Below are 72,089 nucleotides of genomic sequence, written 5' to 3' on the forward strand. Positions count from 1 at the left end.
AACCTCAACAAGACAATGCTCATGAAAAATGAACTAGTCCCTGACGCTCCATTTGCTCTCAATGGAACGAACATCTCTGAATGCAGCAGCTATGTGTACCCGGGTCGAGTACTCTACATGAGGAACGACTTGGCACCAGAACTGCGCAGGAGGAAGAGAGCAGATGGAATGCCTTCAAGAGCGGCGAAGAAGTGATTAAGAGGACGAAGGATCTCCAACTCCTTTTGATTCCACCATTCTTCCTGGACTAATGTATGCCTCAGAGACCTGGGCCCTACACAAACAGGATGAGAATGCTATTCGGGTATCCCTAAAAGGAATCGAAAGAGCTATGTTAGGAGTATCACGTCTCACTCAAGTGAGAGAAGGAATCTGGAGTTCCAACCTCCGTCAATTGTCAAGAATCAGAGACACTGTCTCATTTGCCAAGACATCAAAAATCAGATGGGCCGGACATGTAATGCGATTCAGAGACAACTGCTGGACTAGAGCTGTTACCGACTGGATTCCACTGGACGTCAAAAGACCGCATGGCCGCCCACCAACGAGATGGTCAGACTTCTTCATCAAAACCCTGCATAAATGGTTTGAGGCTCTTCCGGTTCCTGGAGCGAGCAGATATCATTGGGTAGCACGCGACAGGGACAAATGGAGATGTTACTGGCGCCTGCTCGAGCAAATCGAAGATCAATGGGAAGACAAGTGATACAAGTGATTTATCTTTCATATGCTCTGACTAGCATGGTTCAATGTTCCTTGTTTTTTCTTTTTTTTGTCAGGGGCATATCGGGTGTTTCTCAGGGTGTACTCCTGGCTCTGCTCAGGGGTCATTTCTGGTGGTTCTCAGGCAACCACATGTAGTGTGGAGATTTGAACTGGAGTTGTCTGCATGCAAAGCAAGTACCTTACTCACTCTACTATGTCTCCAGACTCCACTTATTTATTCTTCTCTCTTTGGCTTTACCTCCTCTGTCCACTACAGAAAATGAGGATTTTCACTCTTACATAACTCTCTTGTCCATAGCTGCCACCTGCTCACTTTCCATTCTACAGTGCTAATAATCACGGTTATAGTCTTATCAGTATTCAATGTTTGCATTATTCTGACTTTCTATGCTAGTCAGTGCTCAGTCATGTAGAATATGATAATTACTTTTTCTTTCCTGCCCCATTTTGTTTTCTCTCAAGTTTATAATTGTCTATTTTTAAAAAAAAATTTGCTTCAGTTTTCTGTGTATTTATTTCTGCTCCAACTCATTATCTAAATTAGTGCTTCACAAACTATCAGTAATAAAAAGACTGGCTTTAATAAATTGGAAAATTCCATTTGATTCAAGAGATCTTTATAAGACACCTTTCTAAAACAATGTATGGTGGCAGTAGTCAATCAACCATAATTGGCATTACACTGTTAGGTTTATTGTTAATGCATCTAAACACATAGAACAGTCTAGTTATTTTATCTTCTTGAAAAAAATACAAGAACAGTCTGACTGGCCACCCAGCTAGTTTGCCTGTGAAATGCAGTCTTATTGTGGCTCTGGGTTTTCCATTAAACCCAGATTTCTCTTCACTTCCTCCTTATTTCTGTTCCCATGCTTTCCTCATTCTTGATTTGCTCTTACATGTTAATAAATTCCTGGAGAAGGTGTCTTAAGTTTTTGAGAACTTAAATGCCAAAGGTAAGGCCATTTTTGTTTTACTCTCCTGGTAGCTTATGAGCAGAGTCTGAAACTCCTAGAGGAAACTCACTTTTCTTCAGAGATCTATCTCGTCTTGCTTCCAGGGCTGTTATTGAGAAAATCTGTCATTCTTGCTCTAGAACCTTTTACTAGTATTCTGATATTGTAGATATCATGGTTTTATTTTCATTCATTGAGCTTGGCACAAACCTCATAGACACTACTTGAGAATGATTTAATGATTTTTTTTTTTTTGCCATTCTCCCTCTTTCATTTTCTCTACTTCACTTTCTGGAAACATTATTATTTGGATGTTGCGTTGGTGTTTCATATGAAGATTGTCCAGGTTTGTTGCCTTCTCCTCCTCTGACTTAGGGGTCAGTGTTCTCTGGGCTGCAAAGTTGCCTGCCTTTCTACTCCCCAATATTACATAGTAAGAATGCGTCTTTTATCATTATCCTCATGGTGGTTCATGCTTTTTAGTGGTAATTTTAGTGGGGTCTCAGGAGGGAACAGAATTAGGTAGGTGTGTTCCCTCCTCTGTCTTGGCCTGGCACCTGTGCCTGCTTCCCACCGCCCTCTGTCTGCCTGCTGCCCTTTCTGCTCAGCTGAGTAACATGTTTGCTAAGCATATAGCTTTAGGCTTCCAGAGAACTTGGTGCAAGCTTCCTTGAATTTATGTACCAGCTGTGTGGTCTTGGGAAAGCCACTTTACCTTTAGAGTAATGCTTAGGCATTTCAGTGTCTTCTTATATGTAAAGGGGAAAATAAGAAAGCCTTCCCCATGATTGTGGTGATAAATGAAAGGAAGTAGCAGAAGGTTGTAGATTGCTGCTCCTTAAACGGAAGGTAGTATCTGTATGGCTCCTAAGGTTGAACACTTCTGCCTTCCACAAATATCTTTCACAAATAGCCCATGGGTCAGCCAATGGAATTGCCATGTATACTATTAATGCATTATTTGAGGTGGTGGTGGTGGTGGTGGTGGTGGTGGTGGTGGTGGTGTGTGTGTGTGTTCTAAGCAATTAAACATTTCTTCATGAACTTGGTTAATATCTTTCAGCTTCCCAGCAGCTCAGTGGTGTTAGCTAGCCCCCAGAGCCACATTCAGAGCATCCTCACTCAAGTGTAGATATTATCACAGCATCTCCCAAGTCTTTCTGAGATAGGTCAAGTCCTTTTCGAGATGTTCAGGTGTAATCTTACATCTGCTGCGTGTTCCTGTCCCTTGCCCCACTTGGGTCCAAAGAAGCTTGCTTACACCTTCCCCCTCAAGTCCTGCTCTGCCAGCTCTGCTGAATGCAGGCAGAGCCAATACAGCCCTTCACACCAACATCAGCACAGCAGTCTCCGCTCCCTGACTTCCCGCTCTCTGGCCCATCTAGGACCCTGTGCTGGGTGGGGGTGTCCTTGGTGCCTCCTCATATCTGGTGGGTACAGATCTCTGTCCCAACACATTGGAACTCATGACTATAACCAGTTGTTCTGTCACATCTAGAAAATAATAAGTCTCTGCAGAAAGAAGACGTGAAATTCTTATTATCTTAGCACCCATGATGATGTTTAGCACATTTTGGTTTTTCATTTATTTTCTTATTTTTTGTTTTAGAGCCACATCAATAATACTGGGGATTACTTTGGCTCTGGTGGGGTGTCTGATACATCTCAAGTGTGTACAACCTTTGGAATAAAGTAATAGCATTTACTGCATGATTAAAAAGACCAAAAATAGAGTTTGGTTTGCAAATACTTAAAAAATAAACCCTGGGTTGGGAAAGAGAGAGAGAGAGAGAGAGAGAGAGAGAGAGAGAGAGAGAGAGAGAGAGAGAGAGAGAGAGTGAGAGAGAGGGAGTAGAGTAGAGTAGAGTGGGTAGGATGGTCTCCAACCAGGGCTCCCCTGGCATTCCATATGGTGCCCTGAATACCACCAGGAGTGATCTCTGAGCACAGAACCAGGAGTCAACTCAGAGCACAGTGGCTGTTACATTCCCATGCTGCAAATATCCCCCACACCTTTCCCACTGCCAAGAAACTCTCAAATCAAGGAACTTGAGAATGTATTTTTCTTTACCAATCTTCAGGGGTATAAACCTCCCCTAAAAAATAGCATTCAGTTAGTTTTGTCCTTAACATTCTACTTGGATCGGAAAATTATGCTTGAGGTATTCTAAATGCTCTGATCCTTTTAGGGGATAAGGGATCCAACATCTAGTATTTCTGAGGGATCATGAAGTACTGCTGTATTAGGTAAGGACCTTGTACACACCAGGCATATGCTCTTTTGCCCTTTGAAATATCTCCTTGGCCCCTCTAATAGTATTTTTTTTATTGAAGTAACAATATTTTATAGATTTCTAGTGCACATCATCGTTCTCTGAGTCTCTCCTTCCTGTGTTACCAGCTGCCCAATCCATCCAGCATGAGAGCAATCATCCTATTACAATAGTCCAGAACAGACAAAGCAGCCTTGTAACTCCTCTAATCAATCCAGCCGTAATATTTCAGTCACATTCCTGGGTACTCATTGTCCTTCCTAAAATATGAACTCTTTGCCTGCTGTTTCCAGCCAAATTAAGACAGGGAGAGCTTTACATGGCTAATGAAGGAACCACTCAGAAGATTAGGAACAAAGCATTTTGGTCAAACCAACATGCACCGCAGACCCGGGAGGGCAGGGATTCCTGGTCATCTACCAATAGGTTCTGTCAGTCCCAGCTTTTATTCTGGTGGCTCCGGAAGAAATCTGGATTAACATAATGAGGGCGCTAACTCACAAAGCAGCTCATTATCATTTTAGGAAACTTCAGGGCCGAATTAAACACCAGACTTTATGTTCAAGCTGTACTACCACAGACATTTATTTAATGAACTATTTTCTGCTTACAGATGGAGGTTGAAGTTGTATTCACACGCTTTAAATGTCAGCCTGCCTCTTTAGGCTTAGTGGAAGGAACAAAAGGCAAAACATGACGCAGGGAACCTTATTATGATATCCCCAACATGGGCACTCAGCGCCTGGAAGCCTGTCTTCACCCCTCTCTTGGTCTCACTGATGAAGGAGGAGCCAAAAGAGGGACTTGCAACCAGAGGGACTTACTGAAGCCATTCACCAGTTAGAGGATCTAGTTAGTGCTGTAACTTCAAAAGGTGATCCCCAACACCCCCCAACCCCTCCAGATTTCAGCTGAGAACTGTAATGTGGTTTCTATCCAGGGCTGCAGTTAGCCAATTGCATTCTTTCAAATAGTGGTAGTTTCACCTGCTAAGTGTATTTTCCAACTCTCAACATGCATCCAAGTTTTACCAACGGGGAAGTGAAGACATAACCCTAGCGTTCTTTCAGAAAGGTCAGAGGAAACTGACAAAGTAAGATCAAAATGGCAAGATTGACATTGAGCAGCTAGTGATGGTGTTAAGTAGCCTTTATCATTATTAAATGGGCTAAAAAGTCATTAAATGCATATGAAGCCAAAGCAAAATTGATCAGAAGAGTTAATCACCCTCATCAGGTCACATTTCTAGAAGTGCCCTCTGGGTGCAAGTTATTACGGCTCTTGAACACAGGCTGTTCATCTCTTCAAGGGCAACAGACCCAGAGCTCAGAGCAGCCCTGCTCGTTGATTGAGGCTGGGGGAGGAAAATAGAGGAGAGTCTCCTTAGCCATATGGATCATATTCATTTGCTGAAGGCATTAGTGGTTCCACTGACTCCAACCAATTTGGATTGCATATCTGTTTAAAATATTCTTTGTATTTAAAAGTCTTCCATTCTTAGCTGGGAGGATGTAACATGTCTTTGTATTCTACGTAAATTGAATTTAGTTGTTTCATGCTTTGAGTCACATGCAGTCAGAGAGCTTTATTGAATAACCAGGTTGATTGATTCCTAGTCCCTTGGCTATAAGAAAAGCACAAGAGGGCTAATAATGACAAGCCAAGTGTGTCTATTCAACTCATGGTCTCCTTGGATGCCAACCAGCAGACTATGGGACCCATTCTCCCCATCAGGCACCCCAAGTCTTCACACTTGTCCTAAGAGGACTTTATTTTTGCTCATCACCTATAACTTTCACCTAAAGAGAAATGGGTTTTGCACATTATAAAGATGGGCTGCAGTTTTTGTTTCATAAAAACTCTAGAACACTATTACTATCTATCTATATCCATTCTGGCCAAGCACTTGCTATTATTTACCTCTTTGAAATGAAATCATCACATCTAGATAGATTTTGTTATTTTCATTTTAAAGACAAGGAATGAAATCTCAGAGAGGTGAAGTGTTTTGCCCAAGAACTAGTAAGTAGAGCAGAAAGTCTGATTCAAAGGCGTTCCCTTTCCAGCTTTAATAAACAAGAGTAAAAAGAAAGTGTGTCTCTCTCTCTATATAAATATATATATTTGTATCATCTTTAATTGGGACTTTTATACATGGATAAAGTCTTGGTTCTTAATAACTAATACATTCAACTACTTTGTGACCCAGCAATATATATATATATATCACGAAATTCACGAAATCCCATTAATCACCGATTTCTCAGGCGGGCTCAGTAACATCTCATTTCGTCCTTTCCCTGAGATCTTAGAAGTTCATCTCCACTTGGCCCTCCTAACGATGTTGCACTGGGAGATCTTCAGGGTCAGGGGAATGAGATCCAGCTTGTTACTGGATTTTGCATATGAATACATCATGGGATGCTTGCAAGGCTGTCCCATGCGGGCAGGAAACTCTCAGAAGATTGCCAGTTTCTCCCAAAGGGAGAAGTAGGCTAAAGATATTGCTTCTGAGAGCTTGCTTTTAAGTCTTTCTCTGGATGTTGGCTGTTGATGGGATTACACACACCTGGGTTCCTCTGCCGGTACCTTCATGCATGAGGCCTGTCCAAACGTGTGGAAAGGGGCCTCCAGCATGGCTGTAGCTAGGTTCCAGTGGTCTTCGGCCGCCAGGAGCTCTTCTTGGGGTGGGGAGGGAAGCTGGAGCCCATCCCCTCCGAGAGGCCCCAGGGAAGACAGCCAGGTTTGCGGGCAAGAGACTCTCTCTCTCTCTCTCTCTCTTTCTCTCTCTCTCTCTATATATATACATATCTATATATCTATCTATATATATTTTATGTGATTTGGGGGGGGTCACTCACACCTGGCAGTACTAAAGGGCTATTCCTGGCTCTGTGCTTAGAAGTGATTCTTGATGGTGGTTGGGGGAACTATATGTGGTGCCAGGAATTGAATCAGGATCCATCAAGGCAACTGCCTTATATTCTGTGCTATCTTTCCAGAACTGCTATTTACTCTTAAATTTAATCATTTTTACATCCCCGAAATTAAAAACTGGAATTCACATAGACATTCAAACAAATGCAGGTATACAAATATTCATTTTAGTATTATTCCAAGTGGTCATCATGGATGCTTGTATAAACAAACCATGATATAAACACACAGTAGAACATTTCAACCATGAAAAGGAGTAAACTTCTGAGATAAGCTTCAACATTGATAAACCATTATGCTAAGTTCAGTAAAGCTAGAAACAGAAAATCAAATGTCTGATTACCCTTATATGAGGCACATAGAATCAGCAAATTTATAGACAGAAAGTAGGAAAGAGGTTACGATGGATGGGGGATGGTGTTGCAAGGTATTTGCAGAAACAGAGTTTCTGTTCTGAGAAATTAAAATGTTTGGAAGTAGTGAGTTATAGTTATACCATATAGCGAATGTACTCAAAGACTGAATTCTACACACAGAACAGTTAAAATGCCAATCTTTACATTATGTGCACTTTACTATGAGTAAAAAGAAGCTCTGGCATGTTTAAGAGTGAAGCAGACGTAGGTGTGAATCCTGATCTGCTTCCTACCAGCTATGTGGATTGGTCAAGAGACAATGTCACTGAATCTTTGGTTTCTCATTTTAAACAAATGGAGATGGTAATGCAGCCTGACTCACTAGGGAGATTAGATGGAAAATTTCTAGCCAGTGCTTAGCACAAAGTATTGTACTTAGCACGAAACACTCAAAGGGCAATGCTGGTGGTACTGGTGGTAGAGGTTGGTACCTGTTATTTTACATTATTAATTACTACTGTTATTATTGCTAATAACTCTGAACCCATTCCAGGACTTTAAGCAAATGATAGTGGGTCTTTCTCACCAGATACAGTGGTGAATGGTTAAATGATAACTAAGATTTTGTTCTTGCTTCGGAAAAACTTTTTCAACAGAATGCCAATGAAGAACCAGGTGTTTGAAAAATGTGGCTGTGTTAAGTTAAATGAGCCTTTTTGGGATACCAGATGGGAACATAAAGCTGCTTGAAACCCCAACGGTCTTTTCTTGTTAATTTTCACATGACTGAAAGATGATTTGACCATAGCACAGAGGAGTTGTCGAAGTGTTCTTATTGCCAGAGCCATCACTGCTATTTAGGAAAAGAAGAGATGTCAGAGTTAAAAACTCATACCCCTTGAAACCATGAGGCTTGCAATTGAGGACTCTGAGGAGACCTTTAATTATGGCCTTGCTGAGGTGACATGCTAATTACAGGGCTCTTGGACAGTTCCCTTCAGCTGAGAGTCATTCACTGCTCATGTATCGGAAATGCAAGAACCACCAAGCTGGAGAAGACCAACAGAGAGCACTTTACACGTATCCATTTGACTATTTGAAGTCTGTGTTCCATATCTGGGTGATCCATCCCCTCCCTCCATGCCTATTAACAATGTTTTCAGTGCACATTAGCATCCTCTCCAATAAACGTATGCTAAATTCTCATGGATATTGACTGGAGATCCTTAATAAAACACAGCTGTAGACCTGGAAATTTGTCCTTTGAACATTTGGAAGCAACTCTGCAGGCTCCTTTCTTTGCTTGAAGACACATATGGCCTAGGAAAAATAAAGTGCCTTTGTATTTAACTCTTTGGGTCATTAAAAAGACTATGTTGTGAGGTTGATATCAGATTGACCGAGTGCTTCCCTAACGTGTACAGGGGTGAATTCACCTCCTAAAAGTCACTCTCAGAAAACTCCATGCCTGTATATGCCTTACACAAGCATAGTCTCTCGTCTTTCCTCTTTAACTGGGAGAAACTAGAACTTCAGGTGATAATAAGTGCCTCACACAGGTCATGATTAGGTACTTTGTTTTTTAGCACTCTCAAGATACCGCTTTTTCTACAAATTGATGCTTTGTGGCAACTTTGCATCTAGCAGTTTTGTACCTGAGTGTAACATTTTCCCTAAAGCCTGAACTTACTTTCTCAGTGTCATTTTTGGGTAATCCTTAGAAAATTTTATTGTAGGGGGCTACAGTTAAATGTGCTATGGTTATCTGTGATCAGGAATCTCTGATGGTACCATCACAATTGTACCAAGGTACCTGAAGCTGTGAAGCTGTGCCCATATGAGGCAGTTAGCTATGTTCTGATTGCCCAGGCAGTCCATTGTTCTCCCATTTCTCCTCCCTTCCTTGGACATCCCTATTCCCAGAAACATAGTAGTACTGAAATTAGAACAATATCATTTCTCCTTTTTTGAGAAAGGAAGAGTCGATCCATGTGGCAAAGTTCATTGTCTTATTTTAAGAAATTCTCACAGTCACCCCAACCATCAGCAGCCACCATCTTGAAGAACCAATAGCCATGAATATAGAGGCAAGATCCTTTTACAGCAAAAAAGATTCACAGAAGGCTCAGGTGATGGTGAGACACTTTTTTAAGAGCAATTATGTATATAAATGTCTTTAAATTAAGGTATGTACGTGGCTTTTAAAAAATAACAATGCTGTTGCACACTCAGTAGATTGCAATATAGAAAGTTGTACAAATACAACTTTCATGTGAATTAGGAAACAAAAAAAATTGCATAATTTTCTTTATAGAGGTGTTTACTTTATTTTGGTGTTCTGGAACCAAGCCTGCAATATCTGAAGTGTACCAGTATAATTACTGAAATCCGTCTACTTAGAGTTAACTACTGTTAGATTTCCATATGTAACTCTTCGAACTCTTTAGCACACAAACAGAAGATCTCAACTCCAATCCAAAACCACAAAGAGAATTTTCAAGGTCAAGTTTTCAACAAATGGGCAGTGAGAGTGGAATGTGGGGGTTCAGCTGGCTACTAGGTCAACAGCTGGTCATATAGCAAGTCATTGAGCCTGCCATCAGATTCACGCCTCTCTAATTCCCTCTCTTGCCTTTTATAAATTAAAAATTTTGGGGCAGTGAGATAGTGCTAGGGATAAAGAACTTACCGTGCATATGGCTGGTCCCAATTTGATATCTGATATCACAAAAGGTCCCTGCACTGCCAGGAGTGATCCCTGAGCACAGAGTTAGGAGTAGCCCTGGTGGAGTGTGTTCAAATCACTTAGGTAAAAAAGTATCTTAAGATTCTTTTTTTTTTTTTTGAGGTCACACCCGGCAATGCATAGGGGTTACTCCTGGCTCTGCACTCAGGAATTACTTCTGGCAGCTCCCGGGGGATCACGTGGGATTCTGGGAATCAAACCCAGCTCGGCTGCTTGCAAGGCAAATGCCTTACTCGCTGTGCTATCACTCCAGCCCCGGTATCTTAAGATTCTTGGGGAGGAGATGGTCAGAAGATTTGGTATATGCTCTAACTAGGCCTGGAGAAACTGAGCCCAAAGGAGAAAATGACTTAGGTCAAGTGTGTAGCTGGGGGTAGAGTTGAAGCCCAGGACTTAACTCCAAGTCTTCCACCCTGATGGCCTGGTTTGGACAGGCATGAACAAATGTGAGCATCAGAGGTTAAGACATCCATTAGCTACAGCCCTGAGAAGTGGCACTTCGTATCCAAGGAGAATCATACAGCAGAGGAATCAAAGCATTAGTAATTTTCATTTGCTCTGTGCTAATTTCTCTTGAGAAAGGTGAGCAAATTTTTTTTAAGCTGCAAGCTGGCAGATTTCATTCTGTGCTATTTCTGAGGTCTTGGCAGCAGAGCCAAGTCTCCACACCAGATCTCTGAGCACTCCAAAGAATCTGGTGCAGGGTGTTCCTGTTAAGATTCTGTCTCACAAGCATCAACAGAATCTGGGGGATCTGGAGCAGAATGAGAGCTCTGTGACAAAGTCCACTTTGGCTTGCAGAAAATGGACTGTTCTACAGTCAAAGAACTCAAGACGGTCTTTGTGGAGGGAGTGTGCAGGTGAGGCCTGTTGGGAGTTGGGGGGAGGGATCAGTGTGTGCCAGCCGGGCTCCCCCAGCTGTGGAGAATATTGTTCATAAATATCAATTACCAATTTTCCACCTGGGCCCGGAAGCTTCCCTGAGCTCACAAGCAAAATGACTTTAATACTTTCATCTCCAGAATTCACTGATCTAGAGCTTTTGTTTACTCTCCGGGAAGTTCATATAATGCACATTTGAGTGATACGTGGGTGGGTTGTGATGCATGCTTGGGAATCTGTGGTCTGACCCAAAAAATTATTAATGAATTTGGAAATGAGAAAATTACTCAGGCACTGGCAATCTCTGCTCTAGCTCTTTCATCCTTTGGAAGGCCCAAGCAGCTTACTTGGCACAAATCATCTTGATTCTAAGCCCCCCCAAATTCCAGCCACTGCTGCTTTGGGATGTAAAGATCTTGGCAACAATCCAGCACTCATGTTCTCTCTGGGGCAGAGAGAGAGGGTCCTTCAAAACGTCCACTTACAGCCTGGTCTCTCAGGACACACACACTCTCTCTCTCTCTCTCTCTCTCTCTCTCTCTCTCTCTCTCTCTCTCTCTCTCTCTCTCTCTCTCTCTCTCACCACCCTCAGTGATCTGCAGGGTCAACCAGGGCCATATCCCAGAGGTGGGGTGGGGCATATAGTGCTGAGGATCAATGGCAGGCTTGTGATCTACCGGTAGAACTGTCTCTCCAGCCCTGACTCTGACATCATTTGAAGTGGGGTCACAATGACATTTGGATATTGTGGAACAAGAATCCTACTTAGAATTCAGCCAAGCCACTATGTAGCTGATGAATCAGTGGCACAGGTAACCGGCTTGTGTCTTTCTGCGGGAACTATAAACATGGGCAAGAGAGACTTGCAGAGAGAGGAAGTTGTATACCTAGGCAGGCACAGAGAAGAGGTGAGGAGAATAGCAAGCTACAAGTTCCCGGCATAAATTCTCCCAATGCCACCCTGGATCTTGTCTGAGCCCTTTGGAGAAGGCTGTGGGAACATGCCAACTGGTAGTTTTTATTAGAACTGTGGCTTATGGAAGCACAAGCAGTAGCCATACCCTCACCCCACAAGATATGGGCGACTCATATCATGGCACAGAGAAGAGTGACAGAGAATGGCTTTGATGTCACAAAAATATTGATGAACCTTGGTACTGTCTTGGCACCCAAGAAGTGTCATTTCATGACTGTCTTCAGCCAGCCTGGGCACCAGCATTCCCAAGGAAAGTACTGGCAGCAACAGTAGAGAAAAGTGAGTTCTGGCCCTTTATTGGCTTTGGAGAGATTTGACATTGACTCAGGACTCCCAAAGAAGAGCTGTTTGTGACTCTGGAACTCTCAGTGATAACTAGTTAGCACTTTGCATGGAGAAGAGTTGGGTTTGGGGAACTGTTAATCTGACTTTCATGGTACCTAGGATAGCCAAACTATGTGAGTTCTCTTCCTTCCTCAAGAAGATCAGTCAAATATCTCAGTATATGGTGGCAGTGTGACATTCTCGGGCTTTGACTCACCTCCCACTGCCCTTTTTGGAATTCAGCACCCTCAAGACCTATTCTTTCTTTCTTGGGTCCCTGGAACTTTCTTCAAGATGTTATTAAAGCTTTCAACCTGCTCCTTCTTCAGGCTGTTCCCTCTTTTTTATTCCTCTTATCTCCTTCTACACTGGCATATGATATATGATATATTCTTAAGGTGCACCTGTTTATTTTTTCTATTATGCTAATTCCAATCCCTCACTTTGATCTTGGTGATACTTTACCAATGCAGGCATTAATGTCCAACACATCATATATTATATATATATAATGTCCAACACACATGCATATATATATGTATATATATATATTTCCCAATCCGAGCTGCCTTGGAGATCTTGGCCCCAGGTCCCACACACCTGGGTTCCTCTGCTAGCTCCATGCACATGGGGGAGCCGGCCAAGGAACCCAGTTGTGCGGGACCCAGGGCTGAGATCTCCAAGGCTGCTCAGATTGGAACTGGGCCTCTTCCACCAAGATCCCCCATTTTCCAGTAGTGAGGCAGTTACACCCAGAGACTGCCCCTGGTGCCATGTAATCCCATCAATGGCCAACATCCAGAGACTATAAAACCAAGCTCCAGGAAGAGAGCAACACAGTCTTTTGCCCCTGTGCCCGGCTTTCTTCGCCAGGCCCCCTCGGAGGGAATGGGCTGTGTTTCCCTCCCCCCACCCCAGCAGAGCCTCCACAGTTAAGGACCTCTGGAACCCAGCAATCGCCATGCTCAAGGCCACTCTTCACACCTTTGGACAAGCCTCACGCATGGAGGAACTGGCGGAGGAACCCAGGTGTGCAAGACCCAAGGCCAAGATCTCCAAGGCTGCTCAGATCATGACTGGGCCTCTTCCACCCAGATTCCCCATTTTCCAGTAGCTAGGCAGTCACACTCAGAGACTGCCCCCGGTGCCATGTAATCCCATCAACGGCCAACATCCAGAGACTATAAAACCAAGCTCCTGGGAACGTGACATCTAATAGCCTAGTTCTCCTTCTTGGAGAACCCGGCAAACTACCGAGAGTATCCCACCTGCTCAGCAGAGCCTGGCAAGCTACCCGTGGTGTATTAGATATGCCAAAAACAGAAATAATAGGTCTCATTCCCGTGACCCTGAAAGAGCCTCCAATCCTTGGGAAAGACGAGTAAAGAGAGGCTGCTAAAATCTCAGGGCATCAGGGGCCGGAGCGATAGCACAGCGGGTAGGGCGTTTGCCTTGCACGCGGCCGACCCGGGTTCGATCCCCGGCATCCCATATGGTCCCCCAAGCACTGCCAGGAGTAATTCCTGAGTGCAAAGCCAGGAGTAACCCCTGAGCATTGCTGGGTGTGACCCAAAAAGCAAAATAAAATAAAATAAAATAAAATGAAATAAAATCTCAGGGCATCGCCCAGATAAAATCTGGAGCTGCTGCACGTGAAACGGACCCTCTGCTCCAAAAGATTATGATCTGAGAGGTCTTCTAGCCCATTTTGATACCCAGAGTGGCTTCTTACAGAAATGCATCTAGACTATGAGCTGTGCTACAACCCCGTGCCACCCGGGGAGGGATTTTCCCTCTCTATCCTGTTTTTCTGTGCAGAAAATGGTGGCAGCAGCAACATCCACGTGGCGAGAGCCACCTCCTAAGACTCCCAACCCAGAGGTATGAGTTTGCAGTGGTGTAGCTCGTAGGCGATCATGGTGGGGGGGCGGTCATTACCGGCACGCCCTCCGCCCAGATAAGATCCAGAGCTGCTGCGTGCGAAATGGACCCTCTGCTCCTAAAGACTATGATCGAGAGGTCTTCTAACCCATTATGGTACCCAGAGTGGCTTCTTACAGAAATGCATCTAGACTGTGAACTGAGCTAAAATATCAGAAATCCAAAATTGAGCTCATAGAGTCTTCATTCTCAGCAATGAAAAGAAATTATTAAATGGTGCCTTTTCAGCAGGCCTGATTGTTGGGGGAAAATTCCAAACAATAATGGTGAGTTCTCTACTGAAATATTGAATGTATTCAAATTATAGAGAGAATAAAGTGAAGATCATTAGCTACTTAGGTGGGGGCGGGGTGGGAGGGGGGTATATTGGGGTTCTTGGTGGTGGAACATGTGCACTGGTGAAGGGATGAGAGTTTAATCATTATATGACTGAGACTAAAACCCAAAAGCTTTGTATTTTTTTTTCACGGTGATTCAATAAAATAAAAATTAAAAAAATAAATAAAATCTCAGGGCTGAGTGTAATAGAGACATTACTGGTGCCCGCTTGAGTAAATCGACGAACAACAGATGACAGTGATACAGTGATGCAGTGATATACCTATCATGTCACTGTCACTGTCACTGTCATCTCGTTGCTCATTGATTTGCTCGAGCGGGCACCAGTAACGTCTCTATTGTGAGACTTGTTGCTACTGTTTTTGGCATATTGAATACACCACAGGTTGCTTGTCAGGCTCTGCAGTGCGGGTGAGATACTCTCAGTAGCTTGCCAGGCTCTCCGAGAGGGGTGGGAGGAATTGAATCCGGTCGGCTGCATGCAAGGCAAATGCCCTGCCCACTGTGCTATCGCTTCAGTCCATATATATGTATATATATATATATATTTACATATAAACATACACACACACATATATACTCAATGCAACAGGGATGTGGAACATCACACAAGCATCTGTTCTACCACTGAACTATGTCTACAATCCACATCTCAACTTTAAAATTATTTTTGGCTCCTCAAAATAGTACCGCTTGCTCCCTAGTCTTTTTACAGAGGCTGTGTTCAATGAACATATGAACCACTGCTGTCAGGCATGGTTCAAAGACATGTTAACAACTTTGTAAAGTAGCTCATGGAAAAGTTCTTTCCAGTCCCCATCAGAAAGATTCCTTCTGCTACAGGAAAATTCTCTACTCCACAGCCCTCTGCTATTTGCTAATTTTCCATGTCTGTTTTAAAATTTCACATACCTAAGCCTTTATTATTTCTCCTAGAAAGATGACCAAGCACTCTCCTTTGATTCTTTTCTGGGAGTGAATTTTATGGAATTCCAAGTCTGGAATTCCATGAAATAATTTGACACTCCCTTTCAGAAAATTTTCCTTACAAAATATCTGGCAATTGTTTCTGTTTGTTTAAACTTAAAAAAATCAATGATTTCAAATTACAAATTCAGTTAAAACTTACTTTGTGATAATGTTGTAGGATAATACTGCCAGAGTTTTGAAGCAGAAAGCAAATGAGGCAGGAAAACAAGATAATCGAGAGGATGATAGAACAGGATCTCTGATTAGTGAAGCACAATTACACGGAGTAAATACAATATTGATTTTTATGTAAAAATCACTCCCAGAAGAGGATAAAAGGAGAAAGCTTGGTCATTTTTCCTTTTTGTTTCTATGTAAGATATTTCAAGTTTTCTGAACTGAATGCATTTTTGTTGTTGTGTTAAATACAGTTCTGGTCTAGATTATTGATATTAGTTTAAATACCTCTGGTAGCCTCCCTTTGGGAATATGTTTCTTTGAAATCTCCGTTGTTCTGTGTCAGGACTAAATTTTGGCCATTCATTACTACCTGTGTGATAGATATTGCACCCCTGTCTGTACTTCCTTGCTAGATGGGGAATTTATTGCAAGTAGACACATATTTGTATATGCTTGATCAAGAGTGAATTCCCCAGTGGCAGGAGTAGACAGAGTTCTTATTTTAAGAATGTGATTTTTTAATATTGAGTTGTAAAATAATTTTATAATGAGATTTTCTCCCCACATAGAATATATGTTTTGTTGACTCTGAGATGAAGACTACATAGTCCATTTATATTTTAGTAAATTATACGAGAAGAAGATGGATGTTTCAGTGGTAACTCATTTTTTTTGTTATTTTTATTTGTTTATAGTACTCAGGGCAAATATAAGATTTTTAACACAAATATGTACACACACACACATACACACACTTAAAAGGAATGGGGATCACATGTGCCTTATGGAAAGGAAGCAGAGAGGTGTGTCCCCATTGCAGCATGGAGTAGAAGGCTTTCTCTTCCCAGAGCCATAGATAGTGTGGCTCTGGAGGGATCAAGGCCTGAATTTGGTGACAGGCCTTACTGGAGCTTAGAGGCACAGAGCATTTGGGCAAAGGAAGCTGTGGTTGTGGCTCTGGTTGACCAGCACGCCCTCACAGCTGCATTTCTCTCAATAAGATCACAAGGGACTATGGAGATGATTCCTCATTTCTTTCTTTTTTGAAAAAGAAAAATACACCTTTTTTTGAAAAATAAAATTTTAAATTTTATTTGAATTTGAGTACTCTTTGGTTTTTAGCTTAGCTCTTTTGAACTCAAAGATTCTCTGGGAATTTTATTGCATGTGTGATAATGCAGAAAGGATCCGGGTTACAAGGATAGTAGAGATAAGGACCAGGAGGAATGTTCCACGGCTTGGAAGCTGGCCTCACATGTTGGGGGAAAAGGCAGCTCAGATAGAGAACGGACCACCAAGTAAAGGGTGCTTGGAGAGCCCGCTTGGGATGGGAGATGGATGCTGAAAGTACACTATAGACTGAACATGATGGCCACTTAATACCTGCATTGCAAACCACAACACCCTAAAGCAGAGAGAGAGAGTAAAAGGGAATGCACCTGCCACAGAGGCGGGTAGGGGGGTGGGCGGTGGGTGGGAGGGGTGGGGATGGGGGTGATGGTGGTGGGAGGAATACTGGGAACATTGATGGTGGAGAATGGGCACTAGTGGAGGGATGGGTACTCAATCATTGTATGACTGAAATTAAGCACGAAAGTTTGTAAGTCTGTAACTGTACCTCATGGTGATTCATTAAGAAAATAAAATAAAAAAATTAAAAAATAATAAAGGATCTGGGTTATGGAAGGCCATTGCTAGAGGAGGAGAATGCTTCATTATTTAATTGACATTTCACACTTTGCTTTCCTACTTTTTCAGATAGGCAGAGTTAGAGCAGGTACTATAGGGTCTGGAGCCAGATTAACCTTGCCTCAGAGCTCTGCTAGCCCCCTAGCCATGCAGAGGCCAGTTTACTGTGAAGGTGACAATAGTTCAATTCTAGGGTCTCTTCCATCCCAGAGGTGACTCAGCCGTGTGGCCAGAATAGTCATTCATGAAGGCTTTCCACTCTGGGGACATCTGGAGATAGCTCAGGAACAAGTGCTGGGAGGCCTTGAGTTTAATCCACAGCACTGTCCTTTACATGCCAAACAGGATCTCTCTAGCACTGCCACTGGAATCCTTGGTGCCATAACAGAGAGAGACCTTCAGAGGGCATGCATTAAACACGGAAATAAAATATGTGTGACCCTTCAGTCATCCTGCACCATTGCCACCACCACTTTGCCAAAAAAAAGAGGAAGAAGGATGTTAAAATAGTTTTTAAAAGAAAGAAAAGACTGTTCCCCTTTGAATTGTATCGGCTTTTACCTTGTGCAAGGTGGCAATGTGGCCCAAGATATTTTTGGGATTTGGCTAAGAGGAAATTGAGTGGAGAATATGCTGCTTTAACTGCAATTTTAAAGTCTTTTGGGAATGAACCAATAAAACAAGTGAGATACTTCAGATTTCTAACTTGAAACTATATGAATAGTACTTTTTGGGGGATGTGATTATTCTTAATTATAAAAAACTGAAAGAAAATCCTTGCAAAAGGATCAGGGAGGTAGTTCAATAGGCTGAGTGTATCCTTTGTATGTGGGACCTCTGGGCTCAATGCCCAGTACTGCATGGTCCTCCAAGCACTGTGGGAGCAACCCTTCACTCTCTAGCACCCCAAGAACCACCAGGTATAGCAAAACAAACAAACAAACAAACAAACAAACAAACAAACCCAAACCAAAAGTATGCAAAGATAAAAAGTGAAACAGAAGTGACAACGTTGAGCAAACCAATCAGTAGATGCTAGAGAAACATTTCTCTTTTTTCCCTTTTCTTTGAGTCACACCCAGAAATGCTCAGGGGTTACTCCTGGCCCTGCACTCAGGAATTACTCCTGGCAGTGCTTGGGGGACCATATGGGATGCTGGGGATTGAACCTGGGTTGGCCGCGTACAAGGCAAATGCCCTACCCGCTGTACTATCACTCTGGTCCCTAGAGAAACATTTGTAACAAGAAATTTCAGGACATATACAACTCATTCATTAATTAACAGAAATAAAAGTTTTAGTCAATCATTTATCAAAAAAGAAATATTGACTTAAAATAATGAAGCACTTGGAGTTTTGATAGCCCAATTAACAAAGAGGAGTAAATCATATGAGCTTATTGGGAAATTATTTAAAAAAAATTTAAATTATTTGATTTGATTCAGAACAAAGATAGCATGAAACTCTTAGTCACCATTGGTGAACATCACAAATAAATGTTTTCTGAGTGATGTTGACTTAAGATTTGTCCTTGACCAGGAAACTTGACATATTACAACTCATATATGAAAGAAACTTGGTAGAATTTTCTCTAAATTTAACTATGACCTTAAGTACTTATCTCATATCACCTATAATGGGTTATGAAGCTGAAGAAAGTTTTTCTTTGATCAAACATAATAGAAAAAATGTCAGAATCTTTCTGTTCTCTTTGTAGAAAGAATATGCAGCCAACAAGTGAAAAAGTGTGTCAGGTGTTTGTGATAATGGCCATGTTATTTTTCCAAATTTTGTAATATCTGCCATATTTTTACATTTGAAATTGCTGCAGTTTATTTCCTCATTATATCATTTACATATCTACATTTGTAAGGAAGTTTTGTGTTCTTTTACTTAAGGCAGAATCTTCAAATACCTGATCTTCCCTTCAGTAGTCAGATGACATGAAACAAAACAAGGACAAGTTTGGAATCTCTTTCTTCTTGTAAAACTGGGGATGGCACAAGTTCTTTTTGGTTATTAGGTCAGGAGATTTGTTATTTTTGTTTTGTTTTGGAGCTACATCCCAAGTGGTGCTCAGAGATTATTCTGGACTCTGTACTTTGGACTCTCTCCTTAAGAAGGTCTCTCTGCACTTCAGAGGACCATAGGTAACATTGGGGATTGAACCAGAGCTCTTGCTTGCAAGGCAAATGCTTTGTCTCTTAGATTGTTTCTCTAGCCCTAGGTTAAATGAGAAAATGAGCCTATGGTTTGAAATGTTATAAACATTCCCCACAGGCACAATCTATTTTGTCATTCAGTGGACCTGTATTAGGCACTACAGATTAGCAGGGAACAAGATGGAAGGGTGTAGTGTTGGAACATTGTTATCATGAAACCCTATCATTGTATTGCATTATAAGTAAAATGTAAATAAGGTCATTATATTGTGCATATATATACATACATATATATATATATATTCGGTCACACACAGGGACTGCCCCCTGCGCCGTGTAATCTCACCAATGGCCAACATCCAGAGACTATAAAACCAAGCTCCTGGACATCTCATAGCCTAGTTATCCCTCTGGGAGAACCTGGAAAGCTACCAAGAGTCTCCTGCCCACATAGGAGAGCCTCGCAAACTCCCCAAAACCAGTAACAATGATGGGTCTCATTCCCCTGACCCTGAAAGAGCCTCCAGTGTGGCACCATTGGAAAGGACAAGTAAAGACATTCTTCTAAAATCTCAGGGCTAGGACAAATGGAGACGTTACTGAGACCACTTGAGAAATTAGACGATCAATGGGATGATGATGATGATGATTGTATTGTAAATAAGGCCTAAAATGAAAAGCTGGGTGTGGGGTGGGTTGGGGGGAGAAGCAGCTGCAGCCTGGAGAAATGCTACAGCAGATAGAGTACTTGCCTTGCATGAGACCGACTCAGTTTCAATCCCCAGCACCCCATGTGGTCTCCCAAGTCCCACCATGAATGATCACTGAGTTCAGAGCCAGGAATAAGCCTAAGAACTGTCAGGTATGGTCTCAAGCCCCCATAAATACAAAAGGGGGAAAAAAACATACTTTAGGGACGTGGGATGGAACTCAGTGGTGGACAGACTGCATCATAGGCTGAAGACTCCCGAACACACCTGTGGTATCCCACCCCCAGTATCATCCTTGAGACAATTTTTTCTGGGGGGGAGTCACATCTGGTGTTGCACAGGGGTTACTCCTGGCTCATGCACTCAGGAATTACTCCTGGCGGTGCTCAGGGGATCCTATGGGATGCTGGGAATTGAACACAGTCGTCCATGTGCAAGGTAAATGCCCTACCCGCTGTGCTATCGCTCCAGCCCCCCTCCTTGAGACAATTTTGCTGGTGATACCTAACACTACAACTCAAAAGTATATGTGATATCTGGAACCCTTACCAGTGGGCATATGCGATACCACCTAAAAAGTGTGCAGCCCTGGGGAGTGTGACAGGCAGCTGTATAATACTGCAACTGAGCCTGAGTGACCCTGGTCATCACAACAGCTCCAACCCAGAGAAAATCCAAATCAACAGATCCCTTAAAGAGAACTTGCCTTTCTAGTTGATTCTTGTTGCTTACTATTCTTGTTTGGTCTCTTGGTGCCTCTAGTCTTCCTAAACATTCCTTCTCTTTTTCAAATCAGAAGACTCATTTGCTTTGGGAATGATGTGCTGCCTTCTAGCTGTGGGGTTTCCCCAGTGGTGATGCAAAGCCAGAGCTGAAGATGGATGACTCAGGGTCCCTTCTAATCCTGCATCAGTGGGGTAAGACCTGGCACTGTGAGTGTTGGTGAGGGAACAGAGCAGCTGCAGGATACTCATTATAGCGTCTCAACAGATGTCTGTCTTGAGGCTCCCATTTCTAACTTCCCTTGGAACTTCAGGTAAAGGAGAGCCCTTGGGACTAGGACACAGTGCATTCTCACGTGTCTATGGGGCTACCTCTCTTCATAGGATTTTTCTGAGGGCAACCCTTCATTTTGGAAATCCTGTTTTTTTGCACCAATAGCTTCCAACGCCCAGCACGCTAAAGCTGGAGAGGGTCAGGAGAGGAGGCAGCCCACATAATTTTGAAGACCAGAGGGTTGGTTTTCCACTTGGACTCGTTGAGTCCAAGCATCTGCTGAAATTTATTTATAGGCTTACAGAAAGGGTCTTGGTTATTCTTCTGCAGAAGCCCAGTGTACTGGCTCTGGTCCAGTTTTGGAAAGCTGAAATGTTTGACTCTTTTTGTTTTATTTTAGGAGTGTGCTATACTGGTGGAATCAAATGAGAAAGCACTGAGTTTTGAGCACAGTTTTTAAAAAGTTTTAAAAATTGTGGATGACTTGGTCAGAGATCCAACAATCACTTGTTCATTTAGCGGCTACTATATTCTGCTAACAGAATTCTGGATTAAGAGATGCTACCCATTTTCTTGTGCTGAGAAACTGCTTTTGACCCTTAACATCCCACAAATGAATTCTGAGCTCTGGATGCTTTATTGCGAACAGTCCTAGATACAGACTATGAACCCCTTCAGGGTAGTAGTCTCATATGCTCAGTTCTAAGAATCAGAAGGGTTCCTGGAACTTAAAAGATGTTCAATAAACATCTCTTGAGTGAATAAATAATGAATGGACAGAGAGCTACATAAATGAAAAGCATTTCCAAAATGGATACAAGCCCTCCTCTACCAAAATAATGTCACATGGTATTCATTTAAAGCATGCCAAGGAAGAATCTCTTAAACAGTATTTGTTTAAAAAAAATACCATGTTTGGGGGATAAAATTTTCTTTGCTGCTTTCAAATAAGCTACTTTGCAGCTCTAGAAGCATTTATCCAAATGGGAAGCACTTAAATATGTGTCAAGATGTGTGGATTGTGAGGAGTCACTATGAGCCACTGAACTGCTCATGGAGTTTAAGGCAGAGAGTTTGTGCTCTAAACTCAGTTCTGATGCATAGATACACAGAAGTCTTAGCTATTACCTAAGCTCTCCATGTTTTATCATGTGCATAATGAGAACAAAAATCATTTCATTGGATTGTCATGGATATTGAATGGGCAAAATTTGGCACAACAGATGTGCTCAATAAAAATTTTCTTTTCTCCTCTCTCTCTTTCTCTCTTTCTCTCTCCTGCTTCTTTTAACCCATTTCCTTCCTGTGAACTTCCCTGGAACTTGGTTGTTTCTGTTCTCTTCCTCAGCAGATCTCCCCAGGAGTCAGGATAGAACCCAGGGAGACTGGGTACTGCTGTTCAAGCCTGCACAGCATTGATATTTTTGCACAGTCTTTGAATGTTCACCAGGAAACAGAGATTTCTATTCATTGGTTTTAAAAAGAAGCCCAGTGCTTGCATTTCTGGTCTCTTAATCAGTGACAGTTCCCATCCTACACCTACCTTCCACCCAACTCACATTTCAGCACTTTGCCATGTTCTCTTGGAATGTGCTCTGTGCTTGCTCCTTTTACTTTTGGCCTGCAAGCTGACTTTTATTTTCTTTCACAGAGATTTTCCTGGGTGAGAAATTGATATTGAAGATAGTTTCCTAAGGGCTTGGGACTGGAAGGTGAAATATATATAATATATATATTTATATATATATATATTTAGGATACATATATATATCCTAAAGCTATTAGAGGTGTAAAGAAGCCAAGCAAAACTCATTCTTCTGGGCAGCACCGACAACTCTACAAAGCAGTCCCTTCTCCAGGTTCCAGGAGGATCCAAGGTCGAGCTGGTCCGTGGTGGCTGCTCCATTTTGCTCATTTTGTGCATTATTTATGTAACATGCCGGTTGTGAGGGAGTGTGGATGTAGATGATTCATAGGCACAGGCAGTTGGAAACAGATTGCAGAATCCCAGCTCCTTTACTTGGGTGTTCCCCCCACTCCCCACCTCCCCGCCCCCAAGCTGCTTCATATGCCACTGCCTACATTCCCTGCAGTGGCCACTCAGGCTAAATTCAGTTCTTGCCTCACCCCACCCCAGGCCCACGAAGGGGGACACTCGCCCTTGGGAGGCCCTGAGTCTGCAAGAAATTCTGAGGGCACACTCGCTCTCAAGATGTATTAATTTTTTAAAACCTACACCAAAAAACAGCATAAGAAATTCTGAAAAAGCTATGATGACTACTTCAATGCCTATCTTTTTAATATCAAATTCTTTCAAAAAGTGCTTCTCGTATGTGTTGCTGCCCCTGCTATTCTTGGCCACGTCTGTACCTGTGCTTAGCAGTCTAGTGGCTGGGAGGCAGGTGGTTTCCTAGCAGATAAACTGCAAATGAATCTCTTCTCAGCTTTTCAAGTTTTGCCCTGTACTGGAGACCCATGTTTGGGTCTGATGGATTGGGAAGAGCACACACAGTTGAGTTAGAAGACTTCTTTGCGGGGGCTGGAGCGATAGCACAGCGGGTAGTGTGTTTGCCTTGCATGCAGCCAACCTGGTTCCATTCCCAGCATCCCATATGGTCCCCCGAGCACTGCCAGGAGTGATTCCTGAGTGCAAAGCCAGGAGTAACCCCTGAGCATCGCTGGTGTGACCCAAAAAGAAAAAAAAGACTTCTTTAAGCTCCTCATCAGCTACATTTGTTACCTGTTATAAAAACAACGTCTTAAGACAAAAGTTACCATAGTCTGTATTGCATGCAAAATTTTATAAGCAGGAGCTCTGAGATAATTTCTTAATAAATTTATTCATGTATCAGGGTTGGAAAAATTACTGATCTAGGAAGGAATAAAGGGGAGCTTGATTCTGCATCCCATATCCCTTATACTCCAACAGGCTTAGCCTGGGCATCTGTTGAGGTTATGGGAGGCTCAGAGTGAGAACAGGCCTATCACACCGCACTTTTCAAGCCCCTCGTGGCATCTCATTTGCCATATCTCAGTGCCTAAGGAAAATCACATAGCTGAACGCAGAGCTGGATTAGATGGACATAAATTGTATAAATATGGCAAGGGATTGACAAACAGAATATGGTAAAGAATTGAGGCAAATTTTGCAATCTACTAAATTTTAGAATCTTGGGAAAAATTAATCCTGAGCCTAACTACTCCTTGATTTAAAATAGAGTTCCTAGTCCCTAGTCACAGAGCTTATGTGGACACCCATGAGAGAATTTGGCTGAATAGGTGAATTCATGGCCAGTTGAGCTCATGCAAGCACTAAGAAACTGGTATTAATCATGCTTTTCCAGGCTAATATGTACATTGTGGCTAACTTCTTTTTCTGATCAGATATTATATTAGGTAGAGTATTATGCTTCTTAGGGTGTTACGGTTATGCAGAGAAATAGAAGCAATTAGATGATATATATGGGTTGGAGCGATAGCACAGTGGGTAGGGAGTTTGCCTTGCTTGCGGTCGACCTGGGTTTGATTCATCCATCATTCTCAGAGTGCCTGGCAAGCTACTGAGAGTATCCCGCCTGCACGGCAAAGCCTGGCAAGCTACCTGTGACATATCTGTTGTGCCAAATACAGTAACAACAAGTATTACTATGGAGACATTACTGGTGCACACTCGAGCAAATTGAGGAACAATGGGACTTCAGTGCCATAGTGCTACAGTGTTACAGATGATATATATATGTGTACACATATATACACATATGTTAATAATGTATACATAATAAACATGTCACATATATCATATATATCAATATATTATATATTTAATAAATTGGATCATTTGATTGTGGAAACTTGATAAAATGTGAGGAGGAAACGTAGAAGGAGATGACACAGGGAAGAATTTCAGTTTAAACATTGAGATATATTCTCACACCACAGAGACTGGCACACATTCAAAACAACAAAAGCAACCAGTGCTGGTGTGGATGTGGGGGAAAAGGGATACTTTTTCACTGTTGGTGGGAATGCCGACTGGTCCAGCCTTTCTGGAAAACAATGTGGACATTCCTTCAAAAACTAGAAATTGAGCTTCCATATGACCCTGCAATACCACTTCTGGTAATATATCCCAAGGTGCAAAAAAACACAGTAGAAATGACATCTGAACCTATATGTTTATTGCAGCACTGTTCACAATAGCCAGAATCTGGAAACAACCCAAGAGCCCGAGAACAGACGACTGGTTAAAGAAACTTTGGTACATCTACACAATGAAATACTATGCAGCTGTTAGGAGAGATGAAGTCATGAAATTTACTTATAAGTGGATGGACATGGAGACTTTCATGCTAAGTGAAATGAGTCAGAAAGAGAGGGACAGGCACAAAAGGACTGCACTCATCTATGGAATGTAAAATAACATAATATGAAACGGACACCCAAGGACAGTAGACACAAGGGCCAGGAATATTGCCCCATAGTTGGAAGCCTGTCTCGTGAGCTGGGGAGAAGGCAGCTGGAATAAAGAAGGGATCAATAAGTCAATGATGGTTGGATAAATTGTTCAGGATGGGAGATGTATGCTGAAATTAGATAAAGGACCAAACATGATAATCTCTCAGTATCTGTATTGCAGACCATAATGTCCAAAAGTAGAGAGAGAGTATGGGGAAAATTGACTTCTATGGAGGCAAAGGGAGGGTTGTAAAGGGTGGGGGCTATACTGGAGACATTGGTGGAGGAGAATGTGCACTGGTGGAGGGATAGGTGTTTGATCATCGTATGATTGAAACTCAAACATGAAAGCTTGTAACTGTATCTCACAATGATTCAATTAAAATAAAAAGAATTGCAGTTTAAATTTAAACAAAGAAAATATGTTGGCAGAATTCCATTTTACGCCATGAACGTCACCCTTGGTTCAATCGTCAACTGATTGGATGAGGCCCACCCACACTATGGAGGGCAATCTGCTTTATTCAAAGCTCATGGGTTTAAATATTAATATTGTCCAAAAGCCAAGTGTGATCTCTCTTTTCTTTTTGTTTGTGGGCCACACTAGCAATGCCCTGGGTTTCTTCCTGGCTCTGTACTGCAGGTGCTCAGGGACCATATGGGATGTTGGGGAATTGAACCTGGGTAAATCGCATGCAAGGCAGGTGCCTCCCCACTGTACCATTTCTCCAGCCCTCTTCTTTTGCCTTTCCCTTTCCCATTTCTTTTTCTTTTTGTATCCTCTCCTCCTTTTTTCTTTTTTTTTTTTTTTGGTTTTTAGGTCACACCCGGCAATGCATAGGGGTTACTCCTGGCTCTTCACTCAGGAATTACCCCTAGCGGTGCTCAGGGGACCATATGGGATGCTGGGATTAGAACCCGAGTCGGCCGCGTGCAAGGCAAACGCCCTACCCGCTGTGCTATTGCTCCAGCCCCTCTCCTCCTTTTCTTTACTTTTTTTATTTTGGGGTCACAGCCAGTAATAGGGTGACTCCTGCTCTGCACTCAGGAATCACTCCTGGTGGTGCTCGGGGGACCATATGGGATTCCGGGAACCGAACCCAGGTTGGCCACGTGCAAGGCAAATGGTCTATATGCTGTACTATCGCTCTACCCTATTCTCCCCTTTTCTATTCTTGGCTGCACAAAGGTATTTTTTTCAGGGATAGAATTAATAATCTCCCCTACCTTCCACTACCTTTATAAACAATGATTTTCTGTTTCTTACTTTTTTTTTTTCAGGACCCGGGGCTGAGATCTCCAAGACTGCTTGGATTGGGACTGGGCCTCTTCCACCCAGATCCCCCATTTTCCCAGTAGCTAGGTGGTCACACCCCAAAACTGCCTCCCCGACCTCTCCTCCCCCAAGCCATGTAATCCCATCAATGGCCAACATCCAGAGACTATAATACCAAGCTCCTGGAAAACATCTTATACCCTAGTTCTCCCTCTGGGAGAACCTGGCAAGCTACTGAGAGTTTCCTGCCCGCATGGGAGAGCCTGGCAAGCTCCCTGTGACGTAGTCATATGCCAAAACCAGTAACAATGATGAGTCTCATTCCCCTGACCCTGAAAAAGCCTCCAATGTGGCACTATTGGGAAGGATGAGTAAAGAGAGGCTTCTAAAATCTCAGGGCTAGAATGAATGGAGACGTTAATGAGACCACTTGAGAAAATCAATGATCAATGGGATGATGATGATGATGATGATGATGATGATGATGATGGAAATATTCAGATTAATGTTTGATCAAACACCTGGGCACATGCGATGAGCCATCACAAATACTATGACTGTGAATGTATAATTATAATAAAATATTTAAGAAATTTTATATTGTTATTGTTTTGGTGCTAGTGATCCAACCCAGAGCTTCATGTATATATCACTTACACTCTACACAGTGCTATAGCTCACCTTTAATTAAGAAAGTATTGAATATTGAATGAATGACTGGAACTAGCAGAGTATAGGAATTAATAAGCTGTTAACCTTGCTTAAAAGAACTGATAATCTAGTAAGCAGTAATTAAGCAGGTAAGGCAACCAAGAATGCTAAATGATATGAGAACTAGTCTTTGGGAAGTGTGCTGATATACTACATAAAGCCTTTCACAGGTATTATCTCATTTAATCTCACAACATACCGGACAGTTGGGCTTTTGCAAGCATTTGCTGTTCATATTGGGACAAATGTCAAAGGTGGGCGGGCGGTTTGGAGACACGAAGGATGCTGTATGGTGGTCACGTGGCTAGTCAGTGCAGAGCCCTGATTGGTACGATACCTGCCCAGTACCCAACCCAGTCTCCAGGCTCCAGTGGCTTCAGATGTCCCACTCAGGAACAATGTCCCATTCTTCCTGTGGTTCTTACAGTGTGGAGGAGCAGGAAGGTGGGAGGCTGAGATGGGATAAATTGGGATGAGCTGTGCTGCTTTTTGTGGGACTCACAGGCCCTCCACCAGGCTGGTTAATTTTGTGTGGCCACTTCCTGAGCCTCCGGATGTGGGAAGGCGACAGGCCCCCAGCATGATTCTGGAGTACGCAAGTTCATCTTGGGAAACAACCTTCTCTCATCATTATTTTAGAGAGACAAATGAGCGTGTGTCTGTGTGTAGGTAGAGAGGGGGAGGATTTGAGCCCTTTCCAGGGAAGCCACCTCTTCAGATCCGTTGTGCTCTGGGACATGCTGTGTGTGTGTGTGTGTGTGTGTGTGTGTGTGTGTGTGTGTGTGTGGTGTGGGGTGTGTGTTTGGTGTGGCGTGTGTGCGCGCGTGTGTGTGTGCGCGCGCAGACATGCATATGGAGTATTTTCAGCCTCTTTCTATTTCCAAACTGCTCGCAGCAGGGATGCAGATAGAACTGTATGCTAATGGAGGCGGAGGGGAAGCATGCATCCCACATAGGGATTGCTCCTGAGTGCATTTAGCAAGCTACCTGATAAGGGACTTCTCCCGATGTATGTGGTTATGCAACACATTAGCCTTTGGTCTGGGATATGCACTTCAAAAGCTCACTCTGGTTCACTGATGAAGAACCTATGGAGGCGAAGGGAAAAGGGGGCGCTTTATGTAAGTGGTTTTTTGCCAGATGGAGGAATCATTTGAATGGCATAAAAGAAGTCTTCCTTGGGTAGAGATTTAGGTCCTTTTGCAAACCTGTGCCAGATAACTCTACTGCTACATTGCTGCTACTTTGCTAAGCAGCCCTCTTTTTCCGCGATAATTGCTCACAAGTGTGTCCAGCTGTATTCCCTGCTTATTCAGAGGCCCAGAGATTCTCAGCAGACTTCCCACTTAGTGCACGTTCACCATGGTCCTGATGCCAGGTTGGAATTAAAGCCAGGTCTTCCTTCCTGGGGAGCACCATAGTCACGTTGACAGCACAGGGCACTGAGAAGTGGAAGAATATCAGTACAGAGCTGAAATTTTCTAGCTTTCCCTCCAAGGATGGTCCAGCGTCAGGGTTAGAAGTCCATTAGAGCCCACCATCAAGAGAAACTCCACACAGTCCCAGAACAAACACATTTATTTATTTGATTTGAGACCCAAACCTAATGGTACTCAGGTCTTATTCCTTCTCTGTACTCAGGGGACCACATGGGATTGAACCTGGGTAGGCTGTGTGCAAGGCAAATCCCCTGCCTGCTGTACCATCTCTCTGGACTAGGGCATGCATCTTTAAAAGTTGGAGGATGCTAACTCATGTTTGGAACCAGGTTAAGAGGTTCTTGGTATAGGGACCTAGACAGAGGTAAGATTGGCTTCCTGGATATGTTAGTGTTGGAAAATACACTGTACAGTAAGAAAAACTCCAGCTGGAATAGCTTGGTTCTTAGGCAAATATAACAAGGTAAAAGTACTTTTCCTGGCTCCTTATCAATGCCAGGTGGTGAAAAAAATTGTTCTCTTGCAGGAAGTAGCTCATGTGAACTCACTGCTATGTGCTATGAGATTTTCCCAACAGAAGGGCAAAAAGGTTTAAAGTGGAAGACAGCAAGACTCTTCTCCAATGCCAGTTATGTGTAGGATAGGAAGCAGTTTACCTGAGGCTTGGGTTTTTGGAAGTCATTTGCCAGTGTTGCTAATCTCTGCCTGACCATGCTTTCTTCTGTGGGAGGCACATAATGATGTCTATTATACGGATGAATGCTGGCACTGGGACCACTATCTGTAGCACTATCCTCCCATTGTTCATCGATTTGCTCGAGCGGGCACCAGTAACGCCTCCATTGTGAGACTTGTTGCTATTTTTAGCATATCGAATATGCCACAGGTAGCTTGCCAGGCTTTGCCTTGTGGGCGGGATTCTCTCGGTAGTTTTCCAGGCTCTCCGAGAGGGACAGAGGAATGGAACCCGGGTCAGCCGTGTGCAAGGCCTTACCCGCTGAGCTATTGCTCCAGTCCGGCACTGGGACCAGCCACAGAAAATTCATTCTGAACACTGTAAGCAACATAGAGCAAAGCCAACTTCTGTGCAGGTTGTTGGGACAACTCTTAGGGAATAGTAGGAGGTTCACAGTACCTGGGTCTTTGGCACTGATTCCTCCAGTCACAGAGATGTGAGGAATTACAGATGAGCTTCTTTGGCCTGCTTGCTTGTATTCATTGGCATATTTCTTTCTTAAAACTGTTTCTTTTGGAGAAGGCGTGGGTCGGGGTCACACCGGTGATGCTCAGGATTACTCTTGGCTGTGCACTCAGGAATCACTTCTGGCAGTGGTCAGGCAATCAGATAGGATACGAGGGACTGAACCCAGGTAGCTGCATGCAAGGCAAGCGCCTTACGTGCTGTATTATCTCTCCAGTCCCTCTTTGGAACTTCTGTCTTCACTTAAGGAATACATCAATTTTTATCTCTGTGTCTTGGCTTGTGCTGACACCCCTGACTGTTAGAACTCTCTCACCCATCCCATGGTCTCTCACGGGGTCTACATCACAAGGCTTGTGCTTCTGACTTGGGTGGAGCTGGACCCTCGGGCTCCCAGGCCAGACTGACTGAATTTCCAGGCTGGAGCTTCTTCTTACCCATGATCTCAGCAAGTGGTCCAAGGCACCTAGTCATTCAGGAAAACAGGGATAATAATGAGAATAGGCTACAAACCGGAGGGCTGTCTTAAGGATTGAATCAGTGAGTTTTCATGAGGACAAGGATCAAAGACTGGAGCAGTGCTTTGTGTGAGTCCCCATCTCTCATGAGTTCATTCCCCTCTGAACCCTAGTCAGAGCAATTTTTCCTGGGTCTACTTAAGTCCACGTCAACTTGATCTCCTCTATCTCCAGTTAGAGACAACTTGGTGGACACACATTCTTATTCAACAGCTCAGGGGCTTCCCAATACCACCTAAATTATGTTCTAAAGCACCTCAGCACAATTTGAGACTTTATTCAAGGCCAACCAATTTTGACAACATACACCACCCCCTCACCCCCTATCATCTTTCCTACTGCCTAAGTGTACTCCACCTTTGTTGTTCCTGGATAAACTCTGCTCCCTTATCTCTTCGGTCTTTCCCCACCTCTGCCCTTCCAGGGGTGTGGTTGTGGGGAGGGAAGAGATTCAGCCTTCTTGGCAATGTAAGTGATATTCCAAGCTTTGTATACTGTAGCAAATGTAAACCCATCAACTTTCCAGCTGATGAAAGTTTAATGCTTCCTCAACACCCAAAGTACCCTAATTTGCTTGCCATTCTGGTAGCATTGCTTTTATTATGCTAAATTTGGTTATTTTCAAGGGCCAGTACTAGTCATCTTAAGGGATTTGCATTCAGAAAATAAGGAAATTACCTAGCCTATAGAAAGGGTCACTGCATCTTATTATCCTTGAATATGTGTGACCTTTTAAGCCACCATCTAATGATTCATATGTAGCAGAAAATGTTAATCATATACTGTTAGCTAGAAAATACCAAAAGGCAAAATGACATCTACAATATGATTATGAGTATATTTGTACCATGTGGGTTAGGGCTAGATGGGGTTATGAGTTAACTTAGAATAAATTGATTTGTTGATGAAATGAGATTAGGGACTTTTTCTCTATTTACTATTGTTTGTTTCTTCTGTTATACAAAATGAAAAATCAATTAATAGTATCAATATTGTTTGTGATATTATATTAGCACATTATATATAGCATATATAATATATATGTGTATATAACATAGAGCAATAGTTGATATGATGCAGCACTGTAGCACTGTTGTCCCATTGCTCATTGATTTGCTCGACTGGGCACCAGCAACGTCTCCATTGTGAGACTTGTTGTTACTGTTTTTGGCATATCGAATATGACACGGGGAGCTTGCCAGGCTCTGCCATGCAGGCGGAATACTCTCTGCAGCTTGCCAGGCTCTCCGAGAAGGACAGAGGAATTGAACCCTGATCAGCTGCATGCAAGGTAAATGCCCTACCTGCTGTGCTATCACTCCAGTCAGTCTCATAACTTAAACGCACTGGTCAAGATTCTCTTCTTGATATGATATATTATAAGATAATACAATATATAATAACTATAATAATATTCATTATAATGCCATAAATAACATTAGTTAATAAGCATGTTTGCTCTGAGTGGCTGAGTTTTATTATCTCACCGAATCCTTCCAGGCTGTTTGTGAGATTAGGGGGCTTTGTCCATGGGGTGACAGAGTAAAGGTGACCCTCTTCCTAAGAACCTAGCCCGGCAGCTTTCGCCACCTTGCTTCCTTTCACTTAAAGTTTGTTCTCTTTGCCACTGCTTTTTTTTTTTTATTTTATTGAATCACTGTGAGATAGTTACAAGCTTTCATGTTTGGGTTACAATCACACAATAATCAAACACCCATCCCTCCACCAGTGCACATTCCCCACCACCAATATTCCGGGCATACCCCCCCTTTCCCACCCTCCCCCTGCCTTCATGGCAGACAATATTCCCCATACTGTCTCTCTACTTTTGGGCATTATAGCTTGCAACACAGACACTGAGAAGTCATCATGTTTGGTCCATTATCTACTTTCAGCATGCATCTCCCATCCCAACTGGTTCCTCCAGCCATCATTTTCTTAGTGATCCCATCTCTATTCCATCTGCCTTCTCTCCTCCAATCATGAACTGTTTCTTTTCTTTTCTTTTCTCTTCTTTTACTTTTCTTTTCTTTTCTTTCTTTTCTTTTCTTTTCTTTTCTTTTCTTTTCTTTTCTTTTCTTTTCTTTTCTTTTCTTTTCTTTTCTTTTCACTATGTTTGTTTTGAGGACCACAGCCAGCAGTGTTTAGGACTTACTCCTTACTCTGTGCTCAGAGATCACTCCTGGCAGGCCTCAGGAGACCATATGTGGTGCAGAATATTGGACCAGGGTGAGTCACATCCAAGGCAAGCTCTGTACTATGGTACCATCTTTATTTTTAGAGCAGGGACCACAGTTGGAGGTGCTCAGCGCTCCACCTGGCTCTGTGCTCAGGGACCACGCTGGGTAGGGGACTCTATGAGGTGCCGAGGACTGAATCCCAGTTAGCCATGTGCAAGGCACGTGTCCTACCTGTTGTACCATTGCTCTACCCCCTCCTGTACTATCTCTTCGGCCCTACATCTTTCTTATTAAAACAAAGCCAAACAACATTTTATGAGCTGATAAAACAAACTTACTATAGAAAAATTAAACCATGCTGGAAGCACAAGGAGAGCACAGTGAGCACCTGGGGAGAGTCATCATTGGCCTTTAAGACATATTTCCAAGCATCGCCTCTCAGGGCTGTGGCTGAGATCCTGCTGAGAATCTTACTAGGAGCTTTTCCTGTGCTTTCCTCTTCTGGGAAGTAGGGAAGGAGATGAAATATTTGCTTTAAGTCTTAAGACTTCAAGACAGAACTTGATATTTTGTCTGTATTTTGTATGTTTATGTCTGTTCATCCAGGGATTGAACTCAGGGCCTCACGTATTCAAGGCATGTTCATTCCCACTTTAGCTACTTTCCTGACTCTTCAAGATACTCTTGAGGCTAGAGTCTAGAAAAGTCATTAGGCTACTGTATTTTCCATGAAAAATTATGAGGCTACTTGGCTTTCTTTCGAAAGCTAAGAATGATGGTGGAATTAGAATTTGGGGCGGAATGAGCCCATGTGGTTCTAATTTGCTTACATTCATAGTCTGGGATTAGATATGTTTCAGGAACTCTCAAAATTTTTCTATAATGAAACATTGAAATTTAAAAATTGTATATCTGGAATAAAGAGCAGAGAGTGCTTCATCTTACAAGTGCCATGATGTGAGAATGCAGTTAGATGGTGTTTAGAATCATGGTTTTCTTGCATTGTCATTAACAGGAACCATTTTCCTATTACTTTAATTTGATTAAGATACATGCTATATTCATGTATTTGGGTTTATTTAAAAATAATATCTGTATTATTTTGCTAAGATTGCAATCTACACTGAGCATTAGTTCTCTCATAGTGACAAATTTATGTAAGGTACATGTGATGAAAATGCAATTGAACTGATGTTTATTTTTTATTCATTCATTAATTCATTTATCTATTAATTCATCTAGCAAATATTTATTGAAAAACTATGAAAATCCTTTCTATTGCATTGTATTACTATGTGAAGGGCATTGTCTATTATGTACATCAGGGTCTCTGCATGAAATTCTGAGAAAATTTTTTTTAGCATGAAGTTCCAGAAAAACACTTCAATTCACTTGAATTATACCCAGTTTTCTCCTCTCTGATAATGGCCTTTTATTTTTGTGATTTTTCAAATTATGTCTTAGTAGCCAGGACATTCAAAAATACTCTGTGTTCAATCACAAGTATTATAACCTTATAGTTGATGTAACTATACCTTATAATTTTATAGTTGCTGTATTCTCCCTTCTTCCTTTTTATGACTGATTTTATGCTTTCTTAACCTTGGTATGCACCTATTAGGAAGCTCACATATTTTTGGAGAAAGGTGAGGTGGAAGGTGTAAATTCAAAACACTGTGCCAGACATTCTCATCAAATGCCTACCCAGGTAGGTAGAATGATGGCTATATGGCATCATAAATGGTGAACAAAATGCCTCCAAATTCAACACTTAAAAGTGTTTAATTTAATGTTAGATGAATCCTACCTTTGTTTGAATAAAAAGGAAGAGCTTTGCAGTGACCAGTTGACTTTGATGATGGTAATGATGCTGCTGATGAGCAGGCTTCAGCTGAAGACAGAATGATTTCCATGATGGCCAATGGGGCCATTAGAAAGTCAGCCAGGGGAAACTGCCTCATTGATTTAGAAGAACAATGATTAACATTGGCATGTGTACAAGGCAGCCACACAGCTGGCTTTGGGGATGATAATTTTCTTTCCCATCTCCATCTCCACTCCATTCACATAAAAATAAAATAAACTAGAAGACAAAGATGAAGTTTAGATAGTAGAACACATGCCTTGTATGTATGAGGCTCTGAGTTTAATGCCTAACACTGTTGGGAGTGCCACCCTCCCCACCACCACTGAGGGTGACACGACCTGGCACCAAAACCACCACAATGCAATAGCAAAACAACAAGCAACTCACATACCATAAAAGTTCATTATGGGAAAACCACAGGTTAAACATAGTTATTGAAATATACCTATACAAGTCAACCATATTTCTGATTGATAAAATCACTGTTGATATATGTGTGTATATCCTAGACTTAACTTTGCTGATGCATTAAAATATATATTCAGGCAACTATTTATCTGTCTTTTCCAAGGCATAGTCCTTCTGACACCAGTGTCATTGTCAAGTAAAATTAGAAAATGGTCACTCTGGCACTTCTCAGAGATTCGTGAAACATATTACCAATTGAAACTTTTGAGAAAATTAGAGGTGAAGCTTATTTCATTATGATTAAGCTTAATTTTTCCAATGTACTTGAACCTAAAATTCTTATTTTATACAACTCAAGAGACAAATGCAATGTTACATGGAGACCAGGGAAACTTATATCCCAGATTACAGTTAGCCTATACAAGTCTTACTAGAGAGAAATCCCAAACTGGTTCCTAGTTCAAATTTCCTAGAGAAGAACTAGTGTAAATAGCTCTCCTCATAAATTATATTCTCTAAACATAATTTCGAACAGCTGCATAGAATTCTATTGTAAGGTTATCCTGTAGCATACAGAGACAAAAACCCTAATGCTGGGATTTTGGATTTTTCTCATTTGGGTGCTCTCATAATGAACATGTATACTACTTCCTAGACTCCCTCCCACCCCCTCGCAGGGGAAGTAGCATCTGCATAGGTTCTCCATGAGAGTTTTTCAACTTTTTATTTCTTTTTATTTTCTTTTTGGGCGATATACGTCGATACACAGGGGCTACTCCTGGCTCTGCACTCAGGAATCACCCCTGGCAGTGCTCAAGGGACCATATGGGATCAAACCCAGGTTGACCACGTGCAAGGAAAACACAATACTGTGTTATCGCTCCAGCCCCCTCAACTTTTTAATTCTTAAGGGATCTTTAGTCAGGAACACTCTGGAAATAGAGAAAGGACAAACAGTAGTGGAGAAGAGTAGGAAGGAGAGTCAGGCTTGCTGCTGCACTGAATTTTTAGAAGATTAAAAAAAATCTTATGTATTTGTGTCCAGAGTTCTGCACTACTTGCTGTGGGAGGGGAACATTGTTCTGGGACTACTGGACACACCCTCCCTGGGATTGTAGACACAGAGACTCGAGTAGGCAGCTAGGGAACATGGACACAACCTGTGTGACTGTGACCTTTCTACCATCATCACCTGGTTCTTAGAGTGTGGGCACAAGCTATAGGGGGGAGGAGGGATTTGAAGAGGCATGAGATGATATTTCATGGGCGTGGATCATGTGGTAAGAAAGACACTGCCTTTCAGTTCTTGCTCAGTCCTCCTGATGTTCTTTTGAGGAGCCAAGTTCAGTCTGATTCTGGGAGAGCCCTGATATCTAATGTGTTTTAACTTTCCTTTCTGTCAAGAAGAGAGTCCACCATGGGGCCAGAGTCACTGTGGGCCAAACTTTATCCCATTGTTTTGTTCTCCTAGTATTTATTTAAAAGACTGTCTAGATACCTATTGACTATATAGCAAGGTATCCTGACAATTATATAATTTCTTTAAAAATAAATGTAAGGGGCTGAAGTGATAGTACAGGGGGCAGAGCACTTGCCTTGCACACTACTGAACTGGATTCAATCCCTGGCACTCCATATAGTCCTTTGAGCACTATCAGGGGTGATCCTTGTGTGCAGAGGCAGGAATAAACCCCGAGAAATTTTGGGTGAGGCCCCAAGCCCAATAAATAAATAAGTGAAACAATTTAATAAGTAAGAATATGTCAAGAAAAGTAGAAAAAAAAACAAGAAGCTAGTAAGAAAAATGGAAAGTAAGTCCAACTTATACAGTTGGGTAGAAAACATGACATGATAGTTAACTGAAATTTTGGGGTAAAGTAAGCTAATTTAGTCTCATGGCCACTGACTAGGTGACTTCTTTATAAATGTATCTCTGTGATGGTCACTTCCAGATTCATTCAATATCTTTGAATTGATTTTCTCTTCTTTCTCACCTGCTTCCCACTTCTGAGGGACACAAGGAAGATATCACACACTTGGGATATGCAGTCGGGTCTTACAAGTTGAGCAGAAATTTTGCCACATAAGCAGGGTAGTTTTTTGAGATCCTCATGTTGGCCACCCTCCTCGTAGGTCACACTCAGTCCTTTCCTTCCTCATAGGGGAAATTGTTTATAATGGGAAGAAATAACACTCAGAGTCAATAAATATAGAAAAATTCATTGAAAAACACTTTGGCCAGCAAAACTCCCTGAGAATTAGAGAAATATTTCTCCTTTCTCCTTTGGTAGCTAGGACAGCAAATTGCCCTCACAGAGACCAGCAAATAGCAGCAATAAAAACTAAAGCCTGTGCACAAGGCTGAGGGGAGATGTTAGCTTGGAGAAGAGAAAGAGAAAGGACTGGAAGTGGAGCGAAGCAAAGAAATGGAGGTTTGAGCCTGTGGGGCACAGGTGGGATTTTTATATTAAGCGAGAGAAAGACTACAGGGGAAAGCTGGCTGATTTTATATTTTTTTTATGACAGAATCAATAGAATCTAATCAAGTTTTGAATGCAATCGGAATAAGATGAGAAATACCAAGTAGGTCCTTGTAGGCAGTAACTCGAACATAATCGTGTCCTGAAGGGATGGCAAGACTGATGCTCTGCATTGCTCTCGCAGCCCCCCTGGGAAGGGGACCTCAGACATTCTGAGGTCCTGTTTTATGTTGATTTTCCTTCTCTCAAAGCTCCCCCAGGGACCTGGCATTCAGCTAAGAAAGGAAATAAAATCCTGTGCAGGGTATGAGGTGTGCCCCAGATTACATTCTAAGATGCACAGAATCCAGTAACAGACGTTTGTCAGAAAGGCGGTGAGAACACAGCCTCAATCCAAAGGCGGTTGAGACTCAGGCTCCCTCTTGATCTCCACACACACCCTCCCATGTCACCCCTGCTGACAAGTAATTGAAGCCAACCCAAACTGCTTAGTGTGCCAAGGCAGCTTCTAGTGCCCCGAAGTCAGGATAGTGCAATCTACATAAAACAAGGTACTGCTCATCACCTTTTCCTGGCACCAATTTGGGTACCTTCTTAAATACCCCGTGGAGGATTCTGGAACCAGTGGACGATGACTATGATTTAAAATCATTAATGCAGTGAAAAATCACATACTGACACTTGCTCTAATGCTTACTTGATCTGACAAGACCTGGATGACAACAATTTGGTAGCAAGTCCTGGGAACCACGATTTGCTAGGGTTGATAGTCAATCTTTTCTTTTGAGATACCCACTTATAACCTAAGTGGTTGATATAAGTATTAATGTAACAATCAAATGTGGAGTTCAGAGGATGCTGTTCTAACTTTGGGAAGGGATTAGGGACGAGAAGTGAAGATAATGAATGATCATGATCATTCATCATGCCTTGATTGTGTGTGTGTGTGTGTGTGTATGTGTGTTTTGGTGGGGAGGAATGCTCCAAAATGGTGCTTAGGGAACCCAGGGGACACTCCCAATGATATGTGGTAAACCTGGATGAAAGTTTCAATTCAAGGGCCTGAGAATGTGGACCTACTGGCACCTCCAAGGCTATACCTGGCGGTTCTGCAAGACTTCAGGATCACTCCTGGCAATGCTCGCCCAGGAGTGCTCAGGGAGCCATGTGGTACTAGGGCTTTAATCTGTGTCCCTGCATGACAGCTGAGCTACATATTTAGTTCTTAAGTTGATTTTTGACCCTTAACAGTGGTTTCAGGTGACAAACCCCCTTAAGGGAGACATTGTTACTTTAGGCACATAATAATTGCTCAAGAAACATTTGTGAATATTTGGTTAAATTGTATAAAGAAATGTATCCCATTAAAAATGAAGCTCTGAGAAGAAACAACTTGCCGGAGATCACACAGCTCACAAATAGCAAAGCTGGAATTAGAGCCTACAAACTTCATTCTTTTTCTGTCACATACATATTTGCTAGAAGGTTGAGTGGAAAGAGCTACAAGCCCGACAGACATGAGAAAAACATGGTAGGAAACTATCAAGGCTGGGATATTTGGGAGACCGGCAGCAGAGTGAGACGGAAATGCCCATTTCATTCCAATTTTTTCTTTTTTTCTTTTCTTTTTTTTTTGGGGGGGGGGAGTGGTAGTGGAAACCCAGAGGTGCTCAGGGCTTACTCCTGGTTCTGTGCTCAGGGATCACTCCTGGAGGGCTGGGGGACCATATGTGATGTTGGGGATTGAATCCGCTGTACTATCTCTCTGGCCCAAACATGCCCCATTTTTAATAAAATATGTCCTTATGAAAACAAAATCAGGAAGCAATGGACCTACCTAGCTTTAGATGTGTGATTTAGAAACAATAAAGTCCATTTGCCATCTAGGTAAGTGAACTCTTTTTAAAGTAGGTGTTTTGCATGCCCACAGCTCCGGGAGCGGTTGTCATAGTAACAATTCCCCCCTCGGCCTGCAGGATACCGTCTGGAGCCAATGGCAATGTAGGTCACAAGTGAAAGAGGTTGGTGGCTTCGCTTCAGCGCCCAGTTTGGCATTGCTGGGGCTTGTTAATGCTGAGGGGACAGAAGGGCTGGCATGCCTTGGAGTCTTCTGTTTTAGGACTGAATCAGAGAAAAGATGTGGGTGTGGAGGGGACAGGAAGCATGGAAACTGTGGGGAGGCTGGCAGGAGCTCTGCTGCACGGAGCCGCTCAAGATCTGACTGAGAGAGAGTCTAGAATGTCCAACCTGCCCCAGGTCCTGGTGGGGGAGAAACTGAGGGTGTGCTGAGGACTCAACAGTTTGCTGCCGCCGTCCAGAGTGTATTCCGAGTTGGTTAACGATCCCCCGGGTCCACTATGCATACCAAACTTTGGGCTGCAAGAGATTCGTTTGGGAGGGTGCTTCCAAGCCAAGCACAGGAGGCCTCAGGCCTCTCCCAGCAATTTTAGCCAATCAGGCTTAGGGGTGGGTTGTGTAACGTTGAGGAACTAAGGATGTGGTGTTTCTCAGGCTCTTTCTGAGTTACCTTGGTGGTGCTTGGAGCCCCCCCGCCCCCCACCACCCCTTGATAGTACTTGGTTCTGTGAGGGAAACCACTTGTTCCCTAAGATCTAACAGAGATAAGGCGCATCCAATGCATGTACCTTCACCCTTACCGATTGTTTTCCTTTTGGGGCCAGACCCAGCTGTGCTCAGGGATTACCCCTGACGCTATGCTCAGGGATCACTTCTGGTAGGCTGGGGGAACCACACTGGGTGCTGGGGATTGAACCTGTGTTGTCTGTATGCAAGACAAATGCCCTGTCTGCTGTGCTATTGTTTTGGCCTCCCACCCCTGTATTGTTAATTCTTCATTCCAAGGAGCCCTCACTTTTATATCCAGTCTAGAAATGTACTCAAGGGACTTTTAGTCACTCCTCTGTTCTTGTAACAGACACTTAGTAGCCTGGTTCTGGACCACATGCCACCTGGCCAGCCAGCTGCAGTGCAGTGCACTCAGGTACCAATCCAGGTTCTCTGCAGAAGGACCCTGAGTTTGCTTTAATGCTTTAGTATTACCATCCTGAAAGCTCTCATTTTAAAAGTAGGGGCATTGTATTTGCACTATGTGCCAGGGTACAAAGCTTTGGCAAAGCCCACACAATTTCTGATTTCCTGAAGCCTGTGGTCAGAGGGCTGGGCAGATTCAAGCCCAGTCCTGGCAGAGTAATGAAGAATACCAACGGGGGATCCTGACGTGGGGCCAGGTATGAATGCCAGGAGAGGTCACTCAGTGCTCCCTAGCTTCTCTGCACCCTGCTCAGCATCGCAGAAAAGGGTCCCAATGAGAGGAGAAAGGCGCTGCTGAGACAATGCTCTGAGAGACTCACTCATTCTTTTATTTTTTGGTGGCCATTTATAAAAAATATTTTTAATTAGTGGATCACCATGAGGTACAATTACAGAGTTATAAACTTTCATGCTTGCGTTCCAGTCACATAATGATCGAGTACCCATCCCTCCTCCAGTGACCATTCTCCACCACCAATAATACCAGTATCCCTCCCACCATCCCTACCCTGTCCCTCCATGGCTGCCTCACCTCTGTGGCAGGGCATTCCCTCTTGTTCTCTCTCTCCTTTTGGGTGTTGAGACTCACTCATTCTTTCAAGAGGGCACGTTTCTTCCCCAAGATGATAAAGATTAGGAGATGATAAAGATTGTCCAAGTAGATGCTTTAGGAAAAACATTTATAGCTTTATAATCATCTCCTTTGAGATTATTCTCAAAAGATTATAAAGAGATCATTCTTTATAATAATCTCCTTTTGACATAATTTTATATTTATAGAATACTTGAAAGAATAATACAAAGTATTCACGTATATTATTCATCCAATCCTCAGATATTACATTTTATAATGTTATCCTTCTTTAATCTACCTATCATCTTTCTATCATTTATCAGTCAGCCAGCCAGCCAGCCAGCCAGCCAGTGAACCATCCATCCATCCATTCACCCAATATTCAACCATCCATCCATCCTTCCATCCAAAGTTCACATTGTGTCAAGTTTGGTCCCTGCAGAATGGCCTCTCTTCAATCATCATTGTTTGAGTAGTTTCTTTCTTCCTGACTCATGTTGCTGCTAGTTTATCTTGTACTTGCTTTGCAGCTCTGGAGTTCACCATTTTTTAAAATAAAGCCTGAGTTGCTGAAGTCATTTTTTTCCTATGTATTTTTAATGTAATTTTATTTAGTCTCTGTGAATTACAAAGTTATTCATGATTGGATTTCAGGCGTACAATGTTTCAACACCAATCCCTTTACCAGCTGAAGTCATTTTCATCTGAAGATTCTTTCCAAACTCACAGGATAGAACCAAAAAAATGGAGATTTAAGAAATGAAATTTTATTCAGCAAATCTGACGTCATTGAATTTGAAGCACCTTACCCAAAACATCATACAATAAGATTTATAAAATAAGAATTTCTTAAGGGAAAAAATGATGACTTATCAAAGAAAAACAAATATGCCAGCCTCAAGAATTACTAACTTTGCCCAGAAAAACTTGGCATTCATCAGACTGGCAGCCACACCAAGGAAGACCATGCATGAAGAGATATTTGGGCTATGAAACCCTTGAAGGACCCAGACCTGTTGGCTGGGGCTGGCATGGTGGCTAGGGCCATGGTTGACATTTCTTTTTCCTTTTGTTTCTGTTCCTGGGATTCACTCTGTGGTGCTTGAGGAGCTACTCCAGCGTGGTGCTCAAACTGGCCTAGCTCTCAAACTGGCATTTCTGATTAGTCTGATGTAGACTAAACAACAGGATGAGGATTTTCCTGGGGAGTCTCCCAAGTGATTTGCTCAGTACACCCAAGAGTCCCTCTCACTGATTCTTGGCCAACTACGTACAGTTTAGTGCTATAGCACTGAATGTTTCCCAGAGCACTCTAGCCAGTGGATTTGGGGGTGCTCCAGCCCTTCATCCAATGATGCTCAGGGGACTATGTAGTGCTAGGGATGAAACTGGGGTTGGCTGCATACAAGGCACTGTTACTAGTTACCTCACTCCTGCACTATCTCTTTGGACTTGAAGACCAGGGTTTCTTTTTTCTTGGAAGCATTTGGCGTATGCTCTGGCTTTTGGCTCTGCACTTGACTGAGACCCTAGAGGTCAAAGAAGATTGTTGTTTAGGGCTCCAATGTCATTCATTCACTGCCTCCTCAGTGATGAGCTGATGCATCACTAGTCTAGGAGAAGTCAAGGAAGTAGAGATCATTGGAGTTCAGGCTCTTATCACCAACTCAGACAAACAAGGAGTTGTAACCTGGAAATACAGTGTAGCAAATTAAACACTGTGTTCAGAGAGGTGCTTTAGGGGTGGAGCCAACTGTGAGGTGTATCTGCTAGTTGGAGAAGGCGCTCTTGACAAAGAAGATGCTGCACTGTTAAAATGCCAGGTTTACAAAAGAACGATGAGGGAACCGCCGACCAATAACCCTAGTTGATGCTTGAATCTCTTCTACCATTGGACCATATTCATAAAGGGTCATTTGATAGACCAAGGATCAAGTGATACACAAAGGATCAAGGTCATTTGATACACCAAGGATCAAGGATCAAGTGACATACGCAAACGAAAGGATTTGTTCAGGCATTCCATAGTTTCTTTAGTTACAATTTTTTTTAAAATGAATACAAATTTTTTTAAAAGATAGGCTATTTTTAATTTAAATCACAAAACGCTAACTCAATGTGACCAACCCAAAGAGAAACCACCTCATCTCACTCAATTCTGAGTCCTAGTGGTAAGGCCCAGGCAGGCCGGACAGGTTGTTGGGGCTCCATTCACATGTTTACAGGTTTCTCACTGAGGGCAAACTGCGCCTGTGAGAGATTGGCCACGCAGGTCACCATCAGCAGGTCATTGACCTGGCTGTTGAGCATGGTCTCAAAGTCACCAGGGATGATTTGGAGAACTTGATTAGCCAAATTCATCAAGAATCTGCCCATAGTAGCCCTGTAGCACTGTTGTTCCGTTGTTCATTTGTTCATTGATTTGCTCGAGTGGGCACCAGTAACATCTCTCATTGTGAGACTTGTTGTTACTGTTTTTGGCATATCGAATACACCACAGGTAGCTTGCCAGGCTCTGCCATGCAGGCGGGTTACTCTCAGTAGCTTGCCAGGCTCTCCGAGAGGGGAGGAGTAATTGAACCTGGGTCGGCCGTGTGCAAGGCAAACCCCCTACCCACTATGTTATTGCTCCAGCTAACATCTTTCCAGACTGCACATCCTCTGTGTGCTACAACACTGTGCTTTGTAAGCACCAGCTTACATCCAGGATGCTTACAACATCCTGGATGTAAGCTGGTGCCTCTAACTTGCTGTGAGTAGCTGCAGAGTCCAATCACAAGGATGAGGCTAACTTCATAATTGGGCCCACTCCAAAACACTCAGTGTCTTCACCAGCAGGTGTGAACATCACCTCCATGCTTTCCCAGGGACACCTATAAAAGTGCTGACATAGACCCTGATGCTCATGCAGCTGTAGTTCTAGCTCCCGGTCCTTCCTCCAATCAGGGTGACTCTCTGCCTCCCCTCCCCCCTACCCCCCCCCACCAATATACTTTTTTCTGGTGAGGTGAATGGGGTTGGAAACTTCCCAGTTGTAGGACTCATGGGTCAGCACTGAATGCTCAGTGATGTCAGGGCCTGTAGTGTACCAGCTTAGAATGAGCTCATTTGGAGAGACTTCCCTGTGTAATTCATATATGTTCTTAGCCAATTCCATGTCAACAGTCATCCTCATCTTCTGACTCATTGTGGGGCATCGAGAAGCAATTGCTGACTTATGCTGAGAGCTTGTCAATAGTTGCCAGTGGAGTCCCAATAACGTAGGTCATGCCTTCATTGCATCACTCATAGCCGTCCACAATCAAGGCCCAAATGACCTGGTGTAGACAGACCTCATGACCACTGGGGAAGGGGCCAGGGAGAACAGGACCAGGCAGTAACTGCACCAGGGTCGGTGCTGGGACTGGTGCTGAGGCTGGAGTCTGGCTGGCAGTTGTGGCCATAGCCTTGGTTGCCACAGGGTCTGAAACTGAAGCCAGAGTCTGAGTTGCAGCTGTTGCTGCTGCGGGTGTTGAGGGGGTCAATGAATACTTATTGAGGTCCAGTTATGAACTTGGTACATCAGTATGTAGTGGAGAGCAAAATATACATAGAATCTCTCCCTTCTCTCACAGTGCCTTTAGATTCAACTGAATGTCTTTAAGCTCAGCAAATCCATTTATCAAATGGATTAAAATAATCTATGCATTATTAAAATTACTCTAAGTGCTACCTATCATGAGCGGGATCTAGCCCTTCCAGGGCAGGAGGTCAGGGATGGCTGCTTGAGAAGGTGACAGGTATACCAGGCCATTCTCTGGGCAGAAGGAGCATTCCGGGCAGAGGCAACTGTGGTAAGCCAGAGAGAGAACATCTGAAGAGAGGATCGCGTAGTGAGTGGGCTATACCTAGGGAATGTGGGGCCACACCATGAAGGGCCAGCGGGAGCAGGGACATGGCAAGGGTCTTTCTGAGCTGATAGGAAAAAGAGGGGCCTTGGGGGTGGAGGAGAGTCACCCTGATTGGAGGAAGGATTGTGAGCTTAGACAAATCATTCTAAAGATGAAGAAGAGACCTTGTAAAATCATGGGAAGTTGATAGGCACTGGAAGATGTGCCTTCTGTCTTTTGAGTATGCTATTTGGGGAGAACAAAAGGCGAGACCTTACTGACAGAAAGTATGGTACAGGGAAAGCAGGGTGAATACCTATTACACAGGGCTGATGATAAACCAGACTTAGATATGGCTATCTATCCTATAGGAACGCTCTCTTGTATATGTTCATTGTAGTAGTTATACATACACACACACATACACACGGGAAGAGAGAGGGAGAGAGAGAGGGAGAAAGAGGGAGGGAGGGAAGGATGGAGGGAGGGAGGGAGGGAGGGAGGGAGGGAGGGAGGGAGGGAGGGAGGGAGGGAGACAGGGAGAGGGAGGGAAGGAAAGAGGGAGCGGGAGGGAGAGGGGGGGAGAAACCTCAAAGTTCAATTATGAGAGCAGGTAAATATTCTCTAGGGCACCTTTCCTCTGCCATCTTTTTCAGCAGTCCCTTTTCCATGGAAGAAAAGAGTAAATCTTGGGGTGCTACTTGGAAATTCTCCAAGAAATGGGGCAAGAAGAAAGCTGATGTTTTCATCAAATTATCTCTGCTGTAAATCCTCTGAAAGCTACTGTCCCTCATCCCTTGTGAGTACCTGTCTAGCATCTCAGAGCCTAGAGGAACAGATGGCCGACTTCAGAGCAAACTGATAACTACAGTTATCTGAGCAGGGAGGGGAGGGTAAGGAGGGGCCAAGTTTAGTTTCATCTGTAAGTTTAAAGCATAGTTTTATCTGTAATATTCTAATTTTATTATGAAAAACTTTAAACCTGGACAAAAATGGGACACTGTAATAAACCCTCAATAGCTGTCGTCCCCCCCCACACACACACACAACATACACACTCCTGGATTATTTTTAAGCATACCTTAGACATTGTATTCCATTTATAAGTATTTTAGTAGGCATCTCAAACTGATAGAGATGTCTAAGGGATAATGTCACTCTCACACCTACACTAACAATAATAACCCCCATCAGTGTGCACGTTGTTCCCCTAACACATAGTTCCAATTTGTTCAAATATGACCCCACATTTGGTTCAGACGTTAAAGTTACTGATATGCTTCTTCTGTGAATTTTTGTTCATTCTTGCCAGGATCTCTCACCACTTTGCTGGGTCCAAGGCTAAGACTTGTGTCATTTTGCTCAATGTCCTCAAGTTTTACACATAACTGTCAGAAGAACATTTGCATTCCCCTGGCAAGGGGCAAGAGCCTGCATTTCTCCCCAGCCCCAGCGGCATAGAGTCTAACTTCTGGAATTATGACAATCTGAGAGAGAAGAAGGGATACATTGCAGTTTTTATTTTTTCAAGTTTCAAAGTAAAATGGACTCAGCTCTAATGGAGTATTATAAATCACAACACCACAATAATTAAAAAAAAGACAAGCCAATTGGAATATTAGAGGGATGATATTAACCAAACTTATTCAACACCCATATTTTTTTTCCTTTACCCTCCAACAATTCTACAAGGGAGATGGATTCACATCACCCATTATTATTTTTTTTTTGGTTACACCCAGCTGTGTGCAGGGTTTGTTCCTAGCTCTGCATTCAGGTATCATTTCAGGCTCAGAGGGCTATATGGAGTGCCAGGGATCGAACCCATGTCAGCCGCATGCGAGGCATACATCTTATCCTCCGTACTATGACTTTGGTCCCTCAAGTCACCCTTTAAAAGGAGGAAATGGAGGCCCTGATGGGAGGAGAGTCCTGCAGCTAGGCAGCAAGGGCAGATCTGCGCAGCAGTGTTCTGCAGTGGACTCTGATTCCAGGCCAGTCGCTTTGCTAACCAAAGTACCCAATGAGCAGGACAGCCTGGCTCAGGATGGGATTATCAGCCCAGACCTGGGCTTTCTTTCCTGCTCAGAGTCAATTTACAGAACATCTGGCAGTGGGTGTCATTGGTCCCAGAGTTTGAAGGACAGGCATGGACGGGAGTGGAGGGAACACGGGAGTCAGAGGACACACCTCTACGACTATCTTTGGCCCCACCATGGACTGGCAGTATCGGGAGGACTCCAGCCTAAAATCATGTGACCACGGCGAGAAGTCTAGTTCCTGGGGAGCCACACCTGCAAAATGTTGTAGAGTATAATTTAGTATTCGTTTTTACAGCCAGAGCCCTATGCAAGACGGATTTTGGTTGAATGTTGAGGATTAGAGAAAAAAGGTTCTGTTTTTCTCTTTGAACTTGGAGAGCAGGGCCTCCAACTTCTCCATTGTTAGCCTCTACTTCTCAATGCCAGGCTAGTTTGGGGGTTACACTGGGGATGGATATGCAGGACCAGCCCTGAGGAGCTGAGGAAGGGGGAGAGAAGGCATATGATTGGTTGATGAGGAATAGAAGTCACAAACCACAGTCTCTCCTGTTGAGCCTCATGCACACATGCACACATATGTATGTATTCAGCACAATCCACATATGCATATGCCAGAGGAAGCTTCCAGAGAGGAGGGTTTGGGCTCTGCTCCCTTGACCTGGAGGCTGTAAGGTTTGGGGCAAGTCTCTTTCCCTCTAGAAGCCTGTGTCTCCCTTTGAAAATGAGGACAACATTCCTTCTGCCAGGAAGGTGCTGTGATGTTAAGTAAAATGAGTGCAGGACGGTGCCTGGTGCGAAGCAGATGTTGAGGAAATGCTGAGTGTGATCCAGGGAGCCTCACACACTGGCCGCTGTGTAAGGATCTTGCCTGTCCAGTGTTCATCCTTATCATTATTTCTGGGAGGTGCAGGTGGAGTAAGATGCAGTACCTGGTCTTACTTCAATGGGGGAAGGACTAGAACCTAGCCTTTGCACTGTACTGTTGTGCTGTCATTCATCAATTTGCTCGAGTGGGCACCAGTAATGTTTCCATTGTAAGACTTGTTACTCTTTTGGCATATTGAATATGCCGAGGGTAGCTTGCCAGGCTCTGCCATGCAGGCAGGATACTCTCGGTAGCTTGCCAGGCTTTCCAAGAGAGACAGAGGAATCAAACCCAGGTTGGCTGCGTGCAAAGCAAATGCCCTACCCACTGTGCTATTGCTCCAGTCTGGAACCCAGCCTTATCTCCATCATTTCAGACCTTCACTGCCACATAACACCAGGTCAGCCCTGGCCCCCTTCCCACAAGTGCTTGCCTTCCCAACCCAGTGCACAAATCTTTCAGAAAACAGAACAAATGATTCCTTCTGAGCCTTTGTCTTTGAAATATATTTTGAGTCATAAAAACTCAGCTCCACAACAATGATCCTTCCTGCCCCAAATCTAAAACTCAGCCTCCTCCCTGTTCAAGGACTTAGGGAGAAAGAGCTGGGGAATTACTCTGTGCTCTGGCAGGACTTCAGGGCTGTTTTTTTTCCCAGTGGAAGCTCAATAATTCTTGAGACCCAAATTTAGAAGCATGTATGAAGAGCCCTGAGAAGTCAGTAGCAAGGCAGCCAGACTTTCTAACTTATTTTTTTTCCCCAAGCAATCTAATAAAGCTATTGCATAGTCATTTCCCAAGGTCAATTTCCAGCTTTTAATAGTTTTAATGAGCTGTTTAAAAAGGCTCTTCAACTTGTGCTCATCCAAGCTTGCACATGTTTGGAAGCAGGGAGGAAAGGGAAGGCAGAAGGAGAGGGAGTGAGGAGTGGATGAAAGAGGTGGGTGCAGTCCTGTTCACTTCACAGGAAGGGGACAGGCTAGGGGCTAGCCCCTAGCCCCAACATTACAGAGGTGCCAACAGGGGCTTTGTTCACCCTGGAGATGATGTCTAAATTATCCTGGGATCTGAGAGTCAGCCACTGCTGTTACCTGCAGACAGGACCCCCAGGGTCCTCTGTCTCTTAGACATCTGCAGGGAGGCGAAGGGGAAAACAGAGATGACAAGGGCAGTGGGGGAGAGGGGAAGGAGCCTGGAGTGTTTGATGAATGCAGGAGTTAGTTACTGTGGGGGAGGAAAGAGAGGAGAACATAAAAGACAGGAGGAGCTCAGGGGAGTCAAGGTCCAAACACAATGGGAGCCTGCATTGTAGGTGGCCAGATGCTAATGATTCACACTAAATAATTGCCAGTACTACTCACCTGCAATTACAGTGTCCAGGTTTAGTACCACTTGCCTTACCAGCCGCTGCTCCTTGACTTCTCACAAGTACCCAGAGTTAGTTCTCTATGGTTCTCAAATGGAACTGAGGAAAAGTCATCAGTCCAAGGTCACCCAGCTAGTACAGTTGATTCGAATCCAGACAGTCTGGCCCAAAATGGAAACAATAACTATGAGAGAAAAAAAATTTTTTTTTTTTTCAGAAAAATCCAAATATCTGTGTAAAGAAGAAAAAAGACAATATACCCTTAAGTTTGTTTCACAAGGAACAGTCAGAGTCATGGGGGAATTTTGGTGTTTGTGGCAAAGTTCTGGAGCTGTTCACCAGAAGCTATTTTTAGTGTTTTTATGGACATAGAATTTTAGTCAGACCTGGATGTCCAGCTCACAGCCCTTCCTGACCTGGTAGAGTGGGTGTTCTCTGTGGGATGGTAAGTAGAGATGATATTGCCTATCCATGGTCTTTGAGTCATAGTGGAGTGATATATGCTCACACTTTCTGTGTGCACAGCCACACATACCCCAGCAACTCTCTCAGTCAACCAGGTCTGATGGTTCAATGGTCAGACGCAGTCATATGGTGCCATACCCACTGGCAGTTAGAGGGCCAGGAGGTGCTGGCATCTCTGTGCCATCAGAGGTGTACGCTGACCTCTGAGCTATATTCCTAGCCTACCTGAAAATTTAAGACCCTCATCCAGGGGTGGGGGAGATGACGAAAGTGCTATATCATATGCTTAGCATGTGTAAGGAAATGAGCTTGACCTTGGCTACATGACCTGCAGCAGTGCCAGATCAGTCCTGAGGCCCCCCCTGCACTGCTGAGCCAAATCCCCGCTGGACATCAGTGCCACCAGGAGTGGGTCCTATGAAATATATATACATATATCAAAGAACAACGGATGTGTTTGATGATACTATGAGAAACAAAGTCTGTCCACTGAGTTTCTGAGATCAAAGCTCTTCTCAAATCAAAAATGTATGGAATGGGTGACTTGTAGTTTGATCATTTTAAATTAATATCTTTCTGGAATAATATGAGTCTGGACTCATGATCTTGAAAGAGGATCATAAAATACAAGGGAATAAAAGCAATACCTACTGGGGCCAGTGTGTGAAAAATGACTACATGTATTCAGAAGAAATAAAATTAACAGAAATGTATTACAACTGTTGGGACCAGCTGCCATGAGAGAAGGATGCATCATACAGTGACCAAAGAAACAAATCACTGTCTTTCTCACATGAGTGCTGAGGCAAACAGCCCAGGAGTGGGACCCCCCTCTTCTTTAATCACATGCCCCCCACATCTTAGAAAACAGCCCAGAGCATGTTTCCTCTGCTCTGCATAATCCTGAAATCATGTCCTAGTATCTGTTACAGCATGCAAGGCCCGGCATCTCTTTTCCTCATTTTAAATCTTTTGTCAGCATTATATCTAAACTGGAGTTCAGTGTTTCTATTTTATAAATAGAATTTCTATAGATGAGACCACTGAGACTCAGAGAGGATCTATTATATTTGGGTCCTTTCTCATGGTCAAGAATAGATGCCTGGTCAAAGACAGACTGGGTGTGTCAGAACTGAAACCATGACCTTTAAAGAAATATTTATTCTTACATTTTCGGATGTTATTTGTGTTATTTATCTACACTATCTCAGCATAGCAGTTAGAATTAGTCTTTTAAAGCATGTCATAAGCAACAAATAACTCATTTTTTTATGGACAAGGATTTGAATAGACTTTCTTTAAAGAAGATATACAGATGGATAATAAGCACATAAAAAGATGCACTGCAATATTGATAATTAGAGAAATGCAAGTCAAAACCACAATGTACACACCACCAGGATGGCTAGAATTAAAAACTCACTGGTAATTATCAAGATGGGAGAGGATGTGACAAAAATGGGTGCCCTGCCTATCCCTGGCAGGAATAAAAAAATGGTGCCATTGACTTAGCAATGAGACTTTAAACATAGATTTAAAACATATGTCCACAAAAAATCTAGCACATAGAATGTTTCTAGGGCATTTTCCCTAATATCCCCAAAGTGGAAACAAGCCAAACATTCATCACCTGGTCAATGGATAAACAAATGATAGCCACAGAATGAAATATTATTTGGCAATAAAAAAGAAAAAGGTACTGGTACTAGCTTCAATATGGATACACATTTAAAACATCATTTTAAGTGAAAGGAATCAGTTACAAAAGCCTGGATACATGTGGTCTGATTCGAGTGATATGAAATACACAGATCAGGCAAATTCATAGAGGTAATGATCTGTAGAGGCAGAAAGGAGGTAATGATTGCCCAAGGCCAGGCAAAGATTTGGGAGAGGGCCTGTCAATGGAGATGTGCTTTTGCAATGGGGAGCAGATGAAAATGTTCTAAAATTAGGTAAGGGCCATGTTTTTACAACCCTGCTAGTATATTAAAAATTGTTGACCCACATACTTTATTTATTTATTTTGCTTTTTGGGTCACACCCAATGATGCTCAGGGGTTACTCCTGGCTCTGCGCTCAGGAACCACTCCTGGCGGTGCTCTGGGGATCATACAGGATGCTGGGAATCAAACCCAGGTTGGCTGCATGAAAGGCAAACGCCCTACCTGCTGTGCTCTTGCTCCAGTCCCTAACCCATATTATATCTCAGTCACTGTCACTGTCATCCTGTTGCTCATCGATTTGTTCAAGCAGGCACCAGTAATATCTCTCATTGTGAGACTTGTTGTTACTGTTTTTGGCATATCGAATACGCCACGGGTAGCTTGCCAGGCTCTGCCATGCAGGCAGGATACTCTTGGTAGCTTGCCAGGCTCTCTGAGAGGGGCAGAGGAATTGAACACGGGTCAGCCGCGTGAAAGGCGAACGCCCTACCGCTGTGCTATATCTCAGTAAAGTCACTAATAATTTATTTATCTTTTAGGTTTGGGGACACACCTGCTTGTACTCAGGGCTTAGTCCTGACTTTGTGCTATGCCTTCACTCCTGGCAGGGGACTGGGTGTGGTGCTGGATAACAAACCAGGGTCAGAGCATTAAAACTTTTTTTCTTCTTTTTGGGTCACACCCAGCGTTTCTCAGGGGTTACTCCTGGCTCTGCACTCAGGAATTACTCCTGGCGGTGCTTGGGGGACCATATGGGATGTGCCGGGGATTGAACCCAGGTCGGCCACATGCAAGGCAAATGCCTTACCCACTGTGCTACCACTCTGGCCCCAAGCATGAAAACTTTTGAAGTTCAATTCTCTCATTTCTTTGCTCCAAACCCTCCTGAGACTCCCCCAATCCCCAAAGATCCACATCCTCATGGCCCATGGTACCTTGCAACGCCCAGGTGACATGACTGTGTCCTCACTCTCCTGAGCCACTGGGGCTGCTGTCTGTGCCCCAGGTGTGCCAGTCCTGTGCTCTGCAGGGAAGCTCCCTGTGCCTGTCAAATATCCAGAGTTCTTCTGTTTAGATGGGCAACTCTTTACAGCTGGACTCTACAATTTTCCTGTTTCATTATTTATCTAAGATACAAATTGATGGGCTGGAACGATAGCACAGCGGGCAGGGCATTTGCCTTGCATGTAGTCAACCCGGGTTCGATTCCTCTGCCCCTCTAGGAGAGCCCAGCAAACTACCGAGAGTATTCTGCCTGCACGGCAGAGCCTGGCAAGCTACCCATGGTGTATTCGATATGCCAAAAACCATAATGATAACGAGTCTCACAATGGAGACATTACTGGTGCCCGCTTGAGCAAATTGATGAGCAACAGGGTGACAGTGACAGTGACAAATGTGATTTCTTTAATTTTATTTATCGTCTGCCTCTCCCTACTAGAGTGTAAGCTGTGAGAGCTGGGATTCTGTCATTGTGCTCTAACTCATGGCCAAAATAGCCAGTACTGGGCAAGTATTTGTCAAATGAATGACTGACAATAGGGGAGAAAGCATTATTTCTTATTCTCAGCTCCCATTTTACCTTGTTCTATAACGAAGGCTGAAATATCCAGGTCTTCACTTTTCCTTTCTATCTTAAGCTGGGGGTGCCCATGAGTCTCTCTGAGCTCTCAGTACCCATGGAACCATCTCATCTCTGGTTATGCATGGAACCTCCTTTGCAGCTACCCATTGGAACATCTCAACTATTGCGTGCCCATGGGGCCAGCTCAGGAGGAGGTTATGTGGAGAGTCTAGTAAAGATGTTTTCTTCTCCAATAAAAGGGAAGAGGCCACTGAGGATTGTGGATCCTCCTCAGCATCTTGTTTGTATTTACTTTCTACTTCTCACCTTTGAATCTTTTTTAAAAATTAATTTAATTTATTTTTTTTTCAGAATTCCTTATTCTGATACCATTCCCCTTTGAATCTTGATGTGAAGGCATCTCTCCAGACTTTCATGCATTTTATTTGTCCTCCAAGTTATAAATAAAACCATCAGATTATCCTCACTCTGGGATTATGGACAGTCCGCTCTCACAGCTCCTGTGTCCCTGACCCTTTGTTGTACCCCCCATTCTCCTCTCTCCAGTGCCTCTTCACTCATTTGGTCCTTATTCTGTGAGCACCTACTATGAGAGTCTAGTGGACGAAGCACAGCTGTGTCCTAAGTTGAGGGCCTTTGGAGGAAGAATTGGAAGGTCAAGTGCGGGAAGGCTTGCAGTCTGGCCAGGAGCCTCAAGGGAGGGATTTCAGAGTTTGGCTCCAGGAAGGAAGGGCGGCCCCCTCCTCAGGAGCAGCTGAGGTGGGCAGCGCCTCCTTCTGCTCAGATCTCATTACTGCGCTTGCAGACACAGGCTCGGGGCCAGCCTCCGTGGGGAGCTGTCTAGCTGGCAGCAGAATATACTTCAGATTTCTGGGGAGAAACAAGCCTTGTTATGCCTTGGGGTAGTTTCATTCTTTTGCTTTCTGCATAATGTAATGCAATTAATCACGTCTACAGTGGTTTCTAATTTAGTATCACACACACACACACACATATTAGCAGCACAATAAAATTTATCTAAGTTTTATAAGTAGCCACTTCAGAAATTTTCTTGCATTCCTGCTGGTGGTGTGCTGGAAATTCATCCTAAAAAAGGTCTCCAGGTAACTAGTACGCAGATGAAAGTAATATAGAGTTACTACAAGTCAGCCACGGGAACAAATCTGAAGAAATGTTTCTTGGTTTATTCTCCTTCAACCTTTCTGGTGTTGGGGCTGGAGTGCTAAAACAGTAGGTAGGGCACTTGCCTTGCACAGGCTGACCTGGGGTTTGACCCCCAGTACCACATATGGTCCCCTGAGCCCTGCCAGGAGTAATCCCTGAGCACTCTAAAATCCTTTCTGGTGTTTTCAACAATTAGGATGAGAATGTCTGGGGCAGGGGAAGAGCCCTGGGCAAGGTCTGCCCAGGACTGGGGGCATAGAGATAGCAAGTGCTTCCAGGACACAGCTCTGCTCTAGCCTTCAGCTGTCTGATTTGGAAAAGGACCACATACTCTCTTCTCTGTCTTTCAGACAAAAGCCCATTTCCGGAGCCATTGTGCAGAGCTCATTTTAATGGTGCAGTAATTAAGTTAGAAATATAGACTCCTTATCTCTTTTATGAATGCTCTATTCACCGAGTTTACAAATTCTCTCTTAAAGTCAGAGAAAAATGATTTAAAATAAGGATTAAAAAAACCTCTATGAATAATTAAAGAAATGCAAAGGAAGGCAACAACAAGATGTCATTTTTTTCCCCACCACATTGTCTGAGATTTATGTCAGTGATTCATGTTGACAATGGTGTTGGCAGAAGTCTGCATGGGTGCAATTGTTCTGAGAAAAATTCAACAGTAACAAGAGTCTGTAATTTGACTATTTTTTTTTTAAAGGCAGATGTTGTATAACCTTTGAACCAGAAATCCCACTTTGGATTCCTGAGACTCTTAAGGAAACATAAAGCTTGAGAAAATATTTATATGGATTCTTATTCATCTGGCAATTATTTATGTATTGGCTAAAAGCTTTGTAAAAATACTTCTTAGTGCATTCTTTTTTTTTTTAACCTTGTCATGGGTGTAAGAATTCACTTTCATGTTGTCAAGGGAGTCATACTGGAAAGACCAAGAAGCTTCGTTGAGAGGAAGAACAGCCTCTGCGCCCAAAGATGGCTCCGGGAGTCAGACAGCTGAGTTCCAGGCCCAGCAACACATTTCATTCTTCTGAGATCTTGAACAAGGTAAATACATCTCTTCCATGTGTTTTCCTCACCCACTCGCATTTGTTCATGAACTCAGGGTAGTGACCAGTCAGGGCTGCTGGCCACTGTATTTACAGAGCTTTGACCACTAGCTCCCGACCTCTGCTGACCCTCAGCTTTCTAAAACACAAATGGGGATACTAATCAGACCTACCCACTTGCATTATTCAATATATGTAGTTTGCTCAGAACCTTCAGTGACTAAAAACTAAGTTTCCAGCTTCCCCAATTACTGAGAATAACCCAGAAGGGAGTCAGTTTGACAAAGATAAGGAGGGATTAAGGCACTCTGAGGTGATCCTTCTCATGGGCCTGGACACTGGATCCCCTTTGTCGTTCATCTCTCCCCCTCTTTGTTCCTGCCCCAAGGTGAGATGGCTCCCTCTGACAGTTCACTTGTGGCTCAAGTCTTCTGAGGACCTGGCCCCCCTGCCATTCAACTTCATGTGGAACCAGAAGTCTTGCTGGAGACAGCGAGTGTTCTGATATTAAGGGAGGATGATGTGGTAAGAGAAAGGCTTCGTGAAGTCATTATGTCCACTGTGAATTAACTAAAGACTCCACCAATTGTGTTTATGACAGGGATGTGGGGAACAGGAGGAAATTAGGGACTTGACCATTATAAAAAAGAATTATGTGGTATTGAAGGTCACCAGGGAGGTCGAGGTGGTGCCTGATAACCTGGATGACCAGAAGGAATCCCCGCTAGATTTGGACACCAGAAGATAATCATCTCAGCATCCCCTCCCCTGTTTTAATGGCTCACATCCTTGAAGCATAATAAAGAAATGCCCACGCACCCACCCTTGTTAAAAAGGTATAAAAGGGGAAGGACTTCAGCCTTCTTTGGAATTCTGCTTTAGGAGACCCCTCCTATAATCTGGGAGCTTCCCTGTCTTACTCTCCCTGCTTGTCTGTTTCCCTAAATAAAGTCTTCTACTGAATTCAGCGTTTAATCTCCCATCCCTTGCTTTCAATTTTGAGTGCTTGCGGACAAGCACTCAAATATTCACACCAGTTACAATACTTAGAAGGATTTCTTCCTGCAACCCCAGTGATGAGGTCATCATAATAGGTGGTGGTAGAGGAAGCCACAGGGTCATTGCTGTTGGTGGTGGTGGTAGTTGTGGCAGCGATGGGGCTGGTGGTAGTGGCATTAATGACAGTGATGGGTTTGGTGTTGGTACTGACCTTGATCATAGTAGTGTTGGTGACAATGAGGGGGGTTTCTAGAGGTGATGGGAATAGTGAAGTTGTGACAGTGCTTTATGGTAGTTACAGTGGCAGTGATGGGGTTAGTATATGTGGTATTGGTGGCAGTGATGAGGGTAGGGAGTGGAAATGGCAGTGATGGATTGCTGGTGGTGGTGTTAGTGACAATGAGGATTAATGGTGAAGGATGTTGGAGATGGACCAGAGTATGGTAGGACAGATAAAGAGAATTTGTAGAATGAAAAGGCTATTATTCTGGTTACTTCTTTAGGATTTATTTTTTAAATTCCTTATTTTTTTTTCTTTCTATCTCTTTGTTCCCCACATTCTTGCTGTCACCTGCTTTCATCTGGGTCTTCTATTGAGTTTGGATCAGCTTCTTTTATCTATAATAATATATATATTATTAGGATGGCAGCCTGTATATATTTTCTTTGCTTTTATAAATCACAACTATGTTCTATTGTTATGGAACAAATCCTGCATTCTATAAAATGCAGTCTTTTCAGAGTAAGACTCTTAAATCTCCAGGACTTCTTTTCAACTTGTGCTTTGTTGCACACGACCTAACAAGCTACAATTGTAGGGCACCCAGAGTGGAGAGACAGATAACCACCATGATAATGACCCGTGGGATATGTCGACCTCCCTTCCCTATTCTTTCCTCAGCCAGCACATTCAGCTCCTGTGGGATGAATCCTGCCTTCTCCTGTTGGAATGAATGCCAGGAAAGGTTCAGTCCAAATGGGTATCAAGTTGGTGTTTTTTGGAGACACTGTTATCATTGTCAGACCAACTGCTAGTACTGTGTTTGCATTTAGTCTCTGGTTGCTGTCTTATTCAGTAGGGATTTTTGTTGTTTTTTTTAAAGAGCTGTGTGGGTGAGTACATTGATGGCATGCTGATCACATTTCCAGGCTGCCATGGGGCTGTGAGTAGAGCTAATAGACTGGATGAAAGAATAATGAGCCAAAGCAATGTTGACAGCCTGGAAAGCAGCTCAGATCATGCAAGCTGGACTGTAACACAGACCCACGCACAGTCCAACACTCAGATCCAAATGACAAGTTGCATAAGGATGGCGGATAAGGACTCCGACCCCAACTGGGGAAAGATGCTTGAATTTTAAATGACAGTTTCAAGGTGTCTGATGGCTTACAAGAAAAATGAAAATAAGAGGTATCAGATAGAAAAGGGAGAAGTGCTATTCTGAGTAGTCTTCTCCACAGGATTCTGTAGCTTTCTTCACAAACAGGGGTTGCACCATGAAATTGAGCAGTTAGGATGGTGAGTTGAGGTGGAGCTTGAAATGTCATGGATCTCAGCAAAGGGATAGGGATTCTAGAAGTTTGAAAGTTGAGTGAGGGGCTATTGGTTGAAATATGCTCCAGGAAATCTTATAGAAGTTTAGCTAGTGATGGATAGTGAGAAGAACAAGATTATCTCATAGGAGACCTCTGGAGACAGTGCTCCAGGGTGGGCAGAGGTGACTTAAGGATATTATCCACTCTCTAGGTTCCTTCTCCTTTTATGCTCTGTCTATATGCTGTTGGCTTCTTATCCTTAAGATGACCACCTTACAGTACCAAAGTTCCAAGCATCAGGCTTTGCACAAGCATATTCAAGGCAGGGAGACACAGAATGAGGCAGAACCAGGGAGCAATTATCAAGCATGTTACCCTTCTCTTAGGAAACAAAAAATTTTCCAGAAGTTTCTGTTTTTATTTGTTTGTTATTCATGTTGTTTTTGGTTTGGGGCCATACCTGGCTGTTCTCAGGGCTTATACCTGGCTCTGCACTCAGGTTTTACTCCCAGTGGTGTTCAGGGAACCAGATGGATCACCAGGGATTGAACCACATTGGTTGCTTTGCAAGGCAAGCACCTACGCACTGTATTATTGCTCCAGCTTCCTCCAGAAGTTTTTCAGTAAGACTCCTCAATGCACCCTAGGCCAGGTTGTATCTGGTTCCCATATCCCTGTCCCATTATTATTTTTCTTTTTAAAAAAATGTTTGGGGTCATGCCTGATGGTGCTTAGGGCTTACTCCTGACTTCCTCTCAGGAATCACTCCTGGCAAGCTGTATAGGATGTCTAGGATCAAAAATGGGTAAGCTGTGTGCAAGGTAAGTGCCTTACCTCTGTACTATCTCAACAGGCCCTCATTTTCAAAGATTGACTAGGCTATATGTCTGCAGCAAGGAAAGGCACATCTTTCCTTGAATATGCAGTAGTCCATCTCATAACTGAACAGTACTGGTTCAGAGGGAGGCTGAGGGATGAATGGTGGGTCGGCAACCAAGTGTGTATATGCCACTGAGCGAGCACAAACCTACTTTTCAATTTTGGGAAGATATTTCTTTTGCATACAGAAACTTGGACAAATGTGCCAACTGCTAGAAGCTATAAGAAAGCCATTTTTTTGAGTCAAGATTTCTCAGTAACTGAGTTATCTAGAAATATAAAGTGTTGTTTCAGTGGAGTATGAAGCAGAATTAGCATCTCCCTGCTATGGATAAGGTACAAGGGATACCAGCTGGAGACTGGGCAGGGAGATGGGAGAGGAAAGACCATTTACACTGACCTGTGTAAATTCTAATTCAGAGAGCCAATGATTCTAGTAATTACTTTCCCTTTTGAATGTTCATTAGATAATTATGCAAATTAGAGATAATGTTTCTATTAAGTGAGGTATAATTTCAAGTTGAAAGGTATTTTTTATTTTACTGTAATTGCAGGAAATACAGAGTTTACCTTGGATCAGCATATACTTGATAATTGAAGGAGAGACACATTCCTCTCTGAATTAGGTTATGTATATTTGCACCCTGGCTCATTAACTGGCTTCATATGTACTAATTTCCATAGCCCACAGAAGACTTGTTAGCCTTGCAAAGTATCACCAGTAGAGTCTCCCTCTTATACTTTTGTTACTTCCTGCCCACAAAGGATCGAAACACCGTATTATCTCCTTGTTACCAAGGAGAAAATGATGAATCCAACTAACTAAAAGGTATTGCTAAATTTCTCTTTCAGTGAGGGATCTCTAGTGGTTTCCAGAGTTCTTAGTAGACACAGTTTCTTTTCTACTGTCTGAACGCTTGCTGCCTATTTTTCTGTTTCCTTCCTGTCTGCTAGTCAAAGAAGAAATAGACTGGGCATAGACATATATTGGATACCACCTCCTGCTTTCCTTTTGCAACCACCTTGGTACTAACCTCTTTAGCAGTTCTTCCTGGTGTAGTCCTAACAGTCCAATTTATATTAGAGATTCTATTCTCATCATTCACTCATTGTTAGTGGGATCATGAGTTTCCATCTAATCAGACTTTTTCCTTGGGGAACCTGGAATGGGGGTAGGAGTTGTTTGTCAGTTTCTGTTGGATGGCTGGTCACATAGACACCTTCTACCATTGACTGAGGGTGGTCTCAAGGAGAGATGCAGCTGGGAAGGTGACTCACTGATAGAGTGCCTGCCTGTGGGATACCTGGGATCATCCCTGGCACTGCAAAATGCAGAACCAAATCGCTCTAATATTTGCTTATGTGGAGTTCAGAAAAATATAGTAAGAGAATAAACAGCATCCATCAATCAGAGCTTATTGAACTAAGTTTGTTGACTGTGCGCGTGTGTGCGTGCATGTGTGTGTGCGTGCATGTGTGTGTGTGTGTGTGTGTGTGTGTGTGTGTGTAGGGGGTGTTGGCTTGGGAGTGGGGGGGTTAGACACAGTGATAGAGGGATGTGGGTATCTGGTGGCAAGTATGATATAACAGCACCATATTCCTGAAATATTAGTATATGTAAATCAGGGTGCCTAGATTTAAATCAAAAATCAAGGAAGAGAGAGGAGGGTGCAGAGAGAGCTTGAAGTCAGAGAGAATGGCTAAGCCATGTCTGCTTCCTCCAGCTCCACAGCCTGGTCCAAGGCTCAGATCCTCCTAGGCCTACACATCTCCTAAGCCCCTAGACGTTTCTCCCCCTCCTGCTGCCATATTTCAGACACTGCCCTGTAACTCTTCCCCCATCTTCTTTAAGACAGAAGCTGAAAGTTCAAGTTTCAAGGCCTGCCCTCTAGAGCAAATGGTGAGGGGGAGGGCCCACATCCTGGGGAGGATGAGGCAGGGGTTAAGAGAAAGGGGAGGCTTTTGTAGCAGGCCTGCGTGCAGGATGAAATAGAGGAGTGGTGCTGAGGGCCTCTGGCTTGCACCCCACAGAGACCATGGCATGTTGCTTCTGCCCCTTTTCCCCATGTCAGCTCACAGCAACTTAGCCATCGCTTTGCATAGCTGTTTAGTATTACACAGAAAGAGTGGGAGCTGACCCCCTAAGTCTTTTTTTAAAAAAAATTTATTTAAAATTAATTAATTAATTAATTTTTTGTAATGGATCCCCGTGAGGTACAGTTACAGACTTACAAACTTTCATGGTTCGTTTCAATCATACAATGTTCGAGTACCCATCCCTCCATTAGTGCCCATTCTCCACTACCAATGATCCCAGAGTGCCTCCCCTCACCCCACCTCATTCCCCATACCCCGCCCTGCTTCTGTGACAGGGCATACCCTTTTGCTCTCTCTCTCTCTCTCTCTCTCTCTCTCTCTCTCTCTCTCATTTTAGGTGTTGTGGTTTGCAATAGAGGTATTGAGTGGCCATTGAGTGGCTATGGTCTATTTTCAGAATGCATCTCCCATCCCAAGCAGGCCTTCCAAACACCCTTTACTTGGTGGTCCCTTATCTATCTGAGTTGCCATTTCCCCCAGGGTGTGAGGCTGGCTTCCAAGTTATTCAGTAATCCTCCTGGTGCTTCTCTCTACTACTCTTAGGTGTTAATCTCCCATTCTGTTACTTTTATATTCCACAAATGAGTGCAATATTTCTATGTCTATCTTTCTCTTTGACTCATTTCACTTAACATGATATTCTCCATGTTGATCCACTTATATGCAAATTTCATGACTTCATCTTTTCTAACAGCTTCATAGTATTTCATTGTGTAGATGTACCAAAGTTTCTTTAACTCGTCATCTGTTTTTGGGCACTCAGGTTTTTTCCAGATTCTGGCTATTGTAAACAGTACTACAATGAACATACAAGTCTAGATGTCATTCCGAGTATACTTTTTTGCCTCTCCGGGATATATTCCCAGGAATGGTATTGCTGGGTCAAACAGGATCTCAATTTCCAGTTTTTTGAGAAAAGTCCATACTGTTCTCCAAAAGGGCTGAGCCAGTCGGCATTCCCATTAGCAGTGAAGGAGAGTCCCTTTATCCCCACATCCACGCCAACACCAGTTGCTTTTGTTCCTTTGGATGTGGGCCAGTCTGTGTGGTGTGAGGTAATCTCATTGTTGTTTTGATATGCATCTCCCTGATGATAGTGATGAGGAGCATTTTTTTGTGTGCCTTTTGGCCATTCGGATTTCTTCTTTGAGGAAGTTTCTGTTCATTTCAATGCCCCATTTTCTGATGGGGTTGGACATTTTCTTCTTGTAGAGTTCGACCAGTGCTTTATATATCTTTGATATCAACCCCTTATCAGATGGGTATTGGGTGAATATCCTTTCCCATTCTGTAGATTGTCTTTGAATTCTGGTCACTTATCTATTGAGGTGCAGAAGCTTCTTAGTTTAAGGTACTCCTATTTATTTATCTCTGCTTCCACTTGGTTGTTCAGCAACGTGTCATTTTTGAAGATTCCTTTAGCTTCAATGTCGTGGAGGGTTTTTCCGACCTTGTCTTCAATGTACCTTATGGATTCTGGACTAATGTTGAGATCTTTAATCCATTTTGGTCTGGATTTTGTGCATGGTGTTAGGTAGAGGTCTGAGGCATTTTTTTTTTTTTTTTGCATGTGGCTGGCCAGTTTTGCCAGCACCATTTGTTAAAGAGGATTTCCTTGCTCCACTTCACATTTCTTGCTCCCTTATCAAATATTAGATGATCATATATTTGAGGATATGTGTAGGGATATTAAACCCTGCTCCATTGGTCTGCGGCTCTGCCTTTGTTCCAGTACCATGCTGCTTTAATTATAACCACTTTATAGTAGAGTTTGAGGTTGGGGAAGGTGATGCCTCCCATCTTCTTTTTCCCAAGAATTATTTTACCTATCCGTGGGCATTTATTGTTCCATATGAATTTCAAGATTGCTTGATCCATTTCTTTGAAGAATTTCATGGATATCCTAATAGGGATCGCATTGAATCTGTATAATGCATTGGGGAGTGTGGCCATTTTGACAATGTTGATTCTCCCAATCCATGAGCAGGGGATATGTTTCCATTTCCTCATGTCCTTTTTTATTCCATGAAGCAGCATTTTGTAGTTTTCTTTGTATAGGTCCTTTACCTCCTTAGTTAAGCTGATTCAAAGGTACTTGATATTCTGGGCATGATTGCCAACGGGATTGCTTTTTTCATGTCACTTTCCTCTGTCTCATTATTTGCATATAGGAAAGCCAGGGACTTTTCGGTATTGATTTTATAGCCTGCAACTTTACTATACAAGTCTATTGTCTCTAGGAGTTTCTTGGTAGAGGCTTTAGGGTTCTCTAGTATCATATCAACTGCATATCATATCATATAGTATCATATCATCTGCGAATAGTGAGAGCTTGATTTCTTCCTTTCCTATCTGGATGCCCTTAATATCTTTTTTCTTGCCTGATGGCTATTGCAAGTACTTTCAGTACTATATTGAACAGAAGTGGTGAGAGTGGGCATCCTTATCTTGTCCTTGATCTTACAGGGAAGTCTCTTAGTGTTTTTCCCATTGAGAATAATGCTTGCCATAGGTTTGTGGTAGATGGCTTTGACTATATTGAAGAAAGTTTCTTAAAAACCCATTTTGTTGAGTTTTCATCATAAACAGTTGCTGGATCTTGTCAAATGCTTTCTCCTCACCTATTGATATGATTATATGGTTTTTATCTTTTCTTTTGTTGATCTGATGGATAATGTTGATTGATTTCCGAATGTTAAACCATCCTTGTATCTCCAGGATGAATCCCACTTGGTTGTGGTATATGATCTTTTTGATGAGATGTTGGATTCTGTTTGCTAATATTTTATTGAGGATTTTCACAGGGATATTGGCCTGTACTTTTCTTTTTAGTGGTGTCTTTGTTTGCTTTTGGTATTAGGGAGATATTAGCCTAATAGAAATTGTTTGGGAGAATTCCTGTTTTTTCAATTTCCTGTAAAAGCTTGAGAAGAACTGGCAACAGGTCCTCTTTAAAATTTGCCAGAATTCACTAGTGAATCCATCTGGACCTGGACTTTTGTTTTGGGGAAGACTTTTGATTACAGTCTCAATTTCCTTGATAGTGATAGGTCTATTCAGGTATTCCAAATCTTCTTGGTTCAATCTTGGAAGATTATAGAAATCCAGGAATTTATCCATTTCTTCTAGGTTCTCTTGTTTTGTGGCATACAGACTTTCAAAGTAGTCTCTGATGATCTTTTGAATGTCTTTGGTTTCTGTTGTGATGTCTCCCTTTTCATTTCTGATTTGGTTTATTAGGGTTCTCTCTCTCTTCCTTTGTGAGTCTTGCTAGTGGTTTATCAGTCTTGTTTATTTTCTCAAAGAGCCAGCTCTTGAGTTCATTGATCTTTCGGATTGTTTTTTGGGGTTTCCATGTCGTTAATTTCTGCTCTAAGTTTTGTTATTTCTTTCCTCTGACCTCTAAGTCTTTGAAAGGTTGCCCAGCTCTGTTTGGACTGCTTTCTTCTGAAAGCCCTGAGGGTGGGCAAAGGGGCTGGGTCATTGTGAAGTGGGTGCTGTAGACATGGACCCCTTCTTCAAAACAGTCCTTCCATGGATGATTGTGTGTTCCCTGAGGACTCAGAGACCCGTGTGACTTCCAAGTCTTCCTTTAGCCACGTGTCTTTGAAGAGGTCTTGGGGCCATAGAGAAGAAGGAACTGGGTCCTGGACACCCCAGGAAGTGAAGCATTGCCTGGTGCCTTAAGGCAGGTGCTTGAAAATTTGCCTGACACTCAGCTGAAGTTCTTACCCTTCCCAGCATCACTTCATCTCCGTCCTGGCTTCTGTCTCTCAGCCCCAACAGACTGCAGTGATTCCCTATGCCTTTCCTTGGCTTTACTCAGAGTTTTATTAAGACTTTCCCCCACCTTCACTTCCCTTATCTTATTTTTCACCCATAAAACCACACAATGTGATTTCTGCATGCAACACAGTTCCTCCTATTTATTTTTTGTGGCTCTAGTTTCAGCTTAATTATGAATAATAATAGTTAATAATTGCTGAGGTTTTCATGTGCATCAGGCCCAATACTAAATGCTTTGTGGGAGAAGATGCTAGAGGCATCCCCACAGAGAACACTGGGAAGTATATTGTCATTATTGTTAGATGAGGGGGTAGGGGAATCTAGGCTGAGAGGCCCCTCCCTGGTCACCTAGCAAGAATGTGATTGGAGGGGCTGGAGCAATAGCACAGCGGGTAGGGCATTTGCCTTGCACAGGCCCTAATAGGGTTCAATTCCCAGCATCCCATATAGTCCCCTGAGCACTGACAGGAGTAATTCCTGAGTGCATGAGCCAGGAGTAACCCCTGTGTATTACCGGGTGTGACCCAAAAAGCGGGAAAAAAAATGTGATTGGATCTGGAGCTTTAACTACTTAGATTATCCTCATTATGGTGTGGGGGTTGGGCGGGAAGGTGCTGTGGATGGAACCCAGGCCTCAGGTATGCAGTGCCTGTACTTTACTGATGAGCCCCACCCCCAGGCACGTTGCTGAAACTCTCTCCCAGGTGGATTCTTACCCTGTCTCCTCTGTAAGCGCTGTGGTGGGTCCTGCTAAGAACAAGGTTATTCAGCATTTCAGGACAAGAAGAAAAAAATGGCAGAGCCTCCTGGGAAGGTCCTGGAAAGTGATTAAGAGGATGAGAGTAAGTTGGTGAGAGGTCTCTGAGGAATGAGAGTAATTTAACCTGGAGAAGAAAGTTCTAGGGCCAAAATTAATGATAGCCCATTGATGCTTTCATGAGACTCAATTAAAATATGTATATATATATTTAAATATAGTAGTCAGTCTGCTAATTTTAGTATACTAGTTCTCAATCTTTACACAGTGGCCCACAGATGAAAATAGGAGAAACATTTTACAGGCCACTGAGGCAGAAATGAAAAACTTTTTGTAATAGATAGGTACTTTTTGTAATTTGAGCAGTACTTTTATAATTTGTGCAGTGCTTTTAAAATCCTTCTGCATTCCACTTCAATGCAGCAGGAGTAACTTTCATACTGGCAGGAAATTTCTGGGGACTGGAACCAGTTTGCGGACCAGCCATTGGAAACCATGGTATTCTACAATGTCAACAGATGGATATAACTATTATTTCATTTAATCAACTCAATAAATACGGAAGCAGACACCAAGGAAAACAAGACAGAATGGATGTTACAGACTGGTAGATGGATAAGGGAGGGAAGCCAGATGAGGAGGCTGCAAAGATTCGGTACATCAGAAGGATCCTTTGGTCAGTGGTGGTGCAGTGAAGACCCTTGGAGATCTGGGCGCCGTGGGACAACAGATGGGCTTCTCTAAGCAGGAGACACAAAGGCCAGGAAACTCCTGGGACAGAGGGATCCAGGGGCAGGACCAAGCTTGGCAATTATAAGGAAAAACAGTGGATGCTGGAGTGGTGTGGAGCCCATGAAGGATGTGTCTGGAGCCGCGTCCTGCAGGGCCACAGGAGATGCAGGTCAGTGGAGCCCTCAGCCACCTGGAGGGAAAGGGGAGTAGGAGGTGAGATTGCCGTGGGGGTGTCAGGTGTGAGAGGCTGAGCAGCCTGCTTGAGGATGGAGGAAAGCAGGCCCTCTGGGTCTATCTTGTGTCCTTTTAATGCGGACAGGAAGAGTGCATGGGGGAGGGAGGGAAAGAAGACTCAAGGCTGAACATCAGGTTTTGAAAGAAGAATTAATTGTCAGGTGTTCACTCTCCTAGGCCAAGGAGGAGGGGTCCTTGCTCCTGGGTAATTCCATTTGGGATCTCTTTCTCCGCTTCTCTGGAAAGGATCTAAATCTCTGTGTTTTGGAAGGGAAACCCTCTCCTTCTCCACTTCTTAGCAATGAAAAGTGGCTTTGGATTGGCCAAACTCTCCCTAACTATTTTGAAGACAGATATTCAGAAGCCTGGAGAGTCTTCTCTGGAGGGCTCCATATCCAGCTCTTAGTGATGTCCAAGACACCCTGGCTGCTCCCTTCCTCCCTCCCTCCCTCCCTCCCTCCCTCCCTCCCTCCCTCCCTCCCTCCCTCCCTCCCTCCCTCCCTTTCTTCTACCCTTCCTTCCCTCCTTCCCTCCTTCCCTCCTTCCTTCCTTCCTTCCTTCCTTCCTTCCTTCCTTCCTTCCTTCCTTCCTTCCTTCCCTCCCTCCCTCCCTCCCACCCTTCTTTCCTTCCTTCCTTCCTTCCTTCCTTCCTTCCTTCCTTCCTTCCTTCCTTCCTTCCTTCCTTCCTTCCTTCCTTCCCTCCCTCCCTCCCTCACACCCTTCTTTCCTTCCTTCCTTCCCTCCCTCCCTCCTTCCTTCCTTCCTTCCTTCCTTCCTTCCTTCCTTCCTTCCTTCCTTCCTTCCTTCCTTCCTACCTCCCTCTCTTCTTCCCTTCTCTCCCTCCTTCCCTCCCTCCCTCCCTCCCTTCCTTCCTTCCTTCCTTCCTTCCTTCCTTCCTTCCTACCTCCCTCTCTTCTTCCCTTCTCTCCCTCCTTTTCTCCCTCCTTCCCTCCCTCCCTCCCTCCCTCCCTCCCTCCCTCCCTTCTTTCCTTCCTTCATTCCCTCCCTCCCTCCCTCCCTCCCTCCCTCCCTCCTTCCTTCCTTCCTTCCTTCCTTCCTACCTCCCTCTCTTCTTCCCTTCTCTCCCTCCTTCCCTCCCTCCCTTCCTTCTTTCCTTCCTTCCTTCCTTCCTTCCCTCCCTCCTTCCCTCCCTCCCTCCCTTCTTTCCTTTCTTCCTTCCTTCCTTCCTTCCTTCCTTCCTTCCTTCCTTCCTTCCTTCCTTCCTTCCTTCCTTCCTTCCTTCCTTCCACTCACCCTCCCTCCCTCCCTTTCTCCCTCCCTCCCTCCCTTTCTTCTTCCCTTCCTTCCTTCCTTCCTTCCTTCCTTCCTTCCTTCCTTCCTTCCTTCCTTCCTTCCTTCCTTCCTTCCTTCCTTCCTTCCTTCCCTCCTTCCCTCCTTCCTTCCTTCCTTCCTTCCTTCCTTCCTTCCTTCCTTCCTTCCTTCCTTCCTTCCTTCCTTCCTTCCTTCCTATGAAGTAGGTTTGTTTATAAGATTGTATATGTTTTTGGAACGCTTTACACTTTTTCCAAAAAAATGTGTGTTACCATCATGCCCACAACTAAAATTCCACCATCCGTGGAATCCCTTCTATCTTTATAGCCTATGAAGAGGTATATTTCTAAGAAATGGCCCCAATATTCAAGTGTCTACAAAACCTAAGTAAGATCCAGGTGTGACTGGAACTGAAATTAGATAGCAGTGAGGTATGTGTGTCGATCTATTTTGGGGTGTAAATCACCATGGATCAGGCCCGTGGGAGGGTGGTAAGTGCCTCCTAAATGTTTTTTCAGCAAGCCCTGCATTACAGTCTATTAGACAGATCTTGAACAAAAATCTCAATTGTCATCTGTTATGCCAGATATGTACTGTTTAAAAGCAGGAGCTAGGAGCTAGTGCCTTAAGAGAAGCCCGAGGTGGAATGAAGACACATGTCTTTTCAGTCTCTGCTCTCTGCCCTCTAGGTATGCTTTCATGGGTTAGTCTCTGGAGGTTTTTAGAGAAAACCCAAGAGAAAAAAAAAAGATCCTAAAAAAAGCTCATATTAGGAAGACAAAACCATAATGTTTCTAAAAGCATGGATGAATGAAAAGGAGACTTCCTCCCATAAATTTTCAAACAGAATAAAAAGATTTATAATGGCCTTTTATGTAGCCTGGCCAGCGGAGGCAGAGAATGATCAAAGTGTACAGTGAGCAAGCCCCTACCCGGAAGCTTAATGCTATGTGGTGAAAATTTCCACTCCCAGCTTCCCGGTGGGAGCACCCTTGTCTCAGGCCTGAGGTAGACCTCTATGGACAGAATGCCAAAGATAAACTGGTTGCATTTCTAGAACATTGAAGTGGTTTCTTAATGGACCAGAATTTTTAGGTGTACTTTTTGGTGTAGAGGCCAGTTGTCTTTCAGCAGAATCCTCTGCTGAAAGCAATCTTTGTTATTTGGAAAATGCTATCGTGAGGCTGGTTGCCTGATTGATTGGTCGGCCAAGATCTCAGGGAATGGCCCTTACATTTAGCTGAGTTACAGAAGAGAGGTCAAATCTTGGGGAGTGTGGGTGGGGTGGGATAGCATTTGCACCGAGGAGCCCCTGGAGTGGCAATTTGAGGTATTAGAAACTTTGCCTCCTGTCCTGGTCATAGTCTTTGTCCTTGCAAACATCTTAGTTTCCTTTGAAACCAAGGAAGCTTGGAGTTTGAGTATCTGCTTAGAGCCTCAAGTGTGATGTTTATGACTCACCAAGTGTACTCTACAGTCAGATGGCCAAGTTTCTGTCTCCTGTGCAGAGTTCCCCAAGGATGGGCTTATCAAGCACAAAGACTTAGTTGCCTCCAGAAGGAAGCCACTTCCTCCTGCCAAGAGAGTGTTACTTGTTCAAGTCTGGGGAAAGGAGTTGGTCTATTTCCCTCACTCCGTTTTCAGCTTTGTTAGCTTAGTTGTGGAGCTATGGTTATTGAATTAGCAAAAGTACAATCTGGGAGTAAAATACTTACTGTAGGAAGGCAAATTAATTCCAGAAAAGCCCTTCAGAGCCTATACTTTTTGCCCAGGATGTTTTCGGGATCCAGTACCCTAACATAATGTTGGGGGAAATAAACTATGCTTTGGGGACCCTTGGATGATTAATTTTCAGTTGCTCCTAGAAGATTGTAGGCTTTTGATAGCATTGCAATAGCACTGTAGCACTGTTGTCCCGTTGTTCATCGATTTGCTTGAGTGGGCACCAGTAATGTCTCCATTGTGAGACTTGTTACTGTTTTTGGCATATCGAATACACCCTGGGTAGTTTGCCAGGCTCTGCCGTGCAGGCCGGATACTCTCGGTAGCTTGCCGGGCTCTCCAAGAGGGATGGAGGAATCGAACCCAGGTCGGCCCTGTGCAAGGCAAACACCCTACCGCTGTACTATTGCTCCACCCGATTGTATTGCAATAGAGAAAAAAAAATTGAGAAAGAATAGGAATCTAATATTTGTTATAGATAGTCAGGCTGCCAGATGCATGGACTGACTCAGAGGGCAAACTCTGAGTCTAGAAACAAATAGATTTAGGATTTGGACTCAGGACCATTTCACTGTAAAACCAACTACTTCCAGACTTTTCCCCTCTGGAGAAACCCATGTTCCTTCTTAAAACTTCTCTCTCTTTATTTTTCCTCAAATGTCTCTAAATTTCTTTCAGTCAAACCTATTTTGCTTCGAGTGCGCGCGCGCGCGCGCGCGCACACGCACGCACACACACACACACACACACACACACACACACACACACCCCAAAAATCAAATAAACAATAAACCAGCTGGGTTCACCATCTATGCTTGATAAGAGCAAGTTTTAGCAAATTGATAACTATGGAAAGCGATGATCAGGAAGATGTTTCCAGCATCTGATAGGAAGAATTTTTCTTTAGTAAAATCCATGGTTCTCTGGGCTGGAGCGATAGCACAGCGGGTAGGGCATTTGCCTTGCATGTGGCCAACCCGGGTTCGATTCCCAGCATCCCATATATGGTCCCCTGAGCACCGCCAGGAGTAATTCCTGAGTGCATAAGCCAGGAGTAACCCCTGAGCATCGCTGGGTGTTTCCCAACAAGCAAACAAAACAAAACAAAACAAAAATCCATGGTTCTCTACCTTGCGGTAAGCAATCTGGAAAGGTCCTTTCTTACTTTTCCCATCTGTCAGCACAGATAGTAGAACCAGATACTACTCAGGCCCTGACTTAGTGCTTGTCTGACTGGAGGAGCCCTGGATGGCTCTAGGTACAAGATAGCTATCTATCAGATAGGCTGGGTTTGCCTTTGCAGCAGAGATTGGCTGCCAGCTAGATTTCCTCTTCCTAGGCACTGAGCTGAATTGCCTTTCCAAGTCTTGCATGGGTGGGGATCTTACCAATGAAAGCAAGAACAGATTGAGGTGCCGTTTCCAGGCCAAGCAGCCGAGCACAAGCATGCCTCATGCAGTTCACATTCCTCCTTCCTGAACAACCTTTAAGACTATGTGATGTGGGAAGTAGTATTCACAAGATGAAAGGAGCCTGGGATCCTGTGTCAGTGTTTGATGGAGAAATGCCAAGGGAAAAATCTGAGCAGAATATGGCTCCGCAAGTGAAAAATACTACTTGTAAGCCACCGATATTTGGGATTGTCTCATCATAGCAGCTGCTGCTAATTGCTCTACATGATAAGTCATCCAGTTTCCATTTCCCTCTCCAAAGGAAACAGCGTCACCTTTTTCTTTTGTTTGTTTTGTTTTGTTTTAGCTTTTGTGTCACACCCAGTGGCCCTCAGGGTCACTCTGGCTCTGCACTCAGGAATTACTCCTGATGATGCTCAGGGGACCATATGGGATGTCAGGATGGAACCTTAGTCAGGAATATGCAAGACAGTTGCCCTACCAGCTGTACTATTGCTTCAGCCGCACCATCACTTCTATGTGGAGATGTCAGTAACACAGGCCACGTCCCCAGTCACAACAATTGGCTTGGAAACGGGAAGTTTCTCCCTGGCTTCAGCAGCAGCTTCAAGGCTTTTGGATTTTCTATTGGATTTCAAGAAAGCTGGAGTCAGTGCCCTACAATGAGAGAGAGAAGGGCAGAAAAGAGGGTAGGGGGCAGAGTCAGAGAGAGTGATTTGGGGGATGATCTGTGGGCACTGCTTACATCATCCATGGGCTCAGTCACGTTTGATGTGCTCTAGGATATTTTAGCTGTCAAGGCCAATGAATCCTCTTCCTCTTTAATTAAATCATTTTGGGTTTAAGGTGTTTTTCTTTTGCTCACTTGTCACCAACAAAATATTGACTTACATAGGTAGTGAAGATGAGGAAGCACCGAATGAAAACAAAATGAAAGTAGCTACAGGTTCATGGTCGATTGCAAATGCACTTCTTGCTGTC

General features: G+C 43.4%; 1 long non-coding RNA gene and 1 pseudogene across 1 annotated transcript; one reads left to right on the plus strand and one right to left on the minus strand.

Annotated features, from left to right (window-relative positions):
• The first annotated feature begins 10,733 nt into the window (after positions 1-10,733).
• LOC129404416 (uncharacterized) lies at positions 10,734-27,406 on the plus strand. Its single transcript, XR_008629844.1, has 3 exons — positions 10,734-10,854; positions 20,963-21,083; positions 26,899-27,406. It is a non-coding gene; the product is annotated as an uncharacterized LOC129404416 (long non-coding RNA).
• Positions 27,407-43,533: 16,127 nt separating this feature from the next.
• LOC129404321 (eukaryotic translation initiation factor 3 subunit F-like) lies at positions 43,534-56,901 on the minus strand (annotated as a pseudogene).
• Positions 56,902-72,089: the final 15,188 nt, after the last annotated feature.

This window comes from Sorex araneus, chromosome 4 (assembly GCF_027595985.1).
Source record: "Sorex araneus isolate mSorAra2 chromosome 4, mSorAra2.pri, whole genome shotgun sequence".
Lineage (NCBI taxonomy): Eukaryota > Metazoa > Chordata > Mammalia > Eulipotyphla > Soricidae > Sorex > Sorex araneus.